This window comes from Saccopteryx leptura, chromosome X (genome assembly GCF_036850995.1).
Source record: "Saccopteryx leptura isolate mSacLep1 chromosome X, mSacLep1_pri_phased_curated, whole genome shotgun sequence".
NCBI lineage: Eukaryota > Metazoa > Chordata > Mammalia > Chiroptera > Emballonuridae > Saccopteryx > Saccopteryx leptura.
The window spans coordinates 62,066,836-62,138,924 of record NC_089516.1 but is presented as its reverse complement, the minus strand read 5'-3'; positions in this window follow the sequence as shown (position 1 = coordinate 62,138,924).

Here is a 72,089-nt window from a genome sequence, read left to right as displayed (position 1 = left end):
AACAGAAGTTCAATCCATAAATAACATTATTGGTTTCTACTGGGTTACTATGGGTTCTCTAACAGGTAATGTCCTTGTGTTCTCAAAGGCTTTTGTGGAGGTGCACAAAGGTGTGGCTCAGGTAGAGAACAAAGTATGACTGTATACTGCTAGGACTTTTATATATCAAGATACAGTATTAATGGAAAGATTTGGAGACAGTGGGATTCTCGGGAATACTCTAAATACACTAAATTATATATGGCTCTATATGTGTATCTACTTGTTTATGATTGGCATTAAGTGAAATATAACTCATGAAAATAAGAGGTAAAAATATTTTACAACTTTCTTTTGCAAAATATTGCTCTGATATTTTGGCTAAGTTCTGAGACACATGGAAATATTAGCAAAGGTCGACCATGTTAAACTTCAGAGATTTTTGACTAGTACATATATATCAAGTCAGATGTGTGTCTGTTTTCTCTTAAACAGGGATTGCATTACTACTCTGTCACTATGGGTGAGCTGGAGAGAAAAGGGTACTTTATACATTTCTAAAAATCTAATGACATATTATAATTTTAGTAATCATAAATAACATCCATGTTACTTTGGAAAAGAAATTTTGAAATAGAATGTTCTAAAGAGAATCAAATCAATCTTTAAGTTACCAGCTATACATCAGTTCATTTGCAGAGAGAATTCTAAGCAAAAAGGGAAAGGACTTAGTTATAATCTGTGTTTTAATGTTTTTCAACTGTCACAGTTATGTCATCTGCATTTTTTAAAACCTTTCACTTGATGTGGTCACTTCCCACATGAACTCACTCTATCTGAAAACGTTACAGTTGGTCTGGTGTCTAAATTTTGAGCTTAAAGTAACAATACTATGTGTAAAATTTCATCAACTTTTAAAAAATGTTAATGCTATTCTTTCACATTACAGATTTCTGTGATATAAAGGAAAAAGTAAAGTTCTAAGAGTGTTTAGAACTAAAAAAGTTCTGCATATAAACAAGGAGGAATATAGTTTTTCATTCATTTAAAAATGACAAACCTCTCTGCTAGACTATATCTCAAGTTAACATCTTTTTGACATTCATTTTTTTTTCATTAGATCAGGTTTGTTTAGCACTCTAATATGGTACTAATTAATTCAAAAAAGGAGGTAATTAATCTTTTCCTAACAACACACTTTGATTGATTCTTTACCAGTAATCTAAATACATATTATAGAAAGTAGAAGACCAATTTGATTGACTAGAGTACTGCTCAGAGAAATGCTAAATTTTGCCTTGATCTGCTGAGATTGTTGGCATGAATAATATTAGAGCAATTATTAGTTGAATGTTTGAGTTGTTAAATATCTAATTCTAAATGTAGATAATTGGTAAAATTAAAAAGTAAAACTATGAAAAGTAAAGGGATTTGTAAAATTGTATATACACATCACAGAAATATAGATAGCAGGAGAGTAAATCTTAGAGGGAAGGGGGAGGGTGTTGAGGGGAAGGAGACAAAGGAGGTATAAGGTGGGACACAGAGGTGGGGGGTGAGGGAGTTATATTCGGTGAGACACAGAGGTGGGGGGTGAGGGAGTTATATTCGGTGGGACACTTGAATCCATGTAAACACAATAAATTAAAATTCATAAAAATTAAAAAAATGAAACTATGAAACTTTAAAAGTATCACCTAATATTGAATCACTAAAACTCTATCTTTCATAATTAAGAACATTAAGGATCAGGTATCTGAAGGCAAAATAAAACTGCCCAAATATTTTCCAGGCAAATTTTGATAAATATGTACTGTGTAAATTATTCATTTAAATATTCAAAAAGAAAGTTACTATTCATTTTAATATATATAATGGTTTATATATTTTATGGAGCTGGTAGCTCTTATTCTTCCAGAGGATGACACAGATAATTATCTAAATCTACAGTTTAGCAATGTTACCCATATAACTGTTAATTAAGTATTTTTGTTTGTTGCCAAATACTGAGGATATTTGACTTTGTAGACCTTCTATATTTCTTTAAAATGTACTTTTTGGGGGATTTACAAATCAATTCCTGTATTGTAACAACAAAAGAGAAGTTAAGGCTGTAATTTTGTTAATATTATTATGTGAAACAAATGGGAAATGCATTGAACCTAAGAAAGAGAAGTTATGCTCTTTCCATAGTTAATTATCATCCTAGGCATATTTTTGTCTCTGCTGGGTATGTATTTGAAAGATAGTTCCCTAAAATAATGTTCATTCTTAGCAAGTAAGTAGTATCAGTCCATGGGGGTAAAGGGAGTAAAATAATTAAATAAATAATTTGAATCAGTTCCGCAAACCTGAAGCCACCTTTTAAAGATAAATATTAATACATTAGTACTTCTCAGAAGTGACAGTATCAATTATTGATTCTGTTATGTTTCACTTAACAAAAGTGACTGGACTCAATGTTCCTTGATTCTGGAGGTGTATGACAAATATCTGCTAACTTTCATTGACTTACCAAGAGACAATAGCATATATCTTTATCCTTCTATTGAAATAAAAAGAATACTTTTGAACAACTAAGGTGCTGCAATGAAGAACTGATGCTTCTCATCTCTCTCCCTTGTTGTCTGTCTGTCCCTCTCCTCTCTGACTCTGTCAAAAAGTATTTTTCACATAGAGTAATATTTTTAAGCTAACAATAATATCAAAATCACCCTTTTTATTCTCAAAGAAAAATCATTGCAGTCATGAATACTGTTTATGACTACCAGCTTATTTTAGTCCTTGATAGGTTATATAAATAAAAGGACATATACCCCCCCTCCTTCCTCTCTGTCTCTCTCTTCCCCTCCCGCAGCCAAGGCTCCATTGGAGCAAAGATGGCCCGGGCGCTGGGGATGGCTCCTTGGCCTCTGCCCCAGGTGCTAGAGTGGCTCTGGTCGTGGCAGAGTGACGCCCTGGAGGGGCAGAGCATCGCTCCCTGGTGGGCAGAGCGTCGCCCCTGGTGGGCGTGCCGGGTGGATCCCGGTCGGGCGCATGCGGGAGTCTGTCTGACTGTCTCTCCCGTTTCCAGCTTCAGAAGAGAAAATAATAAATAAAAGGACATATAAATAGATTACAAAGAATAGTTCTACCCAAGAGTTCAGCTGCCATTTCTTGACAAAAAATAAGGCACACTTGATAGTAGTTTGAATACTAAACGAGCTTAGGCAGATATAGATAGTGATGGATTCTCTGTAATATATATTAATACTATCACTTAAACTGACACACTTTTGCAAAGTCAGTTTTGCTCTATTCAAGCTTATGAAAGTTTAAAAAATACATCATAATAAGAAAATGAGTGAAACAAATCTTATTATACTATCCTATCATATCCTGGTCTGTGCGCACAGATAGTGAGCGAGAGATTCCTCCGAGTGCCTCGGCAGTGTGCGCCCGTGTTATCCCACAGAGGGGCAGAGTCAGGGGCCTTTGTGTGGGCCAAAAGCAGAATCTCCAGACCGCCCCAGCACCCTAAAAAAGCCTCACATGGGGAGGGAGGGAGAGCCAATTCCAATGCTGGAACTTTTCCGTGCGGGAGGAGGTTTCACTCAAGAGTGTGAAAGAAAAAAGAGTGTGAGAGTGCCGGCCTGATATCCTGGTCTGCGCGCGCAGATAGTGAGTGAGAGTTTCCTCCAAGCACCCCGGGAGTGGGCGCCTGCCCATGTTACTGGACAGAGTGGCAGAGCCAGAGGTCTTTGAGTGGGTAGAAGCCCCGCCTGATTATGCTAGCAGCTCTGACTGACTGAGCCTTACCCAGAGCCCTGTGCTGAGTGGAAATAGAGTGGGGAGTTGCCAGCTCTTTGAGCCTCTTACTATCCAGGCAGAGGCAGCAGCAACCCCATAGCTGGATTATCAGGCTACTAATTCAGGAAGGTAAGACTAGGAGAGAGGCTCTGGGAACATGGACTCTCTCACTGTCGGAGCCTATAAATGCTAATGAGCCTCAACGGCCAGCGAGACTGAAGCACAATACATGACATCGCCATAGAGACTCATCAGCTGCAAACCTTTACCTGGGGTACAGAGTCACCAACCAGGAAGAGGGAGAGAAAAGAAAAAGCAAGAAGATAACCTCTCAAAATCAAGAATAATCCGCAGACTTTATAACCTATCCCATTTTATTACATTTGTTCGTTTGTTTCTCTTATCTTCATTCTTGATTTTTTTCTTCTTCCTCCTCCAATTTGGTCGTTTCACTCTCTGCCAGTCTTACTTTCTCCTCTCCTTGAACTACACTACCCATAAGTGTTACATCTCCCATTATCTTTTCTTTTCTTTCCTCTTCCTTTCTCTCTATGAGGGTTGCACTCTAAAACCCTTAACTCTCTCTCTCTCCTCTTTTCTTTTTTCTTCTTTTAGTGATTCCCTCTTTTTTTCTCTCTCTCTCTTTCTTTTATCCCTCTATATTATTAGTTTCTTCCTTTCTCCTTTACGTTTCTTCTCATTCAAATCTCAATAACGAACAAATTATCTTATCTGGGACTCAAACTTATGTTTGTGGCATTTTGGTGGGTTTTTACTTACCTTTTTAACTCACTAGCAGTGCTCCCATCCCTGGCTCTCCATTTTATCTAGTTATTGTTCCACTAAATACAATAGTAACTTTTTAATTTGTCCCCCCCATTTTCCTGTTTCCCTCTTATTCCTCTCATCATAACTCTTAGTCAACCAACACCTAAAAGCAAATCATTTTATTCTTGACCCAAATTTTTTCCTTATTTTCTTTTTGTGGGTCCATATCCCCCCTTTTTTTGGTTTGTTTGTTTTTTGTTGTTTGCCCCTTTATTACTTCTCCCCAATTCAGGCCCTCCATTACAGGCATTGTTTGTTCTACTTAGTAAAATATAATTCACAGTTCAACATAAGATTTTCTCAAGAAAGAGGGGAGAGGAGAGGAGAGAGAAAAAGGAGGGGGGAAATAATTTCCTTTTTTTTAAATTTTTATTTTATTTTATTTTTCTTTATTTAATTATTAATTTTTTTAAAAAACAACTCTTTTTGATTTTTGATTTTTATTTTTTTAACTTTTTATTCTTCATTAAATCTCATTAATACTATCAACAAAACCACCCTCAGATGCCATTAAGGAAGAGAAAATCGAATATCATGGATACAAAAGAAAGAGAGGTAACACAGATAGATGAGGAAAAATCTATGGAGAAAAAATTTAATATATTGGAAACCTTGGAGTTAAACGACAGAGAATTTAAAATAGAAATCCTAAAAATACTCAGAGATATATAAGAAAACACAGAAAGGCAATTTAGGGAGCTCAGAAAACAACTCAATGAACACAAAGAATATATTTCCAAGGAAATTGAAACTATAAAAACAAATCAAACAGAGATGAAAAACTCAATTCACGAGTGGAAAAATGAGGTAACAAGCTTAGCTACTAGAACAGGCCAGACAGAAGGTAGGATTAGTGAAATAGAAGACAAGCAACTTGAGGCACAACAGAGAGAAGAAGAAAGAGACTCAAAAATTAAAAACAAAATGAGATAGTCCTACAGGAATTATCTGACTCCATCGAAAAGAATAACATAAGAATAATAGGTATATCAGAGGGAGAAGAGAGAGAAAATGGAATGGAGAACATACTCAAACAAATAATAGATGAGAACTTCCCAAGCCTGTGGAAAGAACTAAAGCCTCAAATTCAAGTAGCAAACAGAACTCCGAGTTTTCTTAACCCCAACAAACCTACTCCAAGGCACATCATAATGAAATTAGCACAAACCAATGGCAAAGAAAAAATTCTCAAGGCAGCCAGGGAAAAGAAGAATACAACATATAAAGGAAAGCCCATTAGATTATCATCCGATTTCTCAACAGAACCTCTACAAGCTAGAAGAGAGTGGACCCCAATATTTAAAGTCCTGAAAGAGAGGAACTTTCAGCCATGAATACTATACCCATCAAAGCTATCCTTCAAATATGAAGGAGAAATAAAAACATTCACAGATACAGAAAAGATGAGGGAATTTATCATCAGAAAACCCCCACTCCAGGAATTACTAAAGGGGGTTCTCCAATCAGATACAAAGAACAAAAAAAAAACAAAAAAAACCACAAGTAAAAGCTCCAAGAAGAACACAATAAAACCAAATTTAAACTGTGACAACAACAAAAAGAAAGGGGGGGAGAGGATGGAGATTAACAGTAGCAAAGGACGATGGAGTGCAAAAGTACTCACAAAATAGTGCACTACAATGAACAGGGTAGGAACGCTTTTCATTACTTAAAGGTAACCACCATTGAAAAAACCACCACAGAAGCACATGATTTAAAAAAGATAGCAACAGAGGAAAGATGTATGGAATACAACCAAATAAAAACAAAAGATAGAAAAATGAAAGAGAAGGATCAAAGAAGACACAAAACTAACAGAAAGCAATCTATAAAATGGCAATAAGGAACTCACAAGTATCAATAATTATACTATCCTATCATATCCAACTTTCCTATACAGAAAATGCAATCACATAACAAACCAATTGAAAAATGACATAATTTGCAGTATGCTTTGTGAAGGCAACGAAGTATTTATACTAGAGATAATCTAAAAAAAATGTCACAAAGTCATGGATCAAAATGAGAAGCATATCTCTAAAGTTGGGAACTTGACAACATTTACAGGATTTCATTTGGGTGACAGCCTCTAAGATGACAGGATCTTTAGTATCTTAAATCTAATATGGATTAGATAGAGGTTTATCACTCAAAAGCAGGCCACTTTAAGCAAAGCAATTTTTTTATTATTAAATTTAATGCAGTGACATTGATAAATCAAGGTACATATGTTGAGAGAAAACATCTCCAGATTATTTTGACATTTGATTGTGCTGTATACCCCTCCCCCAAAGTCAAATTGTGTTCTGTCACCTTCTATCTGGTTTTCTTTATGCTCTTCTCCTCTCCCCCCCCCCCGCTCTCTCCTTCCTCGCCCTATCCCCCCTTCCCCCAACCCCCGCCCCCATTGCCATCACATTCTTGTTCATCTCTCTGAGTCTCATTTTTATGTCCCATTTATGTATGGATTCATATAGTTCTTAGTTTTTTCTGATTTACTTATTTCACTCCGTATAATGTTATCAAGGTCCATCCATGTTATTGTAAATGATCCGATGACATAATTTCTTATGGCTGAGTAGTATTCCATAGTATATATGTACCAAAGCTTTTTAATCCACTTGTACTCTGACGGACACTTGGGCTGTTTTCAGATCTTTGCTATTGTGTACAATTCTGCCACAAACATGGGGGTGCATTTCTCCTTTTGGAGCCGTTCTATGGTGTTCTTAGGGTATATTCCTAAAAGTGGGATAGCTGTGTCAAAAGGCAGTTTGATTTTCAGTTTTTTGAGGAATCTCCATACTGTTTTCCACAGTGGCTGCACCAGTCTGCATTCCACCAGCAGTGCAGGAGGGTTTCCTTTTCTCCACATCGTCGCCAGCACTTATTCTGTGTTGTTTTGTTGATGAGCGCCATTCTGACTGGTGTGAGGTGATATCTCATTGTGGTTTTGATTTGCATTTCTCTTATGATTAGTGATGTTGAGCATTTTTTTTATATGCCTATTGGCCATCTGTATGTCCTCTTTGGAGAAGTGTCTATTCATTTCTTTTTCCCATTTTTTGATTGGATTGTTTGTCTTCCTGGTACTGAGATTTACTAGTTCTTTATAAATTTTGGTTATTAACCCCTTATCAGATGTATTGTCAAATATATTCTCCCATTGTGTAGTTTGTTTTTATTCTGTTCTTATTGTCTTTAGCTGTGCAAAAGCTTTTTAGTTTGATATAGTCCCATTTGTTTATCCTGTCTTTTATTTCACTTGCCCGTGGACTTAAATCAGCAAATATATTGCTCCGAGAGATGTCCGAGAGCTTACTGCCTATGTTTTCTTCTAAGATGCTTATGGTTTCATGGCCTACATTTAAATCTTTTATCCATTTTGAGTTTATTTTTGTGAGTGGTGTAAGCTGGTGATCTAGTTTCATTTTTTTGCAGGTAGCTTTCCAATTTTCCCAACAGCATTTGTTAAAGAGGCTGTCTTTACTCCATTGTATTTCCTTACTTCCTTTGTCGAATATCAGTTGTCCATAGAGCTGTGGGTTTATTTCTGGGTTCTCTGTTCTGTTCCATTGATCTATATGCCTGTTCTTATGCCAGTACCAGGCTGTTTTGAGTACAATGGCCTTGTAGTATAACTTGATGTCAGGAAGTGTGATACCTCCCCCTTTATTCTTCTTTTTTAAGATTGCTGAGGCCATTCATGTTCTTTTTTGTTTCCATATAAATTTTTGGAATATGTGATCTATATCTTTGAAGTATGCCGTTGGTATTTTAATTGGTATTGCATTGTATTTATAGATTGCTTTGGGTAATATAAGACATTTTAATGATGTTTATTCTTCCTAACCATGAGCACGGTATATGCTTCCACTTGTTTGTATCTTTCTTGATTTCTTTTATCAATGCTTTGTAATTTTCCGAGTACAAGTCTTTAGTCTCCTTGGTTAAGTTTACTCCTAGGTACTTTGTTTTTTTGGTTGTAATACTGAAGGGGATTGTTTCCTTAATTCCTCTTTCTGACTGTTCATTGTTGGCATATAAAAATGCCTCTGATTTCTGAGTATTGAGTTTATATCCTTCCACTTTACTGAATTCATTTATCAGGTCCAGTAGTTTTTTGACTGAGACTTTAGGGTTTTCTATATACAATATCATATCATCTGCAAACAATGATAGTTTTACTTCTTCTTTTTCAACTTGAATGTCTTTTATTTCTTCTTCTTGTCTGATTGCTGTGGCTAGGACTTCCAAGACTATGTTAAATAAGAGTGGTGAAAGGGGGTACCCCTGCCTTGTTCCTGATCTTAAGAGGATTGCTTTTAATTTTTGAACATTGAGTATGATGTTGGCTGTGGGTTTTTAATAGATGGCTTTTTATCATGTTGAGCTATGTTCCCTGTATTCTGACTTTGCTGAGAGGTTTTTTTTGTTTGTTTGTTTGTTTGTTTTCTTTTACAGAGACAGAGAGAGAGTCAGAGAGAGGGATAGACAGGGACAGGCAGACAGGAACGGAGAGAGATGAGAAGCATCAATCATTAGTTTTTCATTGCGCATTGCAACACCTGAGTTCATTGATTGCCCTCTCATATGTGCCTTGACTGCGGACCTTCAGCAGACCGAGTAACCCCTTGTTGGAGCCAGCGATCTTGGGTCCCAGCTGGTGGGCTTTTGCTCAAACCAGATGAGCCCGTGCTGAAGCTGGCCACCTCGGGGTCTCGAACCTGGGTCCTCTTCATCCCAGTCCGACGCTCTTCCTGGTCAGGCTGCTGAGAGTTTTGATCATGAATGGGTGCTGGATTTTATCAAATGCTTTTTCTGCATTTATTGAAATTATCATATGGTTTTTCTCCTTCTTTTTGTTTATGTGATGAATCATATTGATTGATTTACAAATACTGTACCAGCCTTGCCTTCCCAGTATAAATCACACTTGATCATGGTGTATGATTTTTTCCATATATTGTTGGATCTGGTTTGCTAGTATTTTGTTGAGGATTTTAGCATCTATATTCATCAGAGATATTGGCCTATAATTTTCTTTCTTTGTGTTATCTTTGCCTGGTTTTGGGATCAGAATTATGCTCACCTATAAAAGGAGCTTGGAAGTCTTCCTTCCTCTTGAATTTTTTGAAATAGTTTGAGAAGGATTGGAGTTAGTTCTTCTTTGAATATTTGGTAGAATTCAGTTGTGAAGCCATCAGGCCCCGGATTTTTCTTTTTTGGGAGTTTTTTTATAACAGTTTCAATCTCATTTGGTGTAATCGGTCTGTTTAGGTTTTCTGATTCTTCCAGATTGATTTTTGGAAGTTTGTATGTTTCAAGGAATTTGTCCATTTCATCTAGGTTGTCTAGTTTTTTGGCATACAGTTCTTCATAGTATATTCTTAAAATATTTTGTATTTCTGTTGTGTCAGTTGTTATTTCTCCACTCTCATTTCTAATTTTATTTATTTGAGTCCTCTCTTTTTTTGGTGATTCTAATTAGAAGTTCATCAATCTTGTTTACCTTTTCAATGAACCAGCTCCTAGTTTTATTGATCCTCTGCATTGTTTCTTTAGCCTCTATGTTATTTATTTCTGCTCTGATCTTGATTATTTCCTTCCTTCTACTACATTTGGGCTTTACTTACTGTTCTATTTCTAGTCCTTTTAGATGTAGGGTTAAGTTGTTTATTTGAGCTTTTTCTAGCTTTTTAAAATGTGCCTGTAGTGCTGTGAACTTCCCTCTCAGTACTGCTTTTGCTGTGTCCCATAAATTTTGAGTTGTTGTATGCTCATTGTCATTTGTTTCTAGGAATTTTTTTATTTCTTCTCTGATCTCATTCTTAATCCATTCGTTATTTAACAACCTGCTATTTAGTTTCCATGTGTTTTAGAATTTTTGAGCTTTTCTGTTGTGGTTCATTTCTAGTTTCATGCCGTTGAAATTGGAAAAAGTGCTTGATAAGATTTCAATCTTCTTAGATTTGTTGAGACCACTTTTGTGCCCTAACATGTGGTCTATCCTAGAGAATGTACCATGAGCACTTTAAAACAATGTATATTCTGCTGCTTTAGGGTGAAAGGTTCTGACGATATGTATTAAATCTAGTTGATCTAGTGTGTCCAATAAGTCTGCTGTTTCTTTGTTGGTTTTCTTTCTTGAGGATCTATCTAGTGATGTTAGTGGGGTATTGATATCCCCTACTATTATAGTATTGCTGTTGATCTCGCCCTTTAAATCCACCAAAGTCCGCTTTATATATTTAAGTGCTCCTATATTAGGTGCATACATATTTATAATAGTTATATCTTCCTGTTGGATTACTCCGTTTATCATTATGTAGTGGCCTTCTCTTTTTCTTACTATATCCTTTGTTTTAAAGTCCATTTTGTCTGATATAAGTATTGCTACCCCAGCTTTTTTTTCATTTCCATTTGCATGAAATGTTTTTTTCCATCCTTTTACCTTCTATCTATGTGTATCTTTTGTTTTAAGGTGTGTCTCTTGTAGACAGCATATGTACAGGTCCTGTTTTCTTATCCACGCAGCTACCCTATGTCTTTTGATTGGATTATTTAATCCATTTACATTTAAGGTTATTATTGATATGCAGTTGTTTATTGCCATTTTATTCTTTAAAGCTGTATTCCTTTTTTGCTATATTCTTTTCCCACTTCGATCTGTTTACAACAGGCCCTTTAACATTTTCTGCAGCATTGGTTTAGTTGTAATGAATTCCTTGAGTTGTTTTTTGCCTGAGAAGCTTTTTATTTCTCTTTTGATTTTAAATGATAGCCTTGCTGGATAAAGTAGTTTTGGTTGTAGGTTCTTGTTCTGCATTACTTTAAATATTTCTTGCCATTTTCTTCTGGCCTCAAGTGTTTCTGTTGAGAAGTTGGATGTCATCCTTATGGGGCTCCTTTGTAGGTGATAGCTTTTTTTTCCCTTGCAGCTTTTAATATTTTCCCTTTATCACTTAGCTTTGGCATTTTAATTATGATGTGTCTTGGTGTAGGTTTCTTTGGATTTCTCTTTAACGGAGTCCTCTGTGCGTCTTGAACTTGTGAGTGTTTCTCCTGCATTAATTTAGGGAAGTTTTCAGCTATGATATGATTGAACAAAGTCTCTATCCCTTTTTCTTTTTCTTCTTCTTCAGGAACCCCTGTGATGCTGATGTTATTTCTCTTCATGTTGTCACAGAGCTCTCTAAGAGTTTCATCAGACTGTTTGAGTCTCTTTTGTTTTTTCTTCTCTCTTTTCATGCCTTCATTCCAGTTGTCCTCCAACTCGCTGATTCCATCCTCAGCTCTATCTATCCTGTTTTTAATTCCTTCCATTGTGGTCTTTATTTCTGATATTGTATTTGTCATCTCCAACTGATTCTTTTTTATACTTGCTATTTCTTTATTTAGGTGTTCATAATGACCATCCACTGTTGTTCTAAGACCCCTAAGCAACCTTACAATGATTATTTTGAACTCCGCGTCTGGAAGTTTGATTATTTCCGTATCACTCAGTTCATCTCCTGAAGGTGTCTCTTGTGGTTTCATTTGGATTTCACTTTTTTGTGTTCTCATTATATCTGTGTTTGGGTGTTTTGCTTATAGAGCTGGTTGAGTCTAGGCTTGGTATTGTCTGCCTCCAGTTTTCAGTTGTGTTATTTCTAGGTCTTCTTGGGTTGGTATCAACTATTATTTGTAATCCACTTTCAGATTTGGGCAGCTTTGAAGTCTTGAATTGTTTGTTTTCTTAACAGGTGATAGTCTTTTTACTGATCTCAGCAGGGGGCTTCCTTGAAACTGTATCCAGGAATGCGATGAGTGTAACCTGAGACTCTGAAGGCCTCTTCCAGCAACTAATCTCTCTGGGGGCAGGGTGTTTTTTCAGCTTTGGTAGGGGGAGGTGTATCTCAGATCTCCATGGAGACCTGAGTTTCTGCCCCTCCTCCCGACTTCTTTTTTTCAGCTGTGTCTTTTTGTGCTGATTGGAGCTGGAGAGATGTCTGGAGATCTCTGATCCAGAAGGAATTCAGTACTGTTTTGTGGGGAAGGATAAGTCCCTCCCCCAGCTATGGCCACTTCCAGCATGAATGAGTCAGCTTTTTTTTAGGTTGTCTCCTGCTTCCTTAGCCCCTCACAGTCTGTCCCTCTCTCTTTCCTTTCCACTTGGGAGATAAGCTGGTGTTTTCAACTCACCTCATTCCCTGGTCGCCAGGCAAGTGGCTGTGAGCAATATTTTCTGCTCTTTTCTCTGGAGTGAGATCCCCTCTGGGCTCTCAGCCTCACCCCCCCTCGTTCCTGTAAGCAGGGGAGATTCAGGTGCTTCTTACCAAGTTTGTTGTGGCTTCTTCTTTGCTCCTTGGTTTTTGAGAGCTGTTCTTGTAGTCCAAAGTTGGTTTTTCATGCTGATTTTTCTTAAATTGATTTGTATTTCAGTTTGGTGGTGAGAGCTGGGCGTCTGGATGTCTGCCTACTCTGCTGCCATCTTCAAACCCCCCTAAGCAAAGCAATTTTTTATCTTGTCTTTTCTGTTTGAAAATGACAAGCACTAGGAGCTTGGCAAAGCTGGCGATTGAAAGCCAAAGCCATAGGTCTGGAATGTCAGTAAACTTGAATAACTGCCATCAGTGACAGAGAATAGGTGGACTTCCCTTCATAGTAACACTTCCTTCGCTTCTAAAGTTTTACTAGAATACCTACATCACATAATACAGTTTATTTGACATTTATTTTCTATTATTTAAGAGCCATAAAGCAGTTTTTTTATGAACTTTCTTCTCTTTCTTTTAATTTACTCTCACACTTCATTTTTATTTTTTCTTTAGACTGTGTCATTTGTTTTTTGTGTTTTTTTTGGTAATAGTTTGCACAACGAACTTGGGTGACGTAGGATATTTAGTCACATTAGTCACACTCCAATTTTTTGTTTTAAATCAATATATGTATTTTAACAAATGAGAAACAATATAGCAATATAGTTTGTCTCTATGACACTTAGATTGTACAGTAACTTGTAACTCTCAATATCGTCCACAGAACACTCAAAAACTAGTGAATATCAAAGAAATTCATTAAACTATAAATATCTATAGACCATTTGTTAATTTATATATTTAATAAAATGTAGCATTGTTTTTAAGGCACAAAATAAAGCATGTAAAAATGGATGATTTCTAATTAACTTTTAGAAGATTTTATTCCTAACGTAAGCTTATCAGTGGTATAGTACAAGGCTCACTGACACACTATAGTTTTTGTATTTATTTATTTATTTATTTGTTTGTTTATTTATGTGCTTATGATTTATTTTTTTATTTTTAAACTAATTTGTAAGGGTAACATTGGTTAATAAAATTATATAGGTTTCAGGTGTACAATTCTATACTACATCAGCTGTATATTGTGTTGCGTATTCACCACCTCAACTTAAATCTCTTTCCATTATCATTTATTCTCCCTTCCTTTACTCTCTTTTACCCCCACACCCACTTTCCCTCTTATTCTTTTCCTTCTGTAATAACTATACTATTTGTCTGTGTCTGAGTTTTTTTTTCCTTAATCTATTCACAAGGCATACAGTTATCCTTTGCCATATCACGGTTCACTTTTTGCAATCTTACTGTATTGTGGATTTTTAAAATGCATATATCTAATTTTGTATTGTCAATATTTATTATATCGTGGAATTTTGTGGTATATATGCATTTTAATTATATATATTATTTTAATTATTTTGTGGTAAAGTAAACAAAATAAGTGTAGGAAAAGTTAATAATGTTTGAAAGCTTTATAAGAGTGTGGTGAGAGTTTATAAAGCCTAAAATATATATAAATAATAAAATAAATATAAGGTTGCTACTTTGAGAATTTTTGACTATCACGGGGCAAAGGGGCTTTGGAACCTAACCCCCGTGATAGACAAGGGACCATTTATAGTTTTCCAGAGTTGGGGGAACAGCATCTTTAGATCTATGTATGTAAATTATCCCAAAAATCAGCTACATAATTCTTTTCTACTTGAGAGATCTATTTAACTGCACACTATCTCTTTGAAAAATATGGGTCCTCATAATACATAAATAACTATTGGCTTTGATTTGAAGGAGGAGCCAATTTATAGAGGCACATACATGTTAAGCCTTTTTAAAGACTATACCAAATTAATTTCATTAACACAATTAAAAATTAATAGGAATTTAGGGATATTTTGCTTAATTCAGACTCTAGTCACAAGGATATGGTACTCATTAGAGATATTTTTGAAATATGAATGCACTAAAGGCCTTGGCATTTGTTGGATGATCATATATATTATTCAGTTGTTTGTTCTTTTTCAGAGATAATTTTCTACAAAAGTCAGTATTAGTAGTTTAGAACTGTTGCAAACATTGCAATAGTTTCTTAATGTTAAAGTCCACTCTCCCAGGGTTGACGTTGAATTGAATTGGAAAGAAGAATAAGATATATTGAAAAACATCCCACAAATTTCTGTTTTTATTCAAGTAGAAAATTGGAGTTTCAGGATTCAACCAGAATGAAGTCCAAATATTAAAATTTCAATTATAAGGGCCATTATATGGAACTATTAAGTCTTCCATTCTGAAAGAACTAACATTACCTTTTTGCAGAACATCAAATCTTCTAAAATATCTGAAATTTCAGTATCATAAGGAAATATCTTAAACAGATTAAATCCAATTCAATACCCATGTAACTCTGAAATACCCCCTTAGGGTTTGAAAGGATATGAACTGTGGCTAAGTGAAAAAACCTTTCATCTAAAAAGATCCCATAACACCCAATAGCCTGAAGTGAATCTGTCTATACATCACACTCAGTATAGAATCAAAGCAGACTTCTTTTAGGACTGAGTGACAACCACTGGATAAGTAAAATTAATCACATATTTTAAACTGAGGTTTCTGAGCTGTTTTAGCAATACTGGTTTTGCAACATGAAAACAAAAACTATATTTGTCTTAGCAAATTCTAGCTAAGACCTTAAGAGTCCTTTTTTTAAACACATTGATTTTTTCTGTATTCCCACTTCCTGAAATGGAAGAATTTTAACCCTCTTAAGACGAAAAAGAATTGCATTAAGGTGTAGGAGGTGTCGATATGTTTTGTCCTCTTTCATTTCTGTTTTTATTCTCACATCTACAATAATGAATCTAGTTGCCATTGTAATATGTATGGTTAAATAATTCATTATGAAGCGAAACATTCTAATGAGATGGGGCCAGACTGCCATGTTAGACTCTCAGTTCCACTACTTACTGGTGATACCATATTTGACAAGATATTTAAGTTTCTTGTGCCTCAGTTCTCCTATCCTTAAAAGGGTAATGATAACAGCTGCCTCGTTTTTTTTGCATTAAAAGAGTGAGTGTACATGTGTCCAAATATATACATATACCCATAATTCCCCATGTATAAGATGCACACATTTTCAAGAAATTTGGGGTTTCAAAATGGGGTGCTTCTTATACAATGGTTGTAGAAGTGTTGCTTTCAAATGCTATACATGGAACTGAGGTCGAGGCAATATATGAAGACAGTGATTTGTCTCAGACACAGATGAGGACCAGCTAATGGATGGCAGTTTTGACAGTGATGAGTAATTGTGTGAATTTTATGATGACTAAAACTTGAGTTCAATAATTTTATATAATATTTTTTTTAAAATTTCAGGCCCCAAAATTAAGGTGCATCTTATATATAGGGAAATATAGCATTTTATACTATTTTTTTTCTTGGAAAAATGCACATTATCACAGAGTACTTCTCAAAGTTTCACATGACACACATCATCTAGAGATCTTGTTTTAAAAGATGTGAACTTATTACGCTAGTGTGAGCACCTGAGATTCTGCATTTCTAACAAGCATTCGGGTGACGTCAATGCTGCTAGTCTGGGAACCACACTTTGCATAGCAAAATCCTTACAAATGTGTTGAGTACTGATGGAAATAGAGATGAGGGAGAGCAGTGCAATAATTGGCCATGATGATTTATGGCATTAAAATAACTCATGATTCAAAAGACATTACGTTATACTTTAAGATATATCAAAATTTTCTGTACTGGAGTTTATATTATAAACACTGTAAGATACAGCTTGTACTGAAGTGTAGAAAAGCATTCCAGATAGTTCTGAAGTGTTTGTGTATACTCATTTGATTCTTCAACTAAAAGATTTTTCCTTACTGTCCCTTGATACACACATATTAAACACACATAGAAATGCACACGTCTTATTTTTGACAAATGTTGTTTAAAAAACAGCGCATACCACTTATATGTCACCATGTCAGCTAAGTGAAAAAAAGTGCCATCTTTATTCTAAGCATGCTGCTATATACATATTTTTTATTTTTAGGAAATGAATCAGGAGAACAATGGGACAAATAAGGCATTAGCAAGGTAGAGTACTAGCTGTAGAGTCAAGTAATCAAGTCAACAAATAACTTATATGCACATGAAGTCATTATGCTTCCTATTGTACATAAGCTGATTAAGAATCCTTCTGGAGCTAGATTGCTAGTGTTGATGTTTTGATTTCTGTGAACTGTTATCAGAATAGGAAATAAAGAAAGGTGAATAAAGAAAGTGGAGATACAAAAAGTAAACACAGAGATAGATGTTCTTTATTGAATGTTTTTGAGTTGTTTTTGTTTTGTTTGTTTGTTTTTACTATTTTTTGCATGTATCCTGAAGACTGTTTTTTTGTGTGTGCCTATAGAATCATAAAAAGAAATATTCTGTTGTTAAAGTCCTAATAGTTTTGGGAAAGCGTATTCAATTAGCAATTCAGTGTAGATGTATTCTATGATAGGAACTTTAATTGGATAAGTGTTGATTATGTGTGACTTCTGTTTCTTTCTATATCTCATTGCTTACTAATACATCTTAGTTTAATCTGAAAGAGTAAAGAATTATCGACTGATTATTTGCTCTTGCATCTTGTTTTATTATCATTATTCATTTCTTTGCAGTCTTTCTCCTTACTCTCACCCTCCCAGTATGTTTTAGGAGGCTTTGTGCCCTCAAGTCTAATGGGCATAAAATGAAAGGAAGTCTGTGTTTTTTTTATAATTTTATTTTTTTAATGGGGTGACATCAATAAATCAGGACACATATATTCAAAGAAAACATGTCCAGGCTATCCTGTCGTTCAATTATGTTGCATACCCATCACCCAAAGTCAGATTGTCCTCTGTCACCTTCTATCTAGTTTTCTTTGTGCCCCTCCCCCTCCCCCCTTTTCCTCTCCTTCTCCCCCCTCCCCCCGTAATCACCACACTCTTATCAATGTCTCTTAGTCTCACTCTTATGTCCAGAAGTCTGCGTTTTTAGTATGCATGATGTTTGCTGAATATAGATGCTTAGGGAAGTTTTAGGCAGATGTGTTTTCATCTCTCACAGTATATGGCTTTTTATATTCCATATTCAGAATTAAAGGTGACTTAGTTCTAGTCAACATTGTGGCTTATCCGAATTAAAACTTCATACAGTTTAAAATATATTAATTACTTTTTTATTTCAGATTATTTTAAAACTCTCAAATTACAAGGATCTCCATGGGAAAATGTCCTTTTTTACTAAAAATTCATAGGAGAACACAGACATGTTTTTAATCAATGATACTTATTTTAAAGTATTTTATATTAAGATTAATAAAGAAATTGCTATACATCTGGAATGCTGAATGCCTTATCAAATTTCAGCCTGTGCTGACTTATAAATAATTATCTAATGGAGATAATGTTAAGCATACCTGAGAGATCTTGAAACAATGATTTGCAATTTCACAAATTATTGTAGATCAAATGGTAATGTGCCATTTGTATTCTTTTCTCTCTTGAATCTACATTTTATTAGCAAATATATAAATGACTTTAAAAAAATACTCATTTGTATGGAAAAGTAAATGGCCTTAAGATGCCTAATTAATCCTTGGTGTCTTCCTTAAGTTATTCTTCCTGTTTTTGAAAGAAAGAATAATTTTCTTATCAAATTAATAGATACATATCTATTTGATATGGTATATTCAGTGGAAAGAACAATGTTAGTGATAAGGGGAACTAAAATGTAGTCTAGATTCTGTAAATAAATATTTTTTGCCTTGAAGTCAATTTTTCTTTTTAGGTCTATGTCACATACTTGTAAAATAATAGGCTTGGAATAGCTGTATAATTTTGTGGTTCGGTTTTCCCATAAATAACATTAAATTCTACTTAAACAGCAATTAATTTTTTGTTTCTGTTATATTAATTTAATTTGTTAACATTCAATAATAGCAATCACTAATACTTGTTATTCATCTCAAAGGATTGAATCTGAATTTTCTTTTTGAGCTAACAAAATGATGTACAGTTTAAAAATATAATAAGTTTAAAATGATGGTGACAACATTAGAATACTTCAAAAATTTACTAGTTAAATACTTAGGAGGATATCTTACTCATTGTAAACCTCAAAGGAAATTCTGGTAGACAAATAAGTATGTCATAGGTTTAAGAAATATTAAGGAAAAAAAAATGATCACAAGCACGAGTAAAACAGATTTTAAAGAAGATTATTACAATATTCTAATATACACGTTGATTCAGTGCCAGCAATTCATAACTACTGAGTTGATCACATAGACATTTATAAAGATAAAAGAAAACTTCCTAGAGAATTTTGATAAAACATAAAGTGATCGAAGTAAATATTATTTAAGGAGAATCATTATAATTTAAGAAATGTTTATTTTTTATTTGAGCATTTTAAAGGGTGACAAATGATTTAAAAAACTTTTTTCTATATATCACAAAAGCTATTTACAAATATAAGTGACACTGTGGTGCTGCTTTAAAAATGGAAGGAGAAATTGGTAAAATGTTCATCTACATATATTATCTACTCTATAGAATTGGCTTATGAAAAAAGTCATTCCGCAACTGTCCTCTATCCTAGAAATGCCTAATTTATGGGCTTTTTCTGTGAATATTTTTATATCTTTCTTTAATAACACCAAATCTCACAATTGCTTCTTATGCAAAAGCAAGATAAAATAATTAATAATATATTTTCAACTGATTCTATTGCAGTTTTTCTTTTATGTATGTTTACAATTTCATACATTGGCCAAAGTATATAAAAGCACATATATATTATCATTTAGAATTTTTTTCTGTTAATTAGTTGAAGAAAATGAAAACGTGGTCTAGCCAAGTGTTAAAATGAAACATTTTTCTCCTTGTGAGTCTGCTGAGGGCTTATGCTTTTTCTGGGTTAATGATAAGCACACCTCCCACCTGTGGGTTGGTGGATAGAAATGATTTTTTCATTAGATTTCATTGATAGTGGGAAGTAAGGATGTATGTAGATAATGGCAAAGTTAATTACACCTTTTTCTCAATATAGTATGAAAAGACTCGCTTCATTGAGCACAGGCTTAGTGATAATGTTCAATGATTTCATTTTTGTACAGGTAAGAGAAGGTAATGAGTACTCCTATGTAAACATAGTCTCCCTTTGGGAGCAATTAGGTACTCTATTTCTACAACTCAAATACACAGATATATATATTTTGTCAGTAATGTTGTGTATTTTGTGTTATTTCTGGAGTGATCCATAAAGTTCTTAAGATTGTAAGGCCAGTAGCATGGTCACCATCACAGCTGCCTGGCCCATGTAGTTTTGCATTTGATTCAGATAGATGGTAATGAAATAATGGAGCCAAGAACTAGTGGGCCATTAGCTTTAATCCTAGCTTGCACCCAGTGGGTAAGAAATACACACAGTGGAAAAACACTTCCCTTTCCATTCAGGGCTCCCAAAGCCACTGACTCATTCGAGTTTACTAGAATCAAAGGCCTCCCCATCTCCTTTTCTCTGTACAACCTCTGCACAAACTAGCTTCTCTTTCAGCATTCCACTATCTTAGCTCTGATGGAAGGATCTGAGCAAGAGTGCCCCCAGTCTGCCTCATTTTATAGTGTAGAAATTAAAGCCTTTAAGCCAATATACAAATAAGGACGTCTCTGATACAAAGCCACTCATCTGAGGCATAAACGGGATTCCTCATAAGAGTGCACCACCTCACATCATGCAGCAGTCAAGGGTGTGGGGAAATGCTCAGTTTTGAGAAGATCTTAGTATTAAAAGGGTGGGAAAAGCTTAGTCTTAAAACCAAGCCATTGGCTATAAGGACCTTGCCAGCCTACAGCCTGTCCCCCACACCCAATGCAAACTATAAGTGAGCAAACATATATATCATATTTACAAACTTATTTGACTAACAGAGCTCATGGAAATATTATATGAAAAACATATTACATATCTGACATCCCCAAAACAAATCACTTTAATATGTCTTAAATCCATTAAGATATAATTTCTAAGAAATATGACACATTCAGAATACTCCAAGAACTTATATTTTGTTTTAAAGTCATTAATATGCTGAATATCTGGTGATGTCTTCGTAGAGTTTCAAACACAATTTTTGAAACCCTTAATGCCTACCATACAAAAACTAATACAGAGGACATTCACCTTGTCATCATTTTGATCTAAGGGATTATTTATAATTTATGTGCTTAAAGGTCTTGAAACTTTCATCTAAATTAGTCTGTTTATCATGCTGAAAGCCCAAGGCACTTCCAAATTTCCTGTGGAAATGATGGTGGACTTCATATGACAGATTTTTTAAATTTGTGAAGAAAGTTTAGCTTGATATAATATCTTTTTTTTTCATTTACACTGTCTCATGATACCTAGACTCTTTTTATTTGCTGATAACTCAATATTAAACAACTAAGATACTTTGTCTTTAATTCTATGGCATACTTTTCATGTCAGGATAAATTAAAAGAATGACCACTGAATGATATTTCATAAGTTTTCTTTTTGGGTTTTTGAGGGAGGGTTCTATATAATTTTTTAGATTATTTGTTCTAGTTCTGTGAACTATGCCATTGGTGTTTTGATAAAAATTGCATTGAGTTTATTGATTGCTTTGGATAGTATGGACATTTTAATGATGTTAATTATTTCTATCTATAGACACAGTATATACTTCCATTTATTTACATTTCCTTTGATTTCTTTCTTCAGGATTTTATAATTTTCTAAGTACAAGTCTTTTACTCCTTGGTTAAATTTATGCCTGAGTGTTGTTGGGTTTTTTGTTGTTGTTGTTTTTGTTTTGTTTTGGTTTTGGGTTTTTTTTGTTTTGTTTTGTTTTGTTTTTTGATGCATGTAAGGAATCACCCATCTAACCTTGAATCCTCTGTGACTTGGATTGGGGATCTTTAGTTAAAAACTCTGAGTGAATGTCTCTTGGATGCAAACACCAAGAAACTGTGTGAGTGAGTGACCTTTGTGCAGACACAAAAAAATGCATGTGAACGGGTTTTAGAAAATTAGCCTAGAGGTTCTAGATTGCCCCTTCCTTTATGCTTGTTAATTAGCAAAAGAAAAAGAATGCACAGACCAAACTAGCCTTTTTTCCATGTCAGCAAAATGGCCATTAGTCATTCTTTCCCCTTATCACCTGGCCTCTGTCCCTTGCTTCTGATTAATAAAAATTAAGGGAGAAGAAAGTTCAGGAGATCTTGTTTCATTTGGAAGGTCTCTCACTCTTCCTCCTGACATCAGTTTGTGCCTTGAGTAGGATTTTTCTACACCACACTGGTAGTTCCCAGTGGGCTGGAGTACTACAAATGCAATTGTAAATGGGATTGTTTTCTCAGTTTCCCTTTCTGATATTTTATTATTGGTGTATAAAAATGCAACTGAGTTCTAAGTCTTGCTAGTGTATTGAATGAATTTATCTGTTCTATTAGGTTTTGGTGGAGTCATTAGTGTTCTCTGTATAAAGTATTATGTCATCTGAAAATCATGACAGTTTTACTTCTTTTATTAAATTTGGACACCTTCTATTACTTTTTCTTGTCTGATTGCTGTAGCTAAAATGTGAGTGGAGAAAGTTGGCATTTCTGCTTTGTTACTAATCTTAAAGGAAATACATTTTATTTTTTCCTGGGCGTATGATGTTGGCTGTGGGTTTGCCTACATGGTATTTATTATTTGGAAGTATACTCCCTCTATTTCCACTTTGTTGGGAGTTTTTATTTTACAATGTGTCCGTAAAGTCATGGTGCACTTTTGACCAGTCACAGGAAAGCAACAAAAGACAATAGAAATGTGAAATCTGCACCAAATAAAAGAAAAACCCTCCCAGTTTCTGTAGGATGATGTGGTAGCATGTGCGCATGTGCAGATGATGACATAATACCATGTATAAAGTGGAGCTGCCCATGACCATGCCAGTTGAGATGTGGATGGTACAGAGGAAAGTTCAGTGTGTTCTGTGGCTTGCTAAATTCGAATCCATGACCAAAGTGCAACATGAATATCGGCGTGTTTATAACGAAGCGCCACCACATAGGAATAACATTACTCGGTGGGATAAGCAGTTGAAGGAAACCAGCAGTTTGGTGGAGAAACCCTGTTCTGGTAGGCCATCAGTCAGTGATGAGTCTGTAGAGGCTATATGGAGGCTACCTAAGGAGCCCTAAAAAATCTGTGCATGAGCCCACATCGAACTGCCCTGAATAGGTATGAAACTGGGAGAGTTTTCCTTTTATTTGGTGCATATTTCCTGTTGTTGCTTTCCTGTGACTGGTCAAAAGTGCACCATGTCTTTACAGACACACTGTAAATAAGTGCTAGATTTTTGTCAAGAGCTTTTTTGGCATCTCTTGAAATGAGCATGTGATTGTTAACCTTCATTTTGTTTATGTGGTATACCAATGTTGGTCAAATAAGTTTGTAAATATGATATATATGTTTGCTTGCTTATAGTTTGCATTGGGTGTGGAGGACAGGCTGTAAGCAAGCAGGGTCATTATAGCCTAAGGCTTAGTTTTAAAACTAAGCCTTTTTCACCCTAAGTGAATTTGTAGCAGAGACTTCCTTTACTGTATATTAAATGAAAGGTTTTTATTTCTACACTATAAAATAGGGCAGAGGAGTCCATGATGGGAGAGACTGCAGAGAAAGGCCACATGGAGGAGAGAAGCAGCCAAGATGGTGGAGTGCTGAAGGAGAAGCCAGTTTGTGCAAGTTTGTGCATAGAGAATGAGATGGGGAACAGAGGTGAATAAGGCTGGTGAGGTAGAAACCTTTGATTCTAGGAAACTCAAATAAGTCAGTGGCTTTGGGAGCCCTGAATGGAAAGGGAAGTGTTTTCCCACTGTGTGTATTTCTTGCCCGCCGGGTGCAAGCTAAAATTGAAGCTAATGGCCCACCAGTTCTCTGTTCATTACCATCTGTCTGAATCAAAGGTGAACCTGCAAGGGCCAGGCGGCTGTGATGGAGGCCGTGGCTACTGGCTTTACAACCACATAAATTAATTTCTTGATATTGTAGTAACTCTACATCCTTAGAATAAATCCCACATAATCATGTTGTCTGATCTTTTTCATGTATTTCTAGCTTCAGTTTGTTAACATTTTTTGAGGATTTTTGCACCTATGTTTATTAGGGACATTGACCTATAATTTGGTTTTTCTTTGCAGTGTAATTTTCTGGTTTTGGCATTAAGATAATGCTGGTCTTGTAAAATTAACTTGAGTGTCTTCCTTTCTTTTAAATTTTTAAAAAAAAATTTGAAAAGAATAGGTGTTATGTCTTTTTTGAATGTTTGATAAAATTCACATCAGAAGCCATCCAGTGCACAACTTTTGTTTGCTGGGAGGTTTTTTGTTTTGTTTTGTTTTTCTGCTTTTGATTTTATTAGCTATAATCTATATTTTCAGATTTCCTGATTATTATTGATTCAGCTGACACACTGATACAAAAATTATAAAAAAATATGAACAACTATATGCCAACAAATTGGACAATCTAGAAGAAATAGATATTCCTAAAAACATAGTTTTTAAAAGCTGAATATTTCATAGGACTTTTAAAAATACAAATAATTTCTTAAAACCCAGTATTTGCAAAATTTCATTTTTGTCTGCTTATTTTATGACTCAATCAAAAATTAGTGGCAGGTTTTACATTAAAATATGACTTACAGTGATCATTAACAAACAATGTAAGAAATAAATTCTTTGGATAAAAAAGTTATTTTTACAAGGAAGAGTATATGAAAGAAAGAGAAAAAATTTAGTTAAAATATATATTAAGCACATCATACTATGGTATCGAAATCTATTTTTTAAGTGTTACAGAACTAAATTTATTTCTGATCTTCTAGATTACTTTCTCAGTCTAAGCATTGATGGCAGCAATCTAGTAATATTGAATAATTTTAATAAAAGTTTTATACATGTAACAAAACAAAGCAGACTTGAAAGATAGCAGATTGAAAACTAAGTGTACTAGGTTTTCATAGATTCTAATTAAAGGTGAATAGTTTAAGTTCAGGAATTTTACTACAATGCTTCTGGAGTTACTCTGGAAGTGGAGAACTTCCAGAACAAAATTGTACATTGAAGAAATGATAAACCCAAGTCACTAATAAAGTACATGTTTATCCATTTATCATTTTTATCCATTTTAAGATAAAAACAACTTGCCCAAACATTTTGGCAGAGGATTGCCATCTATCCCCGAAATAATGAAGCTTTCTCATAATTTAAGAATTTTCCTGGGTTTTCTAATGTTGTAAAGTGCCATACCCCAAATGTTATAAAGTACCATACCTCACTTCCAGGTGTTTACATAGAGACACCAAGTCCAGATGAATTTTGAAGGAGTTTTATTAAAGGAGGAGATTTATTATTTATGCTAGTCACATATGACTAACACGGGGCATTGCAGACTCAAATCATGCAGCCCCAAATATACCTTGAGGCTGGTATATACCTTTTGACCACATACAGGTTGGGGGGAACATGACAACATGACATAATCATTAACAAGATTATAACATTTGTCTAGGGGATTTAAAAAAAACATTAAACATTTCAAGGTAATACAATGGTGATGTCATTTTACATATCAAAATACATTTATAAACTTTTTAGTGTCTATCCTCTTTTTCCTAGAGGTACACATTAATCTCAGGATTACAGGAAGGGAGAGAGAACTAAAATCAGTGTAGGATATGTAAATTCTGTCTCTTATTGAAAGGGAAAGGAAGTTCTTCAGATAACCTTAATCTTTTCAGAGAACTAAAACTAAATGACTCAGTTGTCCTTGTAAGTTAGGAGACTTTCATATCCTTCTCCCTCCATTTTCCAAAGAAAGGAGAGGACAGAAAGCCTGACTTTTCCACTTTAAAATGGCATTGCCAATACTAAGTTTTACAGTTCTCTGGCGCCTTACCACATTCCCCACTGATTTTATATCCTGAGTCAAATCCTTGACTGATTTTAATGAGAACAAGGTGCATGAGGTAATCCTTAATTTCTATAAATTTCCTTAATTATTCAGAAATAACTGGCTTTTATAACATTTTACTGTTTTCCTTTCTCTACAAAAAGTATTGCTGTACCCTATACCTTTTATTATTATACAATTCCTTTTAGTCAGAACTCTTAAAAAAAACTTAACTTTAGTGACAACCAAGCTGGCTTTTCTTTTACTCCAGTTTCCCTTCTTCCCCAAAGTCTAATTAAAAGAACTCCTCAGTGAGTTTCTTCATGCATTAACCATACGTAGACCAACCAGCTTCCGGTTTCTGGCTGGAGCAGGGCATGCTGTCCTTTTTAGGGTTAATTTACAAGAGTTGATGAGATCAGTTTCTGCTGTGCATGAGAGTGTCTCTGTTGGGACTTCAGGTTTCTATCAGATATGGTGGACCTAGGCGGGTGTGCCTTCTACCTTGGCAGCAGTGGGAGTGGTGAGGATGATGGTGTGTGAACCCATCCATGTGGGAGTCAGCCATTGGATGATGTACTTCTTTACTTGGACTGAGTCCCCATGCTGAAAAGGATGTACTGGACCTCCTGGCAGTGCGGGAAGTGCCTCTTGGACAGTCTTTTGAATAGCCTGCTGAGTAATTTTGAGACCCTGCAAGTACTTTAGGAAGGAGTGGTTACGTTCTTTTATGATTTGATTTATGTGTTCTATTTGCCCTGAGCCTGTGGGGCCTGTGGGCACAATGTAACTTCAAATTAGTTTCTAATTAATACTGGGTTCCCTTCCTACTAGCTGTGAGATTTTGGACACAAATGCAGGCCTAACATTAGAATGGGCAAGCTAAATCTGGAAAGAATCCCACACAGCAACTTTCTAACAACTGTCACTGTGGCCCCACTTTCAGTAGGAAAAGCTTCTATTTATCTGTTAATTATTTCATGAAGGTCTGTTTCTAAATGTTTACCTGGGAAAGTTTCTCTTTCCCTATTTCTTTTCACAGTTTCCTTACTTTGCTTAGTATTTACTTGGACATAAACTAAACACTTAGATATTATGCCTTCTGCAATAGATTCTAAGTCTGGCCTTTTTAATTATTTCTTTCCTGCTGGCAAAATCTTTTTCTAATTGGTTGTAGCAAGAAGGGTTTTAGTAAAGTTACTAAATATTTTTAGAAACTGCACTGGTTTTAGGTAGCATCTTCAGCCGCTTGATTTTTTCTGAGTTCTTAGAGAGTCTTCCTTCTTTTGGTGTCCTGGTCAGTGGATGACATGTATTGTTGGGGAGAGGGTCTGATCCTCACCTTTGTTAGTTTATAAGCCTTCGCTTTATGCCCCCCATTGACTTGCCTGCCTTAGGTTGTCCCATCATTGACTAACCAGTCATCTTTGGAGCCAGACAGAGTTACGTGATTGAGGGAGGAGCAAAATCCCTTCCAAAATGCTTAGTTTTATTCATTTATTTATTGTTAGCAGCTTATGATGTTACTCTTTTAAAAACTCATAATATATTGTAAAGCCAGGAGCCAGGGCCACCATCAGAGCAGCCCAGCCCTTGCAGGTTCGCATTGGATTCGGACAGTCGGTAAAGAAACAACGGAGCCAAGAACTGATGGGCCTTCATCTTTAATCCTAGCTTGCACCCAGCGGGCAAGTAAAAACACACACTGGGCTCCAAAACCCAATCACATTCAGTGCTCACAAAGCTACTGATTTATCCGAGTTTCCTAGAATCAAAGGTTTCTAGCTCACCAGACTTATTCTCCTCAGTTCCCCATCTCCTTCCTTCTCCAGCGCCAAACTGCACAAACTGGCATCTCACTCAGCACTCCACCACCTTGGCTGCTTCTCCTGGCCACATGGCCTCTTTCTTCTCTCTGCTCTGTTCCCTCTCCCTCTGCTCTCTCATGCTAGTCATCCCAGGAACCAAGAGCGCAAGCTCCCGCTCTGTCCCCATTTTATAGTGTAGAAATCCAAACCCTTAATCCAATATACAAAATAGGGAAGTCTCTAATACAAAGTCACTTTCTGAGGCATGATTGGATTGTACCACCCCACATCAAAAAGGGTAGGAAAGGCTTAATCCCAAAACCAAGCCCCAGGCTACAAGGATTCTGCCTGCCTTTAGCCCACCCCAACACACATTAATATCACCTGGGCGATGGCCTCCTCGTGTTATCTTTAACAAAGTGAGCATAATACATTTTATCTGCCCAACATATATTTTCTAATTTCTAGAGCTGATTGCTATGTAAAGGCTAAGTTGACTGCCTCAGTATCTTTTCTGATCTTGGCTAACAGAAACTGAGGGAAAATGTCTAAATTTTCCTCACTTGCTTGGGAGCTAGAATCTTACTTAAGCTAGATAACTAGAAACATTTTCTTGAGGTGGTCTTGATTGTCTAACAATCCTCTTAGGGCTTCAGGCTTCCCTGATAAAGGGAATTCTGAGCTTTCTAATTCTATAAATCACTTGGGGGAAAGGATTTAAACTATTTCCTATTATACTTATGTCTCAAATATTAAAGATTTAGTTATAATTATTAACTGAAATGACCAATATTTCATAGCCAATCAATAGTAATATTTTTCACTCTTGGTTTGGTGACCTAACATTGAACAATACTGCTTCAAAATGATAATAAACTAAACATCACATAAAAAGACATTATTAGCAATCATTATATATTTTCCAAATATCCAAACCAAGATTTAAACATCACAGGACTATGAAACAGCAGATAAAAAGCAGAATTAACAAAAGGCTTTTGAAATAACATATACATTTCTATCATGGAAAATACTTTTTATACAATAAGGGATCCTTCGTACAAAAAGGAAGTCTTTGGATTTGGCAGGCTATACAATTCTGTATGCCTTATTATTAATACAATTTTAGTACAATTTACAATAAGAGGATTGTAAACTACTACCCCAATGAATTGTTGATTTACTGCTTACACACCAGTGGAAGGCAACAAGCCACCACCCCTAATCCATGGAAGGTCCACATGACCCTAGTGTTCCTAGGGAGGGGAAGGGGAGAGGCAGCTGGAGGTCCTGTCTCTGATAATCCCATCACCTATAATCCTATTACTCATGATCCCATCACTCATTCTTGAATTACAATTCATTTCAAGGAACTGATAACCAGCAAGGTCCACACCCATGGTTTGTTAATTTCTAAACCTTTCTACCTGGCCTCGTTTTTTTTTCCTTTTTCTAAGATTTTTTAAAGCAAAGTTTTAATTTTAATACTATTTCTATCCTGTATTTTTCAAATGGGCAAAACCTCGTCTGGTCAGTAGGTGGATATCTGAATATCTGAAACTAGTTTTTATTTTATACTTCCTCTAGTCCAGTGTTTCCCAACCTTTTTGGTGCCATGCCCCACCTTAACCTTTCTAAAATTTTTATGTGCCTCCCTATGTAACATACATAATTTTTAACATTAAAAAATTGATTTGTTTACTTAATAAACATAAATGATAGGTTCTAGGAAGAAATCACTATGAAATTGTTAACAAAACACAGTAAGTAAAATTTCAAAACATATAATGAAAAACAGAAATTTAAATTCCAAATAATTTTAATACAGATTTTTCTATATTAATTTATTATTTTACTTTAGTGTGATCCTTGCACTTGATGCTTGCTGCACAGAGATTTTAGATTAGGTTCCAATTTGGTTAGCTTTAGTCTCAAGTCTCCACGTTGTGTTATATCCAGCCGATTTCTTTTTTTTACCAGTAAATCATTTACAGCACTAAATCCACATGTAGCTAAAAATGAAGATGGAAATGGTAGCAATAGTTTTCTTGCACAATTGGTTGTATTTGGGTATTTGATTTCTGTTTCCTCACAAAGCCATGCCATCGCTCCTTTGATGTTAAATAAAGCTTTAACTGACTCATCATTTTGCAATTCTGCGAGTTCTTCTTGATACTGCATATTTGATATATCAGACAAATCCACGAACATTGGCTGCATCATCCATGTTGGGAAATCAATTTGTTTTAAATCAGAAAATCTTTCTTTTAAATCAGCCGATAGAATATTCAAATGATTGACAATAACAAGTAAAGCGGTATCAGTTACTTCACATTTTTGGAGCCAATGAAACTGTTTAAAGTTTTTGTTGTTAATATGTTTCTGACATAACTCAATATTGGCAATGAAACCAAATATCTTTGCTTTGCATCAACAAGAGTTTTATTTGTTCCTTGAAGTTGCTTATTTAATATATTTAGTTTTTCAAAGATATTGGCTAAATAACTCACAAATGCTTTACCATCTATTGTTAACAGATACTTCATTTCAGGTTTGTCGCTTAAAAAAATCACTAAGAGTATCAAACAGTTCCATAAATCTTTTCAAACAGTTTCCTTTAGATAGCCATCTTACTTCAGAATGAAGTAAAAGTCTCACATGGTCTTCATTTTGTTCTTCACAAAATAGCTTGAAAAGACGCTCACATTTGGCACTAGCTTTAATAGCACCGATGCAAGAAGTACTTAATAAATAGTTTAATATTGATAAAAATAAAATCAAATACTTACCAATTATATCTATGCAATATATATATATATGTATATTTATTAAATCAACAAGCTTTTACAACAGTTTTGACTGACATTTCAAATTAACACCAACTGAATGATGTGAAACACTACAGAAGTTGCGATGGGCCAATTAGGTGAGAATAACTGTGTTGTTTAGCGAGTTTTTAAAAACGTCCGGGGTTCCCCACGGCAGAGGGCACGCTCTGCGGTGAACTCAGGATGAAGTTTACTTGACGACGCCAATCACCCAGTTGATATTTTGGTCCCATCAAACGAAATTATACTTAATAATTATTTACTGCAATTATTTAGGAATTGCATTTTTTGTTAAATTTGGCACCAATATCTAGCATTGCATTTAAATGGCCTGGGGCGAAAGAGTTAAAGTCGTGCCGAGTCCATTTTCAAACTGCCCCCCTTAACTATCGAATTGCCCCCCTGTGGGGCATGGGCCCCACGTTGGGAAATACTGCTCTAGTCACTCTATCCTTAGTTGTCCCTGCTACCTTACTCTAGTGCCCTTCCCCTGCCATTTTGCACACAGTATGTCCCGGCCCTGCTTTCCGTTCTTCTCTCACCCAAACTGCTTACTTGCCAGCCCTTTGCCCCAGAGGCTGAAGAAACACTTCACTTGGCTGCTTGTAATATGCCACATTTATTTTTCCAATGTCCTGCTTTTTTGCAATATGCACATTGATTTTTTCCTAGTGGAATCTTAATTCTTTTTCTCAAATCTCTTCCTTTCACTTTTTCTTTATTTTGCTTCCCTAGAGGTCTTTTGTCCTTAAAAGAGTTTGTTTCTTGAAGTACTGTTACTGTTACTTTAGTTATTGTTTTATCATTTTTCAGACTCAAATCTGGCCTGACAAGGAAGATGTGGCATCTTCTCTGTATTGAGCATTCTTTTAGCCACTGTGACAAATTCATTGTAAAATTTAGCCATTGATCAATGTATGGAAACTGATCTGGGTGGCCTGGATCCTCAGTTACAATGTTCCAAACTGCCCTTTCTAGCCGGAGATTAAAAGTCCTGGCCAATGGTCATCCAACCCCAAAGGTGGGCCATTCTGATTCACAGAGAGTGCAAAGCCTTTTCTTGACCATTTAATTCCATAACCATGGTTGTCTCCATAAGATTATTGAAAGTGCTTCAGGAGACAACCTAAGGGGGTCTTTTGTGTATAGGCCCTCCTCCCATATTTAATAGTTAGGACCACTGATTTACAGAATTGAAACTGTCTGGGAAAATGCAGGAATTTGCACACCAGTAAAAGCAAGCAAGATAAGACACACAATAATTAACTAGCACTCAGAATAAACGATGTTTGACTATAGAGGTATTAATTATTACACAAGACAAGGGGAAGGAGCCAACAGAAGAGAATGATTTCTTCAGGAGAGAAGTCTGACAGAGTGCCCTGACACCAGAGATGCATGTAAAAACTTAATTCAGGCCTTAAAAACAGACATGTTTCAACATTAAACAAAGACTTCATATGCACAGATTATAAATCAAGAAATTTAAATGAACACGCTTTACTTATTCCAAATAAATTATATTTTTCTGACAAATGAAGAGACAAAACAGATTACTTCACACAGCTCAATAGACAAAGGACAGGATTGTAGAAACATTAAAAGCAAAGAATGAGATCTGGCAAACACAGAGATGTCTCCGGAAGTCCAAGGCGATAACAATCAATCCTGGTTAATTTAGTCTCCACTGATGCATTGCAATGCGAGACCAATTAATCCTCGCTGATTTAGTCCCCACTATGCCTTCATAGAGAATGAACAAATGTCTCCACTAATGTCTCCCTCTGAGAGCACTACTAGACATCTCTGGAAGTTCTGGGCAGGCTGACGTCCCTACTAATTGTCTCCCTAGAGAAACACCATCTCTGGAGGTTTGAGGCAGAATGGACTAACCTGGTTAGCTCAGTTCCCACTAATGCCCTCCTAGAGTATGAGCAGATATCCCTGGGAGTCCAAGGCAGGACTTAATCCCTACTAATCATCCTTCCATAGTACAACCAAATGTCTCCTAGAGGAGCCCAAGGCAGGACCAAAAAATACTCCTCACTGATGTCTCAGTATTGGAGAGCCTACTGCATGACTAAGATTGCATTCAATCCTCATACGGTCGTTTAAATTGACTAGTCCCAAACATAACAGAAAAGCAAGAATTCAGAGGAAAGCTAGAATTAAATAAAGCAAAAGACTTGCTTTACCTACCTCCTTGATTTCTCTGCTGAATTGTCCAAATCGTCAAATTTGGGAACTGGGAAGCATTTGCTGAAGAACTGGCCAAACCCGACAGGAAAATGGGGAACCCTGAAAATGTCTCAGGTGGTGCCTCTCCTCGAGATGCCAGCAGGGTCGGGCAGCCCCCTGGAGAGACCAGCTGATTTGGGGTGTCTCTATACAGTGACACAGAACACCAGATCCCAGATGACCTCCAAATGTTGTAAAGTACCATACCTGTAAAGCCAGTAACCACAGCCACTGTTGGGCAGATAAAATGTATTATGCTCACTTTGTTAAAGATTACGCTGCCCACGAGGAGGCTGTCGCCCAGGTGATATTAATGTGTGTTGGGGTGGGCTAAAGGCAGGCAGAATCCTTGTAGCCTGGGGCTTGGTTTTGGGATTAAGCCTTTCCCACCCTTTTTGATGTGGGGTGGTACAATCCAATCATGCCTCAGAGAAGTGACTTTGTATTAGAGACTTCCCTATTTTGTATATTGGATTAAAGGTTTCGAATCTACACTATAAAATGGAGACGGAGCGGGAGCTTGCGCGCTTGATTCCTGAGATTAGCATGAGAGAGCAGAGAGAGTAGAGCCAGCAGCGGAAGGAGGCCACGTGGAGGAGGCCAGGAAAAGCAGCCAAGATGGCGGAGTGCTGAGTGAGATGCCAGTTTTTGCAGAGTTTGTATCTGGGATAAGGAAGGAGATGGGGAACTGAGAAGAATAAGGCTGGTGAGCTAGAAACCTTTGATTCTAGAAAACTCGGATAAGTCAGTGGCTTTGAGAGCACTGAATGTGAGTGGGTTTTGGAGCCCAGTGTGTGTTTTTACTTGCCCGCTGGGTGCAACCTAGAATTAAAGAAAATGGCCTATCAGTTTTTGGCTCCATTGTTTCTTTACCGACTGTCCTAATCCAATGTGAACCTGCATGAGCTGGGCTGCTCTGATAGTGGCCCTGGCCTTACCTGCTGGCTTTACAGCCACCATCACAACAACCTGGCCCATGCAGGTTCGCATTAGATTTGGACAGACAGTAATGAAACAATGGAGCCAAGAACTGATGGGCCATTACCTTTAATCCTAGTTTGCACCCAGAGGGAAAGCAATACACACAGTGGGAAGACACTTCCCTTTCCATTCAGTGCTCACAAAGCCACTGATTTATCCGAGTTTCCTAGAATCAAAGGTTTCTAGCTCACCAGCCTTATTCACCTCTGTTTCCCATCTCCTTCTCTTTACACAAACTGTCCACAAACTGTGTTCTCCCTCAGCACTTCACCATCTTGACTGCTTCTCCTGGCCGCCTCCATGTGGACTTTCTCTGCTCTCCTCTCTAATGCTAATCTCAGGTACTGAGAGAGAGCAAACTGCTGGTCTGCCCCCATTTTATAGTGTAGAAATCAAAACCTTTAATCCAATATACAAACAAGGAAGTCTCTGATACAAAGTCACTGAGGATGGGAAAGGCTTAGACTTAAAACTAAACCTTAGGCTATAATTACCCAGCCTGCTTACAGCCTGTCCCTCACACCCAATGCAAACTATAAGCAAGCAAACATATATATCATATTTACAAATTTATTTAACCAACAGTACCCATACTCCAAAAGTTTTAAAGCACCGTACTCAATTCTGCGCTTTTATGTAGAGACACTGAGTCCAGATTAATTTTGAAGGAGTTTTATTAAAGGAACAGATTTATTAAATATGCCGGCTGCATGTGACTAACATGGGGCATTGCAGACCCAAGTCATGCAGCCCCAAATGTATCTCAGAGGCTGGTTATATACCCTTTGACCACATACAGGTTGGGGGGAGCATGACAGCAAGACACAATCATTAACAAGATTATAACATTTGTCTAGGGCAGTGGTCCCCAAACCCGGGGCCGCGGACTGGTACTGGTCCGTGGGCCATTTGGTACTGGTCCACAGAGAAAGAATAAGTAACTTACATTATTTCTGTTTTATTTATATTTAAGTCTGAACAATGTTTTATTTTTAAAAAATGACCAGATTCTGTCTGTTACATCCGTTTAAGACTCACTCTTGACACTTGTCTCATCACGTGATAAATTTATCCATCCTACCTTACAGGCCAGTCCGTGAAAATATTTTCTGACATTAAATCGGTCCGTGGCCCAAAAAAGGTTGGGGACCACTGGTCTAGGGGATTTAAAAAACGTTAAATCTTTCAAGATAATACAATCAAAGACCTTCAGAAATCTTTTAGTATCTATCTCTCCTCCTTTGCCTAGAGGTACACGTTAATTTCAGGATTCCAGGAAGGGAGGGAGACCTAAAATCAGTGTAGGATATGTAAATTCTATCTTATTGAAAGGGAAAGGAAGTTCTTCAGATAACCTTAATCCTTTCAGAGAACTAAAACTAAATGACCCAATTTTCCTTGTAAGTCAGGAGACTTTCATATCCTTCTCCCTCTATTTTCTAAAGAAAGCCTGACTTTTCCTCTTTAAAATGGCATTGCCAATACTAAGTTTTACAGTTCTCTGGCACCTTACCAAACTATGAACTCAAATCAGTGTGAATTATTAATTGCCACCTAGATAGATATTCAATTTTTTTTTTGTATTTTCTGAATTTGGAAACGGGGAGGCTGTTAGACTCCCACATGCACCCGACCAGGATCCACCTGGCACATCCACCAGGAGGTGATGCTCTGCCCATCTGGGGCATTGCTCTGCTGCAACCAGGGCCACTCTAGCTCCTGAGGCAGAGGCCACAGAGCCATCCTCAGCACCCAGGCCAACTTTGCTCCAATGGAGTCTTGGCTGCAGGAGGGGGAGAGAGAGACAGAGAGGAAGGAGAGGGGGAGGGGTGGAGAAGCAGATAACGCCTCTCCTGTGTGCCCTAGTCGGGAATCAAACCTGGGACTCCTGCACGCCAGGCCGACGCTCTACCACTGAGCCAACCGGCCAGAGTAAAACTATATTAAATGAGAGTAAAGAGAGTTTGGAGCTCTGTCTCATTCTTGATTTTGGAGGAAAAGCTTTTATTCAGCATTTAGCATGATATTAGCTGATGATTTGTCATTTATGGCCTTTATTATGTTGAGATACTTTCTTTCTATTCCAATTTTATTGAGTGTTTTAAACATAAGAGGATGTCACATCTTATCAAATTTCTTTTCTACATCTATTGATATAATCATATGAATTTTGCTCTTTGTTTTCTCTATGTGGTGTATTACATTGATTGATTTTCATATGTTGTACCATCCTTGTGCTCCTGGAATGAATCCCATGTGATCATGATGTATTATTTAAAGTTTTGTTATATTCAGTTAGCTAGTATTTTCTTTAGGATTTTTCCATCTGTATTTATTAGAGATATTGGTCTGTAGTTTATGTATTTTGTGTTGTCCTTGCCAGTTTTTGGTATCAGGGTTATGTTGGCCTCAGATATGTGTTAGAGAGTATTGCTTCTTCTATTTTTTGGAAGACTTTGAGAAGGATAAGTACCTTATCTCCTTTGAATGCTTGGTAGAATTCACCAGTGTAACCATCTGGTCCTGGACTTTTGTTTTTTAGATTTTTGATAGTCATTTTATTTCCTCTCTGTTTATAGGTCTATTTACATTTTTCACTTGTTTTTGAGACTCAATCTAGGAAGATAGTATAGTTCTAGGAATTTATCCATTTCCTTTAGGTTGCTGAATTTGGTGGCATATAATCTTTCATAATATTCTATTATGATTCTTTTTATATTTATGATGTTCATTGTAATTTCTTCTCTTTTATTTTGGATTTTGTTTATATGAGTCCTTCTTCTTTATTCATTTGTGAGTCTAGCTGATGATTTGTCAATTTTATTAATCTTTCCAAAGAACCAGTTCTTTGTTGTACAATTTCTTCAGTAGTTTCTTTGTTCTGTATTTCATTTAGTTGTGCTGTGGACTTTACTATATCCTTTGTCCTTTCTTCTACTGACTTTGTGTTGTCATTGTTCTTTTCCTAATTCCTTAAAATGTGATGGTAGGTTGTTTACTTGGGATCCCTATTGTTTCTTTATATAAATCTGTAATGATATAAACTTTCCTTTCATTACTACTTTCACTGCATCCCAGAAATTGTGATACATCTTGTTTTTATTTTTATTTGTCTTTATTTTGATCTCTGCTTTTATTTCTTTATTGACCCAGTCATTTTTTAAAAGGATACTGCTTAATTTTCACATTTTTACTGCTATCTTTACTACCTTTTTTGCCATTGAATTCAAATTTAAAGCCTTATAGTCAGAAAATATGCTTGGTGTAATTTGAATCTTCCTGAATTAGTTGATGTTATTTTTGTGGCCCAGCCTCTGGTCTATCTCTGAAAATGTTTTATGCACACTGGAGAAGAATGTAAAATATGATGTTTTGGGATAATATGTCTTGTAAATATCTATTATGTCATTTGGTCCAGGGTGTCATTTAAGGCCCATATCTTTTATTAATTTTCTGTTCAAATGATCTATTATATCTAAAACCATCAAGGTTGTGTTGAGTTCTCCAAGTATGATTGCATTTTTTGTACCCTTTTATTTTTATATCAGTTAGTTGATATCATATATTTTGGTCCTCCCTTACTCAGGGCATATATATTAAGAAATGTTATATCTTTTTGATACACTGTCCCCTTTATTAACATTATGAAATGTTTATGTTTGTCTCTGGTTACCTTTGTTTTCTTGAATTCATCATTGTCAGATATGAGTATGGCTACAACTGCTTTCTTTTGAATATTATTTGCTTGGAGAATTGTTTTTCAGCCTTTCACTTTGAAAATGCTTCTCTCTTTGCAGCTTAGATGTGGCTTTTGAAGGCAGCATATGGTTGGCTTTTACTTTTTGATCCAATCTGCTACTCTGACATTTTATTCATGGGTTAAGTTTATTTATTTTTAGGATAAATATTGACTTAAGGATTTCATAAAGCCATTTTGTGTTTTGTTTTCTGGTAGCTCTGTGTCTTGTTTGGTTCTTTTCTTTTGTGTTTTTTTTTTTATTATATTCTGTACTTCTTTACTCTGTTTCTTATCATTTAAACTGTATATTTCCATTTTGGCTTTTATATAGGTGGTTACTATTAGGTTATTAAAAATGTTTTTATTTCTAAGAGTCTTTTGTCTTATAAGTGCTTCTGCACTCCATCCTCCTTTGCTACTGCAGATATTTATCCTCTCATGTTTTTGTGTTATTGTCATCGCAGATTATCCATGTTTTAATTGTTACTTTGTTGGAGTTTTTCTTGTAGTTTTTGTTTGTTTGGTTCTTTTCTTTTCTTTTTTTTTTTTGTATTTTTTTTCTGAAGCTGGAAACGGGGAGAGACAGTCAGACAGACTCCCGCATGCACCCGACCGGGATCCACCCGGCACGCCCACCAGGGGCGACGCTCTGCCCACCAGGGGGTGATGCTCTGCCCCTCCGGGGCGTCGCTCTGTCGTGACCAGAGCCACTCTAGCACCTGGGGCAGAAGCCAAGGAGCCATCCCCAGCGTCCGGGCCATCTTTGCTCCAATGGAGCCTCGGCTGCGGGAGGGGAAGAGAGAGACAGAGAGGAAGGAGGGGGGTGGGGGTGGAGAAGCAAATAGGCGCTTCTCCTATGTGCCCTAGCCGGGAATCGAACCCGGGTCCCCCACAAGCCAGACGGATGCTCTACCGCTGAGCCAACTGGCCAGGGCCTGTTTGGTTCTTTGTATCTTGTCATATAACCCTCTTGAGTACTACCTGCAGTGGGTTTTTTCTGGTGATAAGTCTTCTCAGCTTCTGTACGTTTGCAAAAAATTTAAATTCTTCCTAATATTTGAAGGATAACTTTGATGAATATACTATTCTTGGCTGATAATTTTTCTCATTCAGTAATTTGAACGTTTGGGTCCTCTCTCTTCTACCTTATAAAGTTTCTACTGAGAAGTCTGATAATAACTTTATATTTTTTTCATTATATGTTATGGTCTTCTTTTCCTTAGCAACCCTGAGGAGTCTTTCTTTGTTATTGACTTGAAAATTTTATTACGATGTGCCTTGGAGTAAGTTTGTTTGGGTTGTGGTAACTCAATGTTATGTTTGTTTCTTGGATTCAAGGCTCTAACTATTTTCATAGTTGGGGGAAATTCTTATCCATTATTTGTTTTGATAGTTTCTCCATTCTTTTCTCTATCTCTTCTTCTTATGATATATCCATTATTCCTATATTGGTCTTTCTGATGGAGTCAAACAATTCTTGTACAGCTCTCTCTGTTTTTTTAAACAATAAATCTCTCTTTAAATGAAACTGCCTTGTGACCCAGCAATTCTACTTCTGGGTATACATCTGAAGAAACCCAAAACACTAATTCAAAGAATATGTGCACTTCTGTGTTCATCGCAGCGTTATTTATAATAGCCAAAAATTCAAAGTGGCTCACATGCTCATCAGTAAATGAGTGGATACAAAAACAGTCGTACATGGGGTGAAAGATTATTCATCTTAAAAAAAAGAAAAGGAAATTTTACCATTTGTAACAGCATGAATGGACCTATAGGGTATTATACTAAATGAAATAAATCATACAGAAAATAAAAACCCAATACGATATGAATTCACTTATATGTGAAACCTCAACAACAAAATAAATGAACAAGTACAATAGAAATATTCTCAGATGCAGAGAACCAACTGATGGTTATCAGATGTGAGGGATTTGGGAGGTTGTGTTGAAAACTGAAGGAATTAAAGAGTAGAAATTAGTAGTTACAAAATGGTAATGGGAATATAATTACAGCATAAAGAATATAGTCAATAATATTGTAATAAGATGTATTGTGCCAGGTGGGCACTTGAAATATTATGGGGATCTCTAGATAAAGTATATTATTGTCTAACTACTATGTTGTACACCTAAAACTAACACAAAATAATGCTAAATGTCCACTAAAATTGAAAAATAAAAATTTAAAAATAATTTCTTGTGATCTTGGTTTAATTAAGTGAGACTTTAAATCTGAATGTAGAGGTCAGAGGTGGAAGAAGACATACATTCAACAGGTTCAACACAAAAAAGTCTAGACTGAAGATTTAAAGATAGAAACAAAGACTAGAGTGGCTTCTAGAAGCTCCTGCTTGACAGCCAGAAAGAAAACAGGGACATTAATGATACAATCACTAAGTTTTCCTGAATGTATTTCAAAGAGAATCCCAAGCCTCAAATAAGATTGTAAAAGCCTTGGTCCACATCTCAATTTCAGCCTTCATGAGACTCAAACCAGAGGAATCAGTTATTTTATCTTTAGTCTTCTTATCCAGAGAAACTGGAAACTAATAATTTTATGTTACTTTAAGCTAATAAGATTTTTTTTCTTTTCCAAGTGAGAGGAGGGGAGACAGACAGACTCCCACATGCGCCCTTACCAGGATTCACTTGAAACCCCTGTCTAAGGCAAATGCTCTGCCCTTCTGGGGCCCATGGACTCGAATTCATCAAGCCATTGCTTTGGGATAGGAAGAGAGAGAAGGGGAAGAAGTGGAGAAGCAGATGATTGCTTCTCCTATGTGTCCTGACTGGGAATCAAACCTGGGACATCTATTCAACAAGCCTACAGTCTACCACTAAGCAAAACAACCAGAACATAAGTTTCATTTAATTAGTTATATAGCAATAAAAAGCCTAGCGGATTGTTTTAATCTTTATATCTTAACTGACATTCTCTCTCAAGAGCACTGACACCTTTTACATTAATATTTGAAAACCCCTACATTTTTTCCTTAATGTACTTTCCCGATATTACCTTCCACTATAAGCTTTTAGTCATGCTCATACCTTTATATATTTTTTCCTGTGTATTATCATTTTATACCAAAGGCTTCATTGTATCCTTTATTTTGGAGTCCCTTCTACATTTCTTCAATATCACCAAGTTCCAATCTTAATCATCATTAAAAGCTTGATGACATCTCTTTCAAAATAAATGTCATTGATCCAGTACATCTTTTGCAATCTGTCTCTTATTTATACACCCAGGGGAGTATTCTAAACTTCTTATGAGTTTCTCATGTTATTTTATTGTATCCTAGGTATATAAACCTTGATCTTCCCTACAGTAAGGAAGCATTGCTATAGCTGATATATATATTGCATTGTGTATAGGAAGTGATTTAGTACCGGGTGAATGGACAGCTAGATAGATTGAATTAGTAAATTCTAAGATTGAGCCTTTACTTTCCTAATATATATTTAATTTATCTGCTCCACTCTTCCTGAAAGTATATATATATATATTTCTTCTTTCTTGGTTAAGTTTTCACCATCATCATTCTCCAACCTTCACACTGTTTTCTTGCTAGCCCAGACTTTATCACAACTTTTCTTTTTTACAGACATTCCCAAGCAATAAACATAGAAACATATTGCACAAAAACATTGTTAAAATAGAATTTTACTGTTTAAATTTCACCTGGAAGACTTATTTGGTGCATGGTGGATAACTATGTGTTTATTCAATTGCTCATATAATTCTAAAAATAATTCCAGAAATAAATATTTACCTCACAGGACCTCATATATATGTGTGTGTTTGGGATATTTTATGAGATATTTTATAAGAAATGCATTGTTCAGAAATTTTCTTGTTTCATAAATATTGTAGAGTGTACTTACATGAACATACACATGCAGGTGGTGTAGTCTGTTGCACACCTAGGCTATATGATATATTATCTTTTCATATGTGGTCTGTTATTGACCTCAATGTTTTTATGCTGTGCATACCTTAATATATATCATGTAGAAAAACATGTGTCATCTCAGCTTAAAGAAACAATTAAAATACTGTGTTTCAGGTGTCATGATTTGGTTTGAAAAATGAAAATGGAAATATATAAACATGAATAATTTTGTAAGTAATTTTTCAAGACAATTATTATTGCCTGAGCACAGTTGATAAAGTGTCAAACTGGGATGTAGAGTGCCCAGGTTCAGCACTTCAAGATCACTGGCTTGAGCACGGGCTCACTGGCTTGAGTGTGGGATCATAAATGTGATTCCATGATTGCTGGCTTGAGCCCAAAGGTCGCTGGTTAGAGCCCAGTTCGCTGGATTAAGCAAAAGGTCACTTGTTCTTCTGGAGCCCCCTGGTCAAAGCACATAGCAGAAAGCAATCAATGAACAACTGAGGAACCACAAGAAAAAATTGATGCTTTTTATCTCTCTACCTTCCTATAAATCTGTTTTTATCTGTTCCTCTGTATCACACTCTGTCTATCTCTGTAAAAAAAGAAAAAAAAGAAAGAAAAGACAATTATTATTATTGTCTTTTCCACACTGTGTACCACGAAGTGAGAATGGTGGAATCTGGGGAGGAAGCTGAGGTTAAGAGATGTCAAGTGCATTGTTGAGAGGTAGGTAAGATTACTGAAAGACCTGAGATTACTATTGCAATAGTATATTAATTAATTAATAGTATATTAAGTAATTAATAGATTAATTATATAAGCAATATTAAGAGCATAATTGATACAAGCCATTATAATAAATTGTGTTTTTAGGTAACTCAAATGTTAAACACTTAGTATATCTCATAATTCTGTAGTCATCATACATAACTCTTTATAGGTTGCCAATTGCTTCTAACACTAAGTTATCAATCTCAATTATTTGATGACATTTTAGTTAATTATGAGAGAATGCTTATGTGTTTTTTAAAGAAAATTGTGTCTGTTGAGTAATATCTATAGTAATAAACACCATGTAAAAATATACTTCTTTAAACAAAGCCACTTTAATATATAACATATTTTTATGTCTTTCCAGTTCTCTCTTGGAAGATGTCTCTTTTCTCTGCTTTTTTTATTCCTATAAAAATGATGACAAGGAGGATTAAAGCCTCCAATTATTGAACAGTTACTCTATGTGATCAAAATATATGTCTGTATGAGTGTCCATGTATATGTAAGCACATACAGATATATATTTAGTCCCTTAAACTACTCCAAATAACAAAATAGAAAGCCAAAAAATATTTTTAAATTAATGGATAGTCACAGTTAATAAAATAAAAGAAAAATTCATTGGAGGAAAATGGTAAAAAACAAATAGAGGCAGAGAACTATCAAGAAATGTTTTTAAAAATCTGAAGTTCTGAAGTTCCGAAAGATTTAGCCACCTAAACTATGAAGCAGAATTGTAAGTCACAGTTAAATTTGGCTGGCTCCAAAGTGTATATATTCACTCATGGTACTAGATCATTTGCTTCTTCCACAGAAAAACCAGGAGAAACTCTTCACTTTAATTTCATTAAATTCTAATTAATGATTACTTATTTTTCTTATTTTCTATTTCTTCTTCTATTGATATTTTCTATGCTCATCTATGCTATCTACCAATTTAAAATATTTATGGTGCAAGGCAGAGAAGATATTCATTGAACAAAATAACACAAACTTATACCCTCATGAAATTTATAATATAGTAGGAGATAGATAATAAATAAATAAAACCCAGGGCCTAGCTGGTTGTCTCAGTGGTAGAGCATTGGCCCAGCCTGTGTATATCCCAGGTTTGATTCCCAGTTAGGGCAAACAGAAGCACCTATCTGCTTCTTCACCCCTTTCCTTCTCACTTCTCACCTTCTCCCTCTCTCTCTTCTTCCCCTCCTGCAGCCATGGATTGATTGGAGTGAGTTGTTTCTGGGACATTGAAGATAGCTTTATGGCCTTGGCCTCAGGCACTAAAAAAAATGGCTCCAGTTGCAACAGAGCAAGGACCACCTAGTGGGCTTTCCCAGTGGATCCCGGTCACAGTACATGTAGGAGTTTGTCTCTCCCTCTCCTCCTCTCACTAAAATAAAAACAAAAATATAAGTAAGACCCACATTGTATCAGTTGATTACAAAGGTTATAAAGGCAAATAAAATAAGGGAAGAAAGAAGGTAATAATATGAAGCCAAAGCTTCAGTCCAAGGGAAGCATCAGTGATAAGACAATTCAGCAGACACTTAAAATACAGCATAATTTACAAAAGCTTCATTTAAATGGATAGAAGATTTATGGCATAAGGAAAAAAAGTGTATAATTATGAATCTTCTTATTTTAGTTTTTCCTCTAAAATCAGGAGTTTACATGCATGTCTTGAGGCCTGTTGTGTGGTCTTTACAGATTTAAGGCTTTAGCAATAGTAATCCCAGGTCTTTGAGTAATCTTACTTACCTCTCAACAATGCACTTGACATCTCTTAACCTCAGCTTCCTCCCCAGATTCCACCATCCTCACTTTGCGGTACAGAGTGTGGAAAAAACAGAACCCACAAATCATTCTCCAGAGCCACTCTCTTCCTTGACCAGCAGAGGAACACTAGTAAAGTTTTCAGGCATGATATCAAAGTTAATGGTGTCGTGAAAGATACTCCTGATCTCACCTCTTGAAATATCAACAAATTGAGTAGTTGGCTCAGTGGTAAAGTGTCAGCCCAATGTGTGTAAATCCTGAGTTTGATTCCCGGTCAGGGCACATTGGAGAACTGATCTGCTTCTCTACACCTCCCCTTCCCCTTCTCCCTCTCTCTCAGTCTTTCTCTCTTCTACTCCTCCAGCTATGGTTCAAATGATTTGAGCAAAATGGCCACAGGAACTGAGGATGCTCCAGGGTATTCTTGCCTCAGACTCTTAAATTGCTCAGTTCATGAGCAATGGAGCAGATACTCTCGTTAGGCAGAGCATCACCTTGTACACCTTGTAAGGGGCTTGCTGGGAGTATTCTGACCAGGATGCATGAGGGAACTTATCTCTTTGCCTCCTTTCCTGAGTTCTAGTCTCAATTCTCCTTTTATACCCATTTTATTGAGTTCTTCAAACATGAAGAAATATTATATTTTATCAAATGCTTTTTCTGCATCTATTGATAGGGACATATAATCTTTGCTCTTTGTTTTGTTGATATGGCATATTACATTGATAAATTTTTACATGGTGAACTATTCTTGTGTTCCTAGAATGAATCTCACTTGATCATGATGTATTATTTTTTAATATATTGCTGTATTTTATTTGCTAATATTTTGATTAGGATTTTTGCATCTGTAATCATTAGAAATATTGGTCTGTAGTTTTTCTTTTTTCTTTTTTTGTGCTTGCCAAATTTTGGTTTCAGGGTTATCTTGGCCTCATATAATGTGTTAGAGTATTCCTGCTTCTCTATTGTTTGAAAGAATTTGCAAGGATAGATACCAATCTTCTTGGAATGTTTGGTAGAATTTACTAGTGTAGTCATCTGGTCTTGGACTTTTATGTTTGGGAGGATTTTGACAGTTGTTTCTATTTCATTCCTGCTTATGGGTGTATTTAGGTTTTACACTTCTTCATGACTCAGTCAAGGAAAATTTTATAGTCCTACAAATTTATTGATTTCCTCTTGGTTGTTGAATTTAGTGACATATACTCTTTCATAGTATTCTCATATGGTCTTTTGTGTATCTGTGATGTCTCTGGCAACTTCTCTCTCATTATGAAAATTGTTTATATGAGTCCTTTTTCTTTTTTTCCTTAATGAGTCTCACCAGGGGTTTATCAATTTTATTGATCTTCTCAAAGAATCAGCTCTTTGTTGTATTAATTTTTCTATAGCCTTTTTGTTCTCTATTTCATTTAGTTCTGTAATTTTTACTATTTTCTTTCTTTTGTTGACTTTAGGTTGTCTTTGGAAGTTTTTTTTTGTTTTTTGTTTTTTGTAGTTTCTTAAGATGCAATGTTAGGTTGTTTACATGGGATCTCTCTTGTTTCTTAATATAACCCTATAATGATGTAAAATTTTTCCTTATTACTTTCACTTTATCCCAGAAATTTTGATATGTCATGTTGTCATTCTTGTTTCTCTGTATACACTATTTTGTATTTCTGCTTTTATTTTCTCTTTTACCCAGTTATATTTTAAAAGTTGTTTAATTTCCACATGTTGCTTTTTATTGTTTTTTTTTTTTTACTTCCTTTTTTGCAGTAGAATTTTAATTTCAATTCCTTATGGTCAGAAAATATGCTTGGTATAATTTCAATTTTCCTAAATTTGTTGATGTTAGTTTTGTGACCTAACATACAGTCTATCCTTCAGAATGTTTCATGCACATTTTAGAAGAATGTACAATCTGATGTTCTGGAGTGAAATGTTCTGGAAATGTCTATTATGTCCATTTGGTCTAGTCTGTCCTTTAAGGTCAATATTTCTTTTTTTTTTTTTTTTTGTATTTTTCTGAAGCTGGAAATGGGGAGAGATAGTCAGACAGACTCCCACATGTGCCCGACCAGGATCCACCCGGCACACCCACCACAGGTGACGCTCTGCCCACCAGTGGGCATTGCTCTGCCGTGACCAGAGCCACTCTAGCACCTGGGGCAGAGGCCAAGGAGCCATCCCCAGTGCCTGGGCCATCTTTGCTCCAATGGAGCCTTGGCTGCGGGAGGGGAAGAGAAAGACAGAGAGGTAGGAGGGGGGTGGAGAAGCAAATGGGCGCCTCTCCTATGTGCCCTGGCTGAGAATCGAACCCGGGTCCCCCACACGCCAGGCCGACGCTCTACCACTGAGCCAACCGAACAGGGCCTAAGGTCAATATTTCTTTATTGACTTTCTATTTTGATGATCTATCAAAAACTGTCAATGATGTATTAAATGTCCTTAGTATAATTGTGTTTTTGTTTGTTTCTACTATTAAATCAGTTATTAGATGTCTTATCCATTTTGGTGCTACCTAATTCTGTTCACATATATTAAAAATTGTCATATCTTCTTGATACAGTGTCCCTTTTATCATTATAAAATGTCCATCTTTGTTCCCAGATACCTTTGTTGTCTTGAAGTCAGTATTGTCAGATATGAGTATTTCTATTTCTGCTTTTTGGGAGGTATTACTTGTTTAGAGAATTGTTTTCCAACCTTTCACTTTGAGTCGGCTTTTGTCCTTGCAGCTTAGATGTATCTTGCTTGAAGACAGCATTCTGTTGGGTTTTGTATTTTGATCCAATTTGTGCCTCTTTAGTGATGAGTTTGGTTCACTAAGGTAATTATTGACATTTCAGGATTTTCTATAGCATTTTATGTTTTGTTTTCTGGTAACTCTCTGTCTCATTTGGTTCTTCTCTTCTGTGTTTCTGTCAGTTGTTTTTGTTTGGTACCATTCCATATTTCTTTCCCCTGTTTTTTCTTTTTTTAAGCTATGTGTTTCTTTAGTGGCTTTTTTTGTGTGTGGGTACCATTAGGATATTATGAGAAAATTTTTCACATGCATAAAGATTTTTAACTTCTCCCCTTTTATATTAGTTTTTGTCTCATATTGTAAAATTTTTGGAACTTTTACTTGTAGTTTTGATTGTTTTCTGTTTGTTTTTTTTTTAAATGTGGTTGAATAACACCCTTCAGTATTTCCTGCAGTGGGGTTTTCTGATAAAATTCCTTCAGCTTCTGTATGTCTGCAAAAGTTTGATTTATCTTTTATATTTAAAGGATAGCTTTGATAAATATAATATTCTTGGCTGGTAATTTCTCTTTTTTCAGTACTTTAAATGTTTGTGCCTACTATCTCTGGCTTTTAAAGAGTCTGATAATAACCTAATGGGCCTTCCTTTATATGTTATGCTATTATCCCTAGCTGCCTTGAAAATTCTTTTTTGTCATTGATTTTGGACAATTTTATTATGATGTGTCCTGGAGATGGTCTGTTTTGGTTGAGGTAACTCACTTTTTTTGTTGTTTTGTTTTTTTGCTTTTTGAATTCAAGGATCTCTTTCTATAGGCTTTGGAAGTTCTCATCAATTATTTGTTTGAATAGAGTCTCTATTCGCTTCTCCCTCTCTTCTTCTTCTGAAATACATATTATTCTTATATTGCTCTTTCTGATGGAGTCAGATAATTCTTGTTGAACTCTATCATTTAAAAAAAATCATGAGTCTCTGTATTATTTTCTCTGTGGCATCTCTAGTTGCCTGTCTTCAATGTTAATGATTCTCTCATCTATCTTTTCTGTCCTATTAGCTAAACTTGCTACTTCAGTTTTCAATTTATTGAGTATTTCATCTATTTTTGGTTCTTTTCTGAACTTTTAAATTTAGCTTCCTGAGAACAGAGAAGAGAAAAAAGTAACATTTGGCTAATTGACACCAGTAGAGTGAGGCTTCACAGTATTAATACAGTTTTAATAGGAAGTGTTAGAGAGAGGGGAGATGGAATAATCAACAAGAATGTGGAACAACATTTACAATGTTATGGAAAATGTGAAAATACCTAAAAATGACCAGGGTTGCTGTATGACTATGGTGTTCAGTGCATGATATTAAAGGGTGACATTTAAAACACAGGGGACATGGTCAGATGAATAGGTAGGGGAAATACAAAAATGGAGATGAGATGGAGCTCCAAAGAGAGGTCAGGTAATAGAAGATCTTGACACCAACATTAGGAATTTAGTCATTATCACATTGATGATATTTTATAAACCTCAAAAAATGTAAGCCTAGTTACAAAATAATTCAATATTATAATACAGTCTAACCATTTAGAAAACTTTATTATTACTATATTGAAGTGCATTATATCAGGTAGCATTTTTTTTTACTAGTTTTTGTAATGCTGTAACAACTCCAAAATCTTAGGGACTTACTATAGTTAAAGGGCACTTTTCATTAACAGTTTAATTCTTCTATGTATTGACTATGGTATTCCTTTGTGCCCTCTTTGTTGTTGGGGCCCAGGCTAGAGAAGTAGCTTCTATCTAGATCACTCTGGGTTCATGTCAGATGGGAAAAAGAGATAACAAATTTAAGTGGCAACTCGTTAAGTTTTTCTTTGAAAATTGTTTGCATCACCTCTACACAATTTTTACTGGCCAGCACATGTCACAACTCAGTCAAGTGGAGAAGGGTGTAGTTATTCATCTCACAGTGAGGGGGGAAATAATAAATATTAAAAACAAACATACACTCAATCTACCAGAGTGCTAATTGCATAAACTAATGTATGACATTTAGGTTTAGAACCCAGCTCTGCAACATGTTAGCTATAAAAAAATTTGACAATTTAGTTATGTATGCTGTTTATTATTAGAATGATTTCAATAATAAAAATCTCAATGAATAGTTATATCTAAGCATATAACATTTGGCTTTGAAAATTGACCCATAACTTTGTGCTTTCCCCAGAAAGCCTTCCAAGTCCAGGGCTACTTGTGCCTCACCATACACCAAGCTATGGTCAGAAATGGCTCAAAAGGCTGAAACAACTCAGATATGTTTGTTGTTGGCTTTTTTGTTTGTTTGTTTTGTTTTTGTACTTTTCTGAAGTTAGAAACGGAGAAGCAGTCAGACAGACTCCCGCATGCTCCCAACCGGGATCCACCCGGCGTGCTAACCAGGAGGCGATGCTCTGCTCATCTGGGTCATTGCTCTGTTGCGGCTGGAGCCATTGTAGCACCTGAGGTGGAGGCCATGGAGCTGGCCTCAGCACCCTGGCCAACTTTGCTCCAGTGAAGTCTTGGGTATAGGAGGGGAAAAAAGGAAGGAGAAGAAGAAGGTGGAGAATCAGATGGGCACTTCTCTTGTGGTCCCTGCCTGGGAATTGAATCCCAGACTTCCACACACCAGGCCAACACTCTACCACTGTGCCAACTGGCAAGGGCCTCAGATATGTCTTTTAAGTCCAGACTGAGCTTATTAGAGTATTTTTTTCCTAATAGGTCTTCAAAAATATCTTCTCTGCTAAATGAAATTTGAGCTGCTGTAGCTCTGCCAGTAGCAGTGATTGGAACTTACCTTTGATGATACTGAGGCTGAGATGTTGAGCAACTAATGTTTTCAGCATATGAAAAGTTAAAAAAAATTCTTTAATCCAGTTATATTGTTACCAGATCACTTTCAGGTCTGCCTCTGTACAGTTCTAGAAATTATGCATTTGTCAGGAGACTTCCAGGGTTATGACTCACTGCAGAAAAAAAATTAAGTATGAGTCAGAGTTCAAGTTTTATTCAGGTAGAGAAAAGAAAGGGGCCAGGGTTTAGATGTTGCTGTGAAGAAAAGCAAAAAGCACATATCCAAATGGACATGGACTAACTCAATAGATGTTAGATGTGCAGTTAGTCAGTTAGATATTGAGATTTTATTTGTTTCCAATAACGTTGGGAAGTGGTGTCTCTAAGCTTAATGGTGCTGAAATCTGATTCTGCTGATAGGGAAGAGGTCTTGTTTCTAATATGGTCTACTCTGGAAGTGTCATGTCATTTGTCTCCCTGGGGGAGGAGGGTGGCTTCCACTTGTAGTGTCCATGCATGCCCCTTTTCCACAAAGGTCCCAGCATCCAAACCAGAACAGATGCCTTGCCGCAGGCCGCGTACTGCATATGGTTGCAAGGCACATTATACATATTACAACAACATGAAAAATCATATCATTTATTATGATAATGGTATAAAGATTTTTGGGGACATTCTCTGGTCAATTTTTCCTCAATTTTAGATTAACTTTGAATAACTTTTTTTTTGTTTGTTTTCTACCTCCCTGACTATATAAATTTTAAAATTGCAAGCCATCTGGTCTTAAGTATTTTAAAATGATGAGGGTAGGGTCTTATGATTTATTAGCTGGCTCTTCATTGCTCAGCCATTCTTCCATTTGTTCAGCCATTTATCTCAGTATCTTTATTCCACTTATAAGTCACCTCCTTATAGTGGGCAAGCTCCCTTCCTGGGTATGCTCAGGAGGGTTCGGGGAGCTGGAGTATTCTCACAGCATTGCATCAGCCACAGCTGCTAGGAATGAGCTCTGCACTCCACCCACAAATCCCCCTTCTATTTTAATTAAGGCCAGTTGGACTTGATGAATGACAGCTTGCTGTTGTTGTAGCCTCTGAATGCTACGCATTATGCCACAGAACCCTAGTAGAACTAAAAAACTATAATACCTATTATACTATATGCTAATAGATTAGCTGGATTAAATAATGAGGCAAGCTTCTGTAATGTTTGACTAGTTAGAAAATAAAATGGGGGTCTTAAATAGGGGATTCCTCCTAGGGTTCAGGATGTCATTTCCTTCCCATTGTGTTACAGAGACCTTCTAGGTGCTGTTAAACACAGTCCCATTTGATTGTAAAAAATGGATGTAGGTCCATGCATGCCCCTTTTCCACAAAGGTCCCAGCATCCAAACCAGAACAGATGCCTTGCCACAGGCCGCGTACTGCATATGGTTGCAAGGCACATTATACATATTACAACAACATGAAAAATCATACAATTTCAACCATTACAAAGGTACATTTCAGTAGTCTCTGAGCACTTTGCTTAAAGGACAAAATGTCCTTGGCCTTGTTTCTAGTCATGGGAAAAGCGTCCTGGGGCAGGGGAAGGACCTCCAGCAAAGCTGCCCCCCACCCCCATCAGTGTATTTCACATTGTCCAAAATCCATAAGTCCATTCATCAAAGGAGCCAGTGCTCACTTCAGTCATAGCCCAGGAAATCAGTCCATACACTTGAGGCATCAGTCACCCCCTTCATTCCTGCTGTCCTGGCAGGTCTTAAACTGTCCCAAAGAGGAGCATGTGGCAATGGCAGTCAGCATTTACATCTCTGCTCCGGAAAGCATGATGGCATTCACCGTATGTCTCAAAATGTCAGTGAACCCACCAGTGGTTTAGCAGGTACTCCCTGCCATTCCAGCGGCCACTTGGCAATGCATGCCTGGTGTCCATTCATTCTCCCGTCACAACTGCCACCGTTTAACTTCTGGAGTCTGTGAATCACAACTCTGACCCAATTCTCCTCATCTTTCAAAGGTGAACTGAAAACACCAGCCCGCACAGCCGGGTTTGAGCCCCAGGCTGTCACCGCCTGCATCTGGGAGTCAGCAGTTACTAAGGCACACATAAGCAAGAACAGAGCAGCAGGGCCTGGTGGCCCATCAGAGGCAGTTCTCTGGGCCTGCCCCACCAAAGCCTCCACATCTTCCCAGGTGATGGGGCATGCATGCCGGCCACTAGGTCTTCTTCTGAAGGACTAAGGACCTCTCCCCCTCAGGTATATTTGGTGTGGAGAAGTCTGGGATTCTGGCTTTGGTCAAGTGAAGACTGAAACATTTAGTGGGTGCCCAAGAAACCCTGTCAAGCAGGTTGGGGGGTTCCTGGAATCCGAATTGGCTGAAAAACACAAGCATAACCTCTCCCTTGTGTTAAAAGAGGGTGTGATCCCCACCACTGTGCCATGACTAGGTCCTTCCAGCATCATTTCAGAAAAAGAGGCGGGGGAGAGAGAGAGCGAAAGATACAGAAAAACAGACAAGATAGACATACAGAAAGATAAAAGACACATGAGGTATAACCTGCCCCATGAGTCTGCAGCAGAAACACTTGTTGGAGAAAATGGCGTCTGAGAGGCTGGAGTGAGGCATTGAGCCCCAGCAGGGAAGCAGAAGTAGTGACTTTTACTTTTTCTGGTGGCTGAGCTTATTGTGCAGTTTCTAATGTATGTAGTTTCATTTCTGCACACTCGGGAGCAAGTCCATCATACTCAGTGGCCCAACACTTTTTTCTCTACAGGGGGAGGTGAATATGGCAGTAGGAGTTCCTCTGAAAGAGGAGTAGCCTGTAGGATCTTAGGGCCGGCAGAGAGTCCCCAGCAGGAGCACTGGTCAAGCAGGTGTGTATTGCCAATAAGGAAGTGTGAGGCCAAGAGGGAAGTTTTGCCCCCCATGCACCTTGGCTGAATGAACACCTCAGAGAGCTCGAGCCCAAGTATCCAGTTCCCAGAGGGGCATGTCCTTAATCCAGGGATTGAGACCAGAAAGCATCTCCCAGTAAGTACAGAGATCCTTTTCACAAACTTTAACTTGACTGCTTTGTAATAGGGCGTGCAGGGTTCGAGCCTGTGGGGCTCAAAAGTAGGGGAGAAGGTTTCCCATTACAGAGGGTCACTCACCCATCCTTTGGATGCCGATTAGGTCCCTGCCCAATGTTGGGCATCAGTTGTGGACAAATCCTGCTGGAGGTGAGGACGACGGAGAAGCAAAGACCCTACTCCAGGGACCAGGTTCAGTGACGCAGATCCACTTTATTCAGGAAGTAAACTAGCTTATATACATGGATGGGTTCAGCCAATAGGATGTTACAGCATGTCCTTCATAGCCAATAGCTGAAAAGATCAGGGGGCTATGTGGTTAACGCTAAGTCACTTCCTTATAGCTGGCAAGCTTCCTTCCTGGGTATGCTCAGGAGGCTTCTGAGAGCTGTAATATTCTCACAGCATTGCATCAGCCACAGCTGCTAGGAATGCACTCTGCACTCCACCAACATCCCTTTTCCCCCCCACCCCCTCCCTTTTCCTCCCCACCCCCGGTAACCCCCGCACTCTTGTCTATGTCCCTGAGTCTCAATTTTATATCCCACCTATGTATGGAATTATATAGTTCTTGTTTTTTTCTGATTTACTTATTTCACTCAGTATAATGTTATCAAGGTCCATCCATGTTCTTGTAAATGATCCGATGTCTTCATTTCTTATGGCTGAGTAGTATTCAGGAAAATTTTTAAAAATAAGGGAGAAAGATCCCAAGATGAAGGCAAAAAAATCAAATGTTACACAAAAGTCCTCCAACAGCCAAATTGGAATTACAACTAAAATGTAGAAGAATTAACCTTAATAACTTACTTTAGGTTAATGGAAGATAAGTCTTATAACCAAGGATTTACAGAAGAAACCACATCAAAACGGATAGGAAGGGTAAAGGTGCAAAAGGGGCTTGTCCTGCTCTCACAAGATATGGGTGAGGTTCCAAAGGGGTATCTCTGCTGAAAAGATTCCCCCTAAAAAGAGTGGGGTCTCAATCCCAAGCTGGGTTCAAAGCTGGTAAGTGGTGTTTATTTAACATATGGCTGCAAAAATCAATGTGAATTCTGTCTGTCAAGGAGAGATTCCAGGGAAAGACTGGAATTTGTTAGAGAAACAGGCACCCCCTTAAAGGGCTAACACACAAAATCTCTTTCATAATCACCCTGGGGTCTGGCAGACAGAGAGTAGAGCAGACAGGAGTCATATGAGAAGAGACTGGATTTTGAGAAAACAGCCACTGAAACTGGTATGCTGAGTCATTCTTCCATATCATAGATGCCATCTTTCTTTGATGAAACATTCCTCTCCATATGACATCAGTCAGGGGAAAGCAATAGCCCCATCATCTGGAATCCTTCTTACTTCACCCTGGGATGCTCATGCTCTGTTGAGAAGTCAGATGCTTATGCTTTGGTGTAGATGTCTGGGTAGACTCAAGAGGTGTCAGTGATGAAGTGGTGTGGCTTTGGGGAAGGACAATTTTTCAAACTTTCTCCTAGACATGAATGGAACCTACTCCTCACAGGAGGTCAACTAGTTCCACCCTCCTGACTCCAAGTAGCTCTGTAATGTTGAGTACTGGCACCTGACAAAATCATGGACAAAGTGAGCTGTGTGGCTCCAGCACAGGGGCCAATTTTGCTCTTACACACTCAACCAATGCAGAGATCCACCTTCATGCATTCAAATTTTGGTCAGCTGGAGCCTGATATACTCTGCTGACCTCACTCTGATGACACCCTGAGACCCTACCTTACAACAGCAATATGCAGGCAACTTGGAGGATCACAGCTAGAATTGGTCTACCCTGGGACATGTGTTAAATGGCCTCAGACCCAGCATAGGCACTAAGTTGTAACTTGTATCTGTCTGAGAAACATCACTCACCCCTACCTCAAAACTAACCAAGAACCTACCTCATGTAACGTGAGGTTCTTTCAGTGACAGAGCCTACCAGACAACTGGCAAACAGAATCACATGGAAATTGGTCTTGGGGTGCCTTGGGACTTTTCCTGATATTTCCTTGGGCTTAGTGTTGGTAAAAAGCCAACCTTTATGTGCAGCTTGGTTTTTCCTATGTACACCTAATCCAAGAAAAAGCAACAACAAACTGTGATTCTTTTTGTAGCTCCAAACAGGTAGCCCAGGGCTAGTCACAGTCAGCTACTGGAATTGCCTGCACAAAAGTCGATCTCAAGAGGCCCAAGAACAAACACACCCAGTGGACTGCTTCAGACAACAGCTGAATAGAATCCAATTAGCTTCAAAAGTGGTATATCCAAAGAGAGGTTTTGGCAGGCACTGGACCCTGCTTAGCCAAATTTAATTAATTAATTAATTTATTTATTTATGTTTGTGGTCAACACATGCACTGCAACTGATACAAGGAGATACAGGTCAGTCTTCACAGTCAGCCAGCTTGAAGTTCAACTTCATGCATACATAGACCAAAAAAAAAAAATCAAGACTTAATTATAACATGAAGATCCACATAACATACAAAAGGGATGTTCTTGGAGGAACCATCTCAGGTGTTCAAGAAGATTGTGTTACTGTGCCCCACGGAACACCTAAATAATCCCATCATAACATGTCTGGAAATCATAGAAAATCTATTTAATACATAAAAACAAACACAAAGAGGCAGTCAAAATGGGGAGACAAGGAAACCTGACCCAAATAAATTAACAGAAGAAATTTTTAGAAAAAAAGCTAAAGGAAATGATGGTAAGCAGTTTACTAGATATAGAATTAAAAAAATGGTTGTAATAATGTTCAAAAAACTTAGTGAGAACTTCACAAAAGAATAGCAAGCATAAAATAAAAGATGAAAATCATAAAAAAGAAACAAAGATGAGGCATACAATATCTGAAATAAATAATACAATAAAATGAATAAACGGTAGATTGGATAAAACAGCATAAAATCAGCAATTTAGAAGTAAAGATAGCAGAAAACATCCAATCAGAGCATTAAAAATGAAAAAATAAAATAAAAATTAGAATAATTTAAAGAATTTTTTTTTTTTTTACAGAGACAGAATGAGAGTCAGAGAGAGTGATAGACAAGAACAGACAGACAGGAACACAGAGAGATGAGAAGCATCAATCATCAGTTTTTCGTTGTGACACCTTAGTTGTTCATTGACTGTTTTTCATATGTGCCTTGACTGCGGGCCTTCAGCAGACCAAGTAACCCCATGCTCGAGCCAGTGACCTTGGGCTCAAGCTGGTGAGCTTTGCTCAAACTAGATGAGCCTACACCAAAGCTGGTGACCTCGGGATCTCAAAACTGGGTCTTCTGCATCCCAGTCTTACACTATATCCACTGTGCCACCAACTGGTCAGGCTAATTTAAAAGAACTTAAGGAAAACATGAAGTATAACAACGTAAGTGCCATGGAGTATCAGAAAGAGAAGAGTCAGAGCAAGAGATCAATAACCTATTTGAAGGAATAATAACTGAAAACTTTTGTAACCTGGTAAAAGAAATAGACTTCAAGACCAGGGAGTTCAGAGAGTCCTAAATAAGATGAACTTAAAGGGGCCCACATCAAGAGAAATCATATTTAAAAGAACTTAGATTAATCTGCAACATCATAGATAAAACTTGAGAATATGCTAAACAAAATAAGTCACTGAGAGAAACCTAAGAATCATATGATTTTACTCATATGTGATATATAAAACTGAAACACGTAGGCACAGACAACAGTGTGGTGGTTACCAGAGAGAAAGAGGGTAGGAGGCTAGTAAAGCATAAAGGAAGCCAGATATATAGTAATGGAAGATGATTTGACACTAGGTGGTGGACACACCATGCAATGTAAAGGTCATACATCATAGAAGCCTAATTAAGAAAACTATAGATGACGTCAGAGTAATGGCGGGGTAAGAAGCAATACCGATAAATCTCCCCCAAAACTCAACAAGATCTTCAACCAGAAACAGAAAAACCTATACTTGGAGCCTCCAGATGCTTCGCAATACAGCCGAAGTTATGGTCGAGTGAAAAATTGGCTAAATATATAACCAAACTCCGAAGGAATTAGGGAGTAAGAAATGCTCCGCCTTCCTCACTAACATAAACAGGGCGGCTTTCTCTGGTAACTGAGAATATAGAAACTGAGGCGGGCAAAGGGGGTGAATAGATCCAGGCCGCAGCACAAACGGCTGAACCAGGCTGTGGCACGGAGATCCAAGCCGAGGAAAAACTGATCCTGTGGCAACCTGGACAATACAAGGTAACACTCGCGCCAAACCCAAACAAAGAAAGACAAGCGAGGCAGCTATTTTACCTGATCTCCTGGTCGGTGCGCAGTTAGTGGGTGAGAGATTTCTTCCTAAGCCCCGGGAGTGGGTGCCCATGTTACCCCACAGAGAGGCAGAGTCAGAGGCCTTTGTGTGGGCCGAAAGCAGAATCTCTGGGCAGTGCCAGCGCCCTGGGAAAGCCGCGCACGGGAGGGAGCGAGAACTAATTCCAATGGTGGAAATTTTCCATGCTGGTGGGGGTTTCACTCAGAGGGAAACGCGGCCGGCCTCATATCCTGGTCTGCGCGCACAGATAGTGAGTGAGAGATTCCTCCGAGAGCCTTGGCAGTGCATGCCCGTGTTATCGCACAGAGGGGCAGAGTCAGGGGCGTTTGTGTGGGCCAAAGCGGAATCTCGGGCTGCCTCAGTGCCTTGCAAAAGCCGTGCACGGGGACGGAGCGAGAGCCAATTCCAACGCTGCAACTTTTCCCTGCGGTTGGGGGTTTCACTCAGAGCGTGAGACTGCTGGCCAGATATCCTGGTCTGCGCACGCAGATACTGAGCAAGAGTTTCCTCCAAGTGCCCCGAAAGTGGGTGTCCGCCTGTGTTACCGGACAGAATGGCAGAGCCAGAGGTCTTTGAGTGGGCGGAAACCCCGCCTGATTATGCTAGCAGCTCTGACTGACTGAGCCTTACCCAGAGCCCTGTGCTGAGTGGAAATAGAGTGGGGAGTTGCCAGCTCTTTGAGCCTCTTACTATCCAGGCAGAGGCAGCAGCAACCCCATAGCTGGACTATCAGGCTACTAATTGAGGAAGGAAAGACTAGGAGAAAGGCTCCAGGAACACGGACTCTCTCACTGTCGGAGCCTATAAATGCTAATGAGCCTCGACTGCCAACGAGACTAAAGCACAATACATGACATTGCCATAGAGACTTATCAACTGCAAACCTCTATCTGAGCGTGCCAAAGGGGCAGAACCCGGGGTACAGAGTCACCGACCAGAAAGAGGGAGAGAAAAGAAAAAGCAAGAAGATAACCTCTCAAACTCAAGAATAATCTGCAGACTTTATAACCTATCCCATTTTATTATATTTGTTCGTCTGTTTCTCTAATCTTCATTCTTGATACTTTTTTTCCTCCTCCAATTTGGCCGATTAACCCCCTGCTGGTCTCACTCTCTCCTCCCCTTGAACTACACTACCCATAAGTGTTACATCTCCCATTATCTTTTCTCTCCTCTTCCTTTCTCTCTATGAGGGTTTCACTCCAAAATCCTTAACTCTCTCTCTCTCTCTCTCTCTCTCTCTCTCCTTTCTTTTTTCTTCTTTTAGTGGTTCCCTCTTTTTTTTCTCTCTCTCTCTCTTTCTTTTCTCCCTCTATATTAGTTTCTTCCTTTCTCCTTTACATCTCCTCTCATTCAAACCTCAATTACAAACAAATTATCTTATCTGGGACTCAAACTTATGTTTGTGGCATTTTGGGGGGTTTTTACTTCACCTTTTTAACTCACTAGCAGTGCTCCCATCCCTGGCTCTCCATTTTATCTAGTTCTTGTTCCACTAAATACAATAGTAATTTTTTAATTTGTCCCCCCATTTTTCTGTTTTCCTCTTATTCCTCTCATCATAACTCTTAGACAACCAACACCTAAAAGCAAATCATTTTATTCTTGACCCAAATTTTTTCCTTATTTGCTTTTTGTGGGTCCATAACCCCTTTTTTTTTCTTTTTTTCTTTTTCTTTCTTTTTCTTTTTTTTTGCCCCTTTATTACTTTTTCTCAATTCAGGCCCTCCATCACAGGCATTGTTTGTTATAGTTCACAGTTCACCACAAGATTTTCTCAAGAAAGAGGGGAGAGGAGAGGAGAGGAAAAAAGGAGGGGGGGAAATAATTTCCTTTTTTTTAAATTTTTATTTTATTTTATTTTTCATTATTTCATTATTAATTTTTTTAGAAAAAACTCTTTTCGATTTTTTATTTTTTAATTTTTTTTAACTTTTTATTCTTTATTAAATCTCATTAATACTATCAACAAAACCACCCTCAGATGCCATTAAGGAAGAGAAAATTGAATATCATGGATACAAAAGAAAGAGAGGTAAAACAGCTAGATGAGGAAAAATCTATGGAGAAAAAATTTAATATATTGGAAACCTTGGAGCTAAATGACAGAGAATTCAAGATAGAAATCCTAAAAATCCTCCGAGATATACAAGAAAACACAGAAAGGCAATTTAAGGAGCTCAGAAAACAACTCAATGAACACAAAGAATATATGTCCAAGGAAATTGAAACTATAAAAACAAATCAAACAGAGATGAAAAACTCAATTCACGAGCTGAAAAACGAAGTAACAAGCTTAGCTAATAGAACAGGTCAGATAGAAGAGAGGATTAGTGAAATAGAAGACAAGCAACTTGAGGCACAACAGAGAGAAGAAGAAAGAGACTCAAAAATTAAAAAAAAATGAGATAGCCCTACAAGAATTATTTGACTCCACAAAAAGAATAACATAAGAATAATAGGTATATCAGAGGGAGAAGAGAGAGAAAATGGAATGGAGAACATACTCAAACAAATAATAGATGAGAACTTCCCAAGCCCGTGGAAAGATCTAAAGCCTCAAGTTCAAAAAGCAAACAGAACTCCGAGTTTTCTTAACCCCAACAAACCTTCTCCAAGGCATATCATAATGAAATTGACACAAACCAACAGCAAAAAAAAAAATTCTCAAGGCAGACAGGGAAAAGAAGAATACAACATATAAAGGAAGGCCCATTAGATTATCATCAGATTTCTCAGCAGAAACTCTACAAGCTAGAAGAGAGTGGACCCCAATATTTAAAGTCCTGAAAGAGAGGAACTTTCAGCCATGAATACTATACCCATCAAAGCTATCCTTCAAATATGAAGGAGAAATAAAAACATTCACAGATACAGAAAAGATGAGGGAATTTATCAACAGAAAACCCCCACTCCAGGAATTACTAAAGGGGGTTCTCCAATCAGATACAAAGTACAAAAAAAAAAACAGAGCCACAAGTAAAAGCTCCAAGAAGAACACAATAAAACCAAATTTAAACTGTGACAACAACAAAAAGAAAGAGGGGGAGAAGATGGAGATTAACAGTAGCAAAGGACGATGGAGTGCAAAAGTACTCACAAAATAGTTCGCTACAATGAACAGGGTAGGGACCCTTTTCATTACTCAAAGGTAACCACCATTGAAAAAACCACCACAGAAGCACATGAGATAAAAAAGATAGCAACAGAGGAAAGATGTATGGAATACAACCAAATAAAAACAAAAGATAGAAAAACGAAAGAGAAGGATCAAACAAGACACAAAACTAACAGAAAGCAAGATATAAAATGGCAATAGGGAACTCACAAGTATCAATAATTACACTAAATGTAAACGGATTAAACTCACCAATAAAAAGGCACAGAGTAGCAGAATGGATTAAAAAAGAAAATCCAACTGTATGCTGCCTACAGGAAACTCATCTAAGTAACAAGGATAAAAACAAATTCAAAGTGAAAGGCTGGAAAACAATACTCCAAGCAAATAACATCCAAAAAAAAAAAAAAACAGGTGTAGCAATACTCATATCAGATAATGCTGACTACAAGACAGCAAAAGTACTCAGAGACAAAAATGGCCATTTCATAATGGCTAAGGGGACACTGAATCAAGAAGACATAACAATTCTTAATATATATGCACCAAACCAAGGAGCACCAAAATTTATAAGACAGCTACTTATTGACCTTAAAACAAAAACTGACAAAAACACAATCATACTTGGAGACCTCAATACACTGCTGACAGCTCTAGATCGGTCATCCAAACAGAGAATCAACAAAGACATAGTGGCCTTAAACAAAACACTAGAGCATCTGGATATGATAGACATCTACAGGACATTTCATCCCAAAGTGACTGAGTATACATTTTTCTCCAGTGTACATGGATCATTCTCAAGAATTGAACATATGTTGGGCCACAAAAGCAACATCAGCAAATTCAGAAAAATTGAAGTTGTACCAAGCATATTTCCTGATCATAAAGCCTTGAAACTAGAATTCAACTGCAAAAAAGAGGAAAAAAATCCCACAAAAATGTGGAAACTAAACAACATACTTTTAAAAAATGAATGGGTCAAAGAAGAAATAAGTGCAGAGATAAAAAGATATATACAGACTAATGAAAATGACAATACGACATATCAGAATCTATGGGATGCAGCAAAAGCAGTGATAAGAGGGAAGTTCATATCACTTCAGGCATATATGAACAAACAAGAGAGAGCCCAAGTGAACCACTTAACTTCCCACCTTAAGGAACTAGAAAAAGAAGAACAAAGACAACCCAAAACCAGCCGAAGAAAGGAGATAATAAAAATCAGAGCAGAAATAAATGAATTAGAGAACAGAAAAACTATAGAAAAAATTAATAGAACAAGGAGCTGGTTCTTTGAAAAGATCAACAAAATTGACAAACCTTTGGCAAGACTTACCAAGGAAAAAAGAGAAAGAACTCATATAAACAAAATCCAAAATGAAAGAGGAGAAATCACCACGGACACTGTAGATATACAAAGAATTATTGTAGAATACTATGAAAAACTTTATGCCACTAAATTCAACAACCTAGAAGAAATGGATAAATTCCTAGAACAATACAACCTTCCTAGACTGAGTCAAGAAGAAGCAGAAAGCCTAAACAGACCTATCAGTAGACAAGAAATAGAAAAAAACATTAAAAACCTCCCCAAAAATAAAAGTCCAGGCCCTGACGGCTATACCAGCGAATTTTATCAAACATTCACAGAAGACTTGGTTCCTATTCTACTCAAAGTCTTCCAAAAAATTGAAGAAGAAGCAATACTTCCAAACACATTTTATGAGGCCAACATAACTCTCATAGCAAAACCAGGCAAGGATGGCACAAAAAAAGAAAACTACAGACCAATATCTCTAATGAATACAGATGCTAAAATACTAAACAATATACTAGCAAATCGAATACAACAACATATTAAAAAAATAATACATCATGATCAAGTGGGATTCATCCCAGAATCTCAAGGATGGTTCAACATACGTAAAACGGTTAATGTAATACACCATATCAACAAAACAAAGAACAAAAACCACATGATCTTATCAATAGACGCAGAAAAGGCTTTCGATAAAATACAACACAATTTTATGTTTAAGACTCTCAACAAAATGGGTATAGAAGGAAAATATCTCAACATGATAAAGGCCATATATGATAAACCATCAGCTAACATCATATTAAATGGCACTAAACTGAAGGCTTTCCCCCTTAAATCAGGAACAAGACAGGGTTGTTCACTCTCTCCACTCTTATTTAATGTGGTACTAGAGGTTCTAGCCAGAGCAATCAGACAAGACAAAGAAATAAAAGGCATCCATATTGGAAAAGAAGAAGTAAAGGTATCACTTTTTGCTGATGATATGATCCTATACATCGAAAACCCCAAAGAATCCACAAAAAGACTACTAGAAGCAATAAGTCAATACAGTAAGGTCGCAGGATACAAAATTAACATACAGAAGTCAATAGCCTTTCTATATGCCAACAATGAAACAATTGAGAACAAACTCAAAAGAATAATCCCCTTCACGATTGCAACAAAAAAAATAAAATACTTAGGAATAAACATAACAAAGAATGTAAAGGACTTATATAATGAAAACTATAAACCATTGTTAAGGGAAATCGAAAAAGATATAATGAGATGGAAGAATATACCTTGTTCTTGGCTAGGAAGAATAAATATAATCAAGATGGCTATATTACCCAAAGCAATATACAAATTTAATGCAATTCCCATCAAACTTCCAATGACGTTTTTTAAAGAAATAGAGCAAAAAATCATCAGATTTATATGGAACTATAAAAAACCCCGAATAGCCAAAGCAATCCTAAAGAAAAAGAATGAAGCTGGGGGCATTACAATACCTGACTTCAAACTCTATTATAGGGCCATGACAATCAAAACAGCATGGTATTGGCAGAAAAATAGACACTCAGACCAATGGAACAGAATAGAAAGTCCAGAAATAAAACCACATATATATAGTCAAATAATTTTTGATAAAGGGGCCAACAACACACAATGGAGAAAAGAAAGCCTCTTCAATAAATGGTGCTGGGAAAACTGGAAAACCACATGCAAAAGAATGAACCTGGACTACAGTTTGTCCCCCTGTACAAAAATTAACTCAAAAAGGATCAAAGGTCTAAACATAAGACCTGAAACAATAAAGTACATAGAAGAAGACATAGGTACTCAACTCATGGACCTGGGTTTTAAAGAGCATTTTATGAATTTGACTCCATAGGCAAGAGAAGTGAAGGCAAAAATTAATGAATGGGACTACATCAGACTAAGAATTTTTTGCTCAGCAAGAGAAACTGATAACAAAATAAACAGAAAGCCAACTAAATAGGAAATGATATTTTCAAACAAGAGCTTAGATAAGGGCCTAATATCAAAAATATACAGAAAACTCATAAAACTCAACAACAAACAAACAACTAATCCAATAAAAAAATGGGAAGAAGATATGAACAGACACTTCTCCCAGGAAGAAATACAAATGGCCAACAGATATATGAACAGATGCTCATCTTCTTTAGCTATTAGAGAAATGCAAATCAAAACGGCAATGAGATACCACCTCACACCTGTTCGATTAGCCATTATTAGCAAGACAGGTAATAGCAAATGTTGGAGAGGCTGTGGAGAAAAAGGAACCCTCATACACTGTTGGTGGGAATGTAAAGTAGTACAACCATTATGGAAGAAAGTATGGTGGTTCCTCAAAAAACTGAAAATGGAACTACCTTATGACCCAGCAATCCCTCTACTGGGTATATACCCCAAAAACTCAGAAACATTGATACGTAAAGACACATGCAGCCCCATGTTTATTGCAGCATTGTTCACAGTGGCCAGGACATGGAAACAAACAAAAAGCCCGTCAATAGATGACTGGATAAAGAAGATGTGGCACATATACACTATGGAATAATACTCAGCCATAAGAAATGATGACATCGGAACATTACAGCAAAATGATGGGATCTTGATAACATGATGCGAAGTTAAATAACTAAATCAGAAAAAACCAGGAACTGCATTATTCCATATGTAGGTGGGACATAAAAGTGAAACTAAGAGACATTGATAAGAGTGTGGTGGTTACGAGGGGGGAGGGGAGAATGGGAGAGGGAAAGGGGGAGGGGGAGGGGCACAAAGAAAACTAGATAGAAGGTGACAGAGGACAATCTGACTTTGGGTGATGGGTATGCAACATAATTGAACGACAAGATAACCTGGACTTGTTATCTTTGAATATATGTATCCTGATTTATTGATGTCACCCAATTAAAAAAATAAAATTATTTAAAAAAAGAAAACTTATAATCTTATTAACTAATGCCACTCCAATAAATTTAAGTAAATTAAATAAAATTAAAAAAATAGATGAAAAGAAGTAAAATAAAATTTAATAAAAAAATAGGTATTTCCATATAGATTGGTAAAGTAAAATTAATTTTTTTTTTTAAATTATTTTTATTTATTTATTCATTTTACAGGAGGGAGAGAGAGAGAGAGAGAGAGAGAGAGAGAGAGAGAGAGAGAGAAGGGGGAGGAGCAGGAAGCATCAACTCCCATATGTGCCTTGACCAGGCAAGCTCAGGGTTTTGAACCGGCGACCTCAGCATTCCAGGTTGACGCTTTATCCACTGCGCCACCACAGGTCAGGCAGTAAAATTAATTTTAATGATGGTGAATACAGTAAAAATATATATTTAACTATCACTGTTAAGATTGTAAAGTAATTGGGGGGAGGGGAGGCTGCAGTGTCCTTCCACGCTCGCTGCACCTTCTGTGGCACATCCACACCTCCCACGTGGCTCGGAAGTCACGCCGTGTGGCCCCCCTTTCCTCCTCAAAAAAAAAAAAAAAAAGAAAAGAAAAAATATTGTAAGGTAAATCTTGATAAGAGTGGTGATACCTGAGTGTATATATTTGATAAAATATTAAAATTATCATCTGTAAATTGTATCCCAATAAAACTAAATTAAAAATAAGTGAAATAAAATAAAATAAAATAAAAGAGCAGAAGTTAAAGGCAAAGAGAGAATCTTAACTGCAACAAGAGAAAAATAGTTACCTGCAAGGGAGTTTCCATAAGACAATCAACTAATTTCTCAACAGAAATGTTTCAAGCCAGAGAGCATTGGCATAAAATATTCTAATTAATATAAGTACCTACAAGCAACACTAATTTACCCAGCAATGTTATCATTTAAAATTGAAGAAGAAATAAAGTGCTTCTAAATAAGAAAAAAAACTAAAAGAATTTGGTACCACCTGTAATGCAGGAGGTTGAAAATCAGGAAATGGATCTGGTATTGTTATGGGGTCCCCAAAATTTATAAGGAGGACCAGATGGAGCAGACATAGACTTTACTACTGACATACAGGGGCAACTCCGACAGCTGGCTGGTAGATGAAGGTTCTGTGCCCCACTGGTTGTAGTTAAGCTTTAAATAACTAAGCCCTGGGTGGTTACTCAAGAGAAATTTTTGTCTATCTGCAAGCAAGCAGATAGACATGGGGTAAGGGGAAAGATATGTGCCATTCTGTATTGTTCTTTCTTGATAAATATTTGGTGACTTTGTTCTGCTGTCTTTAGTAAAACCTTAGTTGTGGTTTACTACCCTTTATCTCATGACCTGATGTCAAGATCTATGACTGTAGTGCCATGTGTCTGGGGAGGATGAAAGGCCATGTTCATCATTGACCCTAGAACACCAAAAAAGTATTAGAAGAAATGTTTAAAAATCTTCTTTAATGGGAACAAACAACCAAAAAACAGAAGAACAGAGTTAAAAGAATACCCAATAAATACAATTCTATCAGTAATAATATTATCATGATTGAATTTATTAGGGTGATACTGGCTAACAAAATTATACAGTTTTCAGGTGCACAATTTCATAGCACATCATCTGTATACCATATTGTGTTTTTATCCTCTCCAAGTCAAGTCTCTATCACCATTTATCACCACAAAACCCTCTTCTGGTCCCACCCACCCTGACAATCACAACATTCTCTGTATCTATGAGTTTTATATATACTTTTACCTTCCTGTTCAATCCCTCTACTCCCCTTCACACACATAGTAATCCACAACCCCAACAGCTGTCAACCTGCTCTCTACTTATGAATCTGTCTGTTTGGCATGTTAGTTCATTTTGTTCATTAGATTCCACATATGAGTTAAATCATAAGGTACCTGTCTTTCTCTGAATAAGTAATTATATTTAGCAGACTATATTCCAGGTCCATGCATGCAATTGAAAAAGGTAAAATTTCTTTTTTTATTATGGCTGAGTAGTATTCTATTGTATAAATAAACCACAGAACTTTATCCATTCATTTACTGATATGTACTTGGGTTGTTTCCAAATCTTGACTATAGTGTATAACGCTATAATAAAAATAAAGGTGCATATATTCTTTCAAATTAATGTTATTGGTTTATTTGGATAATTCTCAGATGTATAATGCTGGGTCATAAAGCAGTTCCATTTTTAATTTTTTGAGTTAACTCTATACTGATTTTTACACTGGCTGGACCATTCTGCATTTCCACAAACAGTGCACAAAACATCCTTGTCAACACTTGTTGTTTATTGATGATAGCCATTCTAACAAGTGTGAGGTGATATGTCATTGTAATTTTAATTTGATTTTTTTGTCTGTTCATTAGTTATGTTGAGCATATTTTAATATGTCTATTGGTCATCTGTATGTTCTCTCTGGAAAAGTGTTTGTTCAGGTTATTTGCTCATTTTGTAGTTAAATTGTTCACTTATTATGATACTGAGTTTTAAAAGTTTTTTTTTAAATAAATTTTGGATATTAGGCCTTCAACAGATGTTTTATTGGCAAATATGTTCTCCCATTCAGTGGGTTGTTTTTTCATTTTGATGATGGAGTCCTTTGTTGTACAAAAACTGTAGTTTGATGTAGTCCCATTTTTTTATATTTTCTTTTGTTTTCCTTGTGTGAGGGGTTATAGCAAAAAAAATATTGCTACAACAAATGTTTAAAATTTTATTATTTGTTTTCTATTTTTTCTATAGAATATTTATGGTTTCAAGTCTAATATGTAAGCCTTAATCTATTCTGACTTAATTCTTGTCTATGGTGTAAGAAGGTCCATTTGACAACACCATTTATTGATTAGACTATCTTTGTTCTATTGTATATTTTTGCCTCTTTTGTCAAATATTAATGGACTATAGAGACATTGGTATATTTCTGGGCTCTCCATTATATTCCATTGCCAGTTGCTCTTAAGGTGCCTTTTTATGAGCTTCCAGGCATGTCCAGTATGCCTCAGCACTCTGTGGGAACACTCTTCCCAGGCTTTTTGCACTTTGTAACCTGTTTTGGCTGGGTAGAAGATGCCCTAGTCACTGTTTGCAAAACAGGAGGTCTTATAAGCTGCTAAACCCCTCTTTTTAACATATAGCCCTGAGTATGAAAGCTCTGCCAATCAGAAGTTGCCCCCACCCTTTCGTGCATAGCAAGAGGCACTAAAAAATATCACAGCTCTTGTGTTAGATTGCTGAACTAAGAGAGATCTTGTCAGTTAGGGTCGCATAGGTCAGTTGGGAGGCGAGCAGACTGTAGGTTAAGCTAATCCTTCCCAAGTCTGTTAGCTTGTATGGCTGGGTGAGACACCCCTCCTGCCCAGAGAAGTTCGAGCATAGGGAATTTTGCTTTCATGTACTCCCCGTGTGCCACTCTTCAGGGTGCAAGGGCAACACTGAGACTGTGGTCACAACCCACACAAAGGCCTCTGACTCTGCCCCTCTGTCCGGGAACACGGGTGCCCACTCCCGGGGTGCTAGGAGGAACCTCTTACCCACTATCCGTGCTCACCAACCAGGATATCAGGGCGGCCACCCCTCACTCGGGGTGAGGCACCCTGCCCGCCCAGAGAATTTCAAGCGTAGGGAATTTTGCTTTTGCACACTCCCCGTGCGCCGCTCCTCAGGGTGCAGGGGCGGCACCTAGACTCTGTCACAGCCCACACCAAGGGCTCTGACTCTGCCTCTCTGTCTAGGAACAAAAGAGCCCACTCCCAGGGTGCTAGGAGGAACCTCTTGCACACTATCCATGCTCACTGACCAGGGTATCGGTGCAGCCACCACTCACCCCAGGTGAGGTGCCCTGCCCACCCAGAGAAGTTTGAGTGTAGAGAAGTTTCCTTTTGCAGACTCCCCATGTGCCACTCTTCAGGGTGCAGGTTTGACCCCGAGACTCTGGTCTCAGCCCACACAAAGGCTTTGACTCTGCCCCTCTGTCCGGTAACATGAGCGTCCACTCCCGGGGCACTAGGAAGAACTTCTTGCACACTATCCATGCTCACCGACCAGGATATCAGAGCTAATGGCTGCCGCACTTCCCTGTCTTTGTCTGGGTTTGGCACAGGTGTTAGCTTGTGTTGACTGGGTCACCACAGGCGCAGTCTTTCCTCAGCTTGGACGTCTGTGCCACAGCCTGGCTCAGACGTCTGTGCTGCAGCCTGGCTCTATTCAGCCCCTTTGCCCGCCTTAGTTCCTATTCTCTCAGTTCCGAGTGAAAGCAGCCCTTGTTTGGGTTAGTGAGGAAGGTGGAGTATTCCTTTCTCCATCTTATTTCTTTCAGGGTTGATTATACATTTAGTCAATTTTTCACTTTGTGTTCAGTGTGGGACTTCTAGATGCTCCAAGGATAGATTTTTCTGTCTCTGGTTGAAGAACTTGTTGAAATTTTGGGGAGATTTATCGATATTGCTCCTCATGGTGCCATTTCTCTGACATCACTCTGTGAACTTTTTAAAGCCAAGTGTTGGCATAATCTATGCCCCCTCAGGAGTTTGTCATCATAAAGAATAATTATATTCATTCTGCATTAAATAGAGCCTAGGGTAAAAAAAAAAAAAACTAAACAAAAAGTATAATCCTAGATTTGATACCTTTGTTTAAAAAATAAATAAACACTTGTGCCTGACCAGGCAGTGGCACAGGGGATGGAGCATCTGACTGGGACACAGAGGACCCAGGTTAAAAACACTGAGGTCCCTGGCTTGAGCACAGGCTCATCTGACTTGAGCAAGCTTCACCAGCTTGAGCCCAAGGTCGCTGGCTTGAGCAAGGGGTCACTCAGTCTGCTGTATCCCCCTGGTCAAGGCGCATGTGAAAAATAATCAATGAATAATTAAGGTGCACTAAAAGTTGATGCTTTTCATCTCTTTCCCTACCTGTCTGTCCTGCTTTCTATGTCTCTCTGTCTCTGTTAAACACACACACACACACACACACACACACACACACAACCATAGCAAAACACTTTTGAGATATTGTTCAAAATACCACTTAAAGACTAGATCTAGAACCATGTTCAGAACAGATTGTTATTATGTGAGTCAAGACTTGCTCTGCTCCTTGCATAATTCTCAGAGGACAAGCTTATGTTCAGTATTTGGAAAAGGAGCACTTTGCCAGAAATAACTTGCAGTCAGAATTTATTTATAGTAATTTTGGATTTGTATTAATAGACTTTATTTTGATAAAAGGTTTAGGTTTTTTAAAAAAAAATTAGCAGAAAATACAAAGTTGCCATATTATTACATTTTCCCTTACTCAAATTTTCTTTTATTATTAATATTTTGTATTAGTATGGTACATTTGTTAAACTTGATAAACCTATATTTACATATTATTGTTGACTAAAATCCATACCTTATATTAATTTTCAGTCTTTGTGTTATACAGTACTATGAATGTTGGCAGATTTTATGTATCCAGTATTATAAGTTCAAACAGAATAGTTTCAGTCCTTAAAAATATTCTTTGCTTCACTTAGTCATTCCTTTCTCACGTTCTGTCTGATTTTGCCATAACTTTTATAATTTACCATTGAAAATAGGGGAAAAAGTTAACAGGATGCTGACTAACATTGAATATAATGGTTTCATTAAAGTTAGTAACATTGTTTCCAATGTAATAATAAAGAAAATATAAGCATTCTGTAAAGGTAGTAACTATTATTATTATTATCACATCATTGTTATTATATAGCAGACACTATATCAAGAAGTATACTACCTCTTTTATTCTTTATAAGAAGATTATGAGGTAGTGGAAATTATTCTTGCATTAAAAATTAGAAAACTGAGGCACAGCTTAGCAAAGTTGTCTTTCTAAAATCACATGGTTATCTCAGGATTAAGTAACAGCCAGTTTCCTGGGCACATGATCAATACCTTTACCAAGATCCCAGCACTCAGAACGTCCCTGATATTTGATTTAATGCCTACTAGTCAACATCTTAAAATTCTTAATAATTTTATCTTTAAATTCATGTTTTGTAAATATTAATTAAAAAAATGGAGCTTGAATGTGAGGATAGGAGATATGCACTAAGTGAATATGCTGTTGTTTCTTGCTTTCACCTTAACATTTAACATTTGCAATCCACAACATGCATTTTCCATAATAGCTAACCTAGAACTAAGGAGCCATACTTCATTTAATGCTCTGATGTTAAACATCATGAATTTTTCAAATTATTTTATTTATTTATTTACTTTAGAGAAAGGAGACAGAGAGAGAGAGAGAGAGAGAGAGAGAGAGAGAGAGAGAGAGAGAGAGAGCTGGAGAGAGATAGAAGGGAGAGGATCAGGAAGCATCAACTCCTATTTGTGCCTTGTCTGGGCAAGCCCAGGGTTTTGAACTGGCAACCTCAGCATTCCAGGTTGATGCTTGATCCACTGCGCCATCACAGATCAGGCCATCATGAAATTCTTAATAATTTTTTTTGTGAACATGTATTTTGTTAGTGGGCTTTGAAAGGATAATGTAGCCTGTATGTTATCAAAGGGGACACACAACATGTTTATCCATGGCTATTCCTTACCTCCGCACTTGCATATAGCATTTCAGATGCTCCATGAATTCAAGTTGGAGATTGGATTGACCCATGAATCATGGAGGTTGAATAAACCTCAAAGTGGATATAAGATAAGCATATAATGTTTATAAGTAAGTATTGTGCTGACATCTCTGGAAAGCTGCACTTTCTTTCTTTCTTTGTCCTCAATGATGAAAGAAGGTAATGGCATTCTAAGTAACACAAACAAGTAAATTATCTCTATAATAGTTTTTCCTACTTCTACTTCTCAGTATTAGCTAACCACTTACACCAAAAATGATGAATAGAAAGAAAGAAAAAAGATAAGACAGAACACAGTGATTTTTCCCAGTTAGTCATTCTTTATGCATCCTTAAGTCAAAATACATACACATAAATGAGCTATAAAATATGAATTTCTCTTTTGATGATTCGACCCTGTTAAATGCTCTTATATTTTTACTTAAAATGGGCACTGCCCAATATAAAGATGAGTAGTACAATTCATGTTAACCATTTAAAATTTTATTTTTTTTTGCCTTAAATTATATTCAGTAGCACATACAATACCATAAAATTCAAGAAGAGATTATAGAGGAAAAGTAAATCTTTATGTTTTAGCACCTTTTGTGACACTCTTTTCTTGAATGTCTCTTATTTTTATTTTGCATTGAGTCCCACAAATTATACATCCTTCCATGGGCAGACAACAGGTTTGCAACTAATCTGTCAGACTCCAAGCCTCATGATTCCCAACCCTTTTCTCTCATGCCACAAAAAAATATATAAACAATGCTAATACTGTGGCAAACTGAGGAGACTGATTATGGCCAAGGATGGACAATATAAGGGTTCAGACCTCTTCAATCCTTCCCTGGCAACTTTCATAGCTGGGGAATTAAAGTCATAGCAAGCTTGAAATAGCCATAGAACACCACTTGGGTAGCTTTAAGTCAAAACTATTATATAGGATATTTTATTTCATTTTTTAATTTTGAGAGAGCAATTCTACCATCATTACATGATATCTTACAGTGTCAAAAGCTTTTGTGTACCGTTGAATTTGGAAAAAAAGATTTATAAATTGCTTCATGTAGTTTGAAAACTATGAAAATATGAGTAATTGTAAACTTCAAAATAAAAACTAGTATATAAGAATGTCTCAATGACACACCATCCTTTCTACCATATCTAATTTTAGATCTAGTACTTCAAATCAGTATTTG